Source organism: Hemitrygon akajei, chromosome 4, assembly GCF_048418815.1.
Source record: "Hemitrygon akajei chromosome 4, sHemAka1.3, whole genome shotgun sequence".
Classification (NCBI taxonomy): Eukaryota; Metazoa; Chordata; class Chondrichthyes; order Myliobatiformes; family Dasyatidae; genus Hemitrygon; species Hemitrygon akajei.
In genome coordinates, this window is record NC_133127.1 from 126,716,881 (window position 1) to 126,783,909 (window position 67,029).

General features: G+C 40.2%; 1 protein-coding gene across 1 annotated transcript; it reads left to right on the forward strand.

Annotated features, from left to right (window-relative positions):
• Positions 1-18,815: 18,815 nt before the first annotated feature.
• LOC140726629 (collagenase 3-like) lies at positions 18,816-28,228 on the forward strand. The gene is made up of 10 exons (XM_073043239.1): positions 18,816-18,949; positions 19,062-19,318; positions 20,079-20,227; positions 21,655-21,780; positions 22,224-22,385; positions 23,621-23,735; positions 24,311-24,444; positions 24,830-24,989; positions 25,868-25,971; positions 27,265-28,228. The coding sequence occupies exons 1-10, from the start codon at positions 18,836-18,838 to the stop codon at positions 27,363-27,365; spliced, it is 1,422 nt and encodes a 473-aa protein (XP_072899340.1). The 5' UTR covers positions 18,816-18,835; the 3' UTR covers positions 27,366-28,228.
• Positions 28,229-67,029: the final 38,801 nt, after the last annotated feature.

Genomic DNA, 67,029 nt, shown 5'->3' on the forward strand with positions numbered 1-67,029 from the left:
CCTTCTCCTGGCTGGGGAGGTTTTTTCTCCTCTTGGGTGAGGGGTGGGGGGTCTTTTTCTAAATCTTATGTTCTTTTTACCAGTTTTTTTTAGTTTCTTCATTTGGGCTGATTTTAAACTACTAAAATGTCCGCGATGTCATCACTTCCGGGTCCGCCCCTTATTTTTGTTCCTCTTCCGGGTGCATGAGTTCATAATTTGGTTAACCCTTTATATACCAAAGGGTTAATTTCAGAAATATGGCTCAGAAAATTCCATCCAATTAAACGGAAAAAGATTTTCAAAGTATTCCAAAGACTCAATGCACATATTATTTTTGTACAAGAAACTCATGTGAGGAAAGAGGATAATTATCACTTTTTTAGGTTTTGGAGGGATCAACAGTACCATTCGAATTTGAATGCTAAAGTAAAGGGAGTTTCAATTTTTATTGACTCCTCTATTGCATTTGTCCAACACGATATCTTTTCGGATCCGAATGGTAGATTTTTGTTAATTACTGGCTTACTTTTTAACAAAAAGGTTGCTATGGTTAATGTTTATGCTCCAAATGTGGATTATCCCGATTTTTTTTAAGTCCTTATTTACTTCTCTACCTAATCTAAATGAATATAAGTTAATAATAGGTGGTGACTTTAATTGTTGTTTAAATCCTTTGTTGGACAAATCTATATCTACTCAGACTTTACCTAATAAGTCAGCCACTTATATTAACTCTTTTTTGACTGATAATAGAATTTTCAATATTTGGAGATTTCGGCATTCTAAGGACAAAGAGTTTTCATTTTTCTCACATGTTTATCATTCCTACTCGAGAGTTGATTATTTTTTTATTGACTCTTGTTTTATTCCATCAGTAATTGGTTGTAATTATGATATTATAGCCATCTCTGACCATGCTCCATTAAAACTTTCTATTAAGTTTATGGATACAGCTTCTAGTGCTAGACAATGGCGATTTGATTCTACCTTACTGCAAGATCCGGATTTTATTAAATTTATGAAGGAACAGGTCGATTTCTTCTTTTCAACTAATTCCACAGATGATATTTCTTGCGGAACACTTTGGGACACTTTTAAAGCATATATACGTGGACAGATTATCTCCTACTCCGTTGGTCTGAGAAAATGCATTAAGAAGGAAACTCTTTTATTGGTTGATAAAATTAAAAAGATTGACAAGAAATATTCGACTACTCCTAGTAAGGAGCTTTACAAACAAAGGGTTGAACTTCAAATGGAACATAGTTTATTACTTACATCTTCCATTGACAATCAATTAATGAAAACCAGATCTGATTTTTATATACATAGTGATAAATCGGGTAAACTGTTAGCTAGTCAATTGAAGAATGCTTTGGTTAAATGTCAAATTACTAAGATTCGTCTGCAGAATGGGGATCTGACGGTTAACCATGATGAGATAAACAAATCATTTCAAGATTTTTATACCTCCCTGTATCATTCTGAATTCCCTCATGATTATAATACCATGTGTGATTTTCTTGGGAAATTGAATTTTCCAAAATTATCATCAGATGATCTTTCAATATTAGAAACTCCTATTACGGATGCTGAAATTAAAGGGGTTATTTCTTCTATGAATTCTGGGAAAGCACCAGGTCCAGATGGGTATACAGTAGAATTTTTAAAATGTTTTTCCGCTACTCTTTCTCCTTGGTTATGCAGGGTTTCTGAAGAAGCAATTAGATTGGGTAATCTGCCACAATCTTTTTATAGAGCTTCCATTTCTTTAATATTGAAGAAAGATAAAGACCCTACTGACTGTGCATCCTATAGACCAATATCTTTATTGAATGTAGATTCCAAGATCTTTTCCAAGTTACTGGCATCCAGGCTGGAGAAGGTATTACCCCAAATTATTTTGGAAGATCAAACTGGTTTTATTAAAAATCACTATTCTTTTTTCAATGTTAGGAGATTATTGAATATTGTTTATACTCCTTCACATAGCACTTCAGAATGTGTCATTTCACTAGATGCGGAGAAAGCATTTGATAGAGTTGAATGGCCATACTTATTTACTGTGCTTGAGAAGTTTAATTTTAGTCCAACATTCCTTTCCTGGATTAAACTGATATATCATACTCCAGTAGCCTCGGTGCTTACTAACAATCAAAGATCTCCCTTTTTTCGTTTATTTTGGGGTACTAGACAAGGATGTCCTCTTAGTCCATTATTATTTGATATTGCTTTAGAACCCTTGGCAATTGCTATCAGAGAATCACAGAACATTTTTGGCATTAATCGTGGGACGGATATACATAAGTTATCATTATATGCAGATGATTTATTATTATTTATTTCTGATCCTGAGAAATCCATTCCTGCAGTTATATCATTGTTGGCTCAATTTAGTGATTTTTCCAGGTATAAATTAAATCTTAATAAGAGTGAATTGTTTCCTTTAAATAGACAGGTTCCAATTTATGGAAATTTACCTTTTAAATTAGTTAATGACTCTTTTATTTACTTAGGGATTAAAATCACAAAAAACTGTAAGGACTTATTTAAGGTTAATTTTTTACCCCTAATCGATCAGATTAAATGTTTGTTTACTAAATGGTCACCAGTATCTTTACCTCTGATAGGTCGGATTAATGCTATTAAGATGGTTATTTTACCCAAGTTTTTATATATATTTCAAGCGGTACCAATTTTTATTCCCAAATCTTTTTTTGCTAATGTTGATTCAAAAATTTCCTCATATATATGGCAGAATAAAAATTCTAGATTAGGTAAAAAACATTTACAGAAGGCAAGGAAGGGAAGTGGATTGGCATTGCCTAATTTTAGATTTTATTATTGGGCAGTTAATATCCAATATTTGATATGTTGGTTAAAGGATTGGGATTTATCTTTTAGCCCTCATTGGGTGAACCTGGAAATTAAATCTGTACAAAGATATTCATAGGGTTCTATTTTAGGGTCTTCTCTTCCCTTTGCTCTTTCTAAATTGTAGAAACGAATTGACAATCTGATAGTTAAACATACTTTACGTATATGGTTTCAATTTCGGAAATTTTTTTGGGTTGACTCAGTTTGTTTTAAATATTCCTATTGTATCCAATTGCTTTTTTTATCCTTCTATTATAGACCAAGCTTATTCAGCTTGGAAGACTAAAAGAGTACTATGATTTTCCAATTTATTTTTGGATAATTGTTTTATGTCTTTTGAACAATTATCTAATAAATATAATTTGCCTAGATTTTATTTTTTTAGATATTTACAGATTAGGAATTTCTTATATACTGTACTTCCTACTTTTCCAAATTTTGTGTCTTCAGGTATTTTGGAGAATTTGTTTGAACTAAATCCTTCTCAGAAAGGGCTAATATCAAAACTTTACAATATAATTATGAAAATATGTTCAGAGCCCTTCTATAAGATTAAAAATGATTGGGAAAGAGAACTTAACCTTACTATCCCTATTGAGAATTGGGATAAAATTCTTCAATTAGTTAATACATCATCTATATGTGCTAAACATTCATTAATACAGTTTAAGGTTGTGCATAGGGCTCATATGTCCAAGGATAAATTGGCTCATTTTTATTCCTATATAAATCCTATTTGTGACAGATGTCATTCTGAGATAGCGTCTTTAACTCATATGTTCTGGTCGTGTCCGCTTTTGAAAAAATATTGGAAAGACATTTTTGATATTATTTCTACGGTATTGAACATTGATTTACAACCTCATCCTATTACTGCAATTTTTGGTTTACCAATGATTGACTCACTCCATTTATCCTCTTCTACTTGTTGAATGATTGCATTTCTTACATTAATGGCTAGAAGATCTATTTTGTTGAATTGGAAAGAAATTAATCCTCCTACCGTATTTCATTGGTTTTCTCAAACTATGTTATGTCTAAATTTAGAAAAAATTAGAAGTGTTGTATTTGATACTTCTGTTAAATTTGAAAAGATATGGAGACCATTTATTCAATATTTTCATATGATGTAATATGACCCTGTTCCAAGCCTATTTGTTTTTCCAGTTTCAATTTTATATATGTTGAGAGGATCGGAGTTGACGACACTGATGTTTTTGTATTTTTGTTAGATATTATAAACAGCCCTTTTTTTTTCATTTTTTCTTTTTCTCTTTTTTCTTTTTTCGTTTTTTTTCCTCATTAGTTATTAGATTATTAGATTAGTTTTTTTGCATATTTTTTTTTCTTTTTCTTTTTTCTTTTTTTAAATATATATTATGATATACCTAGGTTTGCCTTGTTTATTTGTTACTTGTATCGTCCATGATTTGGGAAAACTCATTTATACTGTAACCATTGCTTATGTATTCTTTCATGTTCAGTTGAAATGTGTATGTTTGTAATCCCATTATCTATGTATCAATTTTATTTTGTTGATGTTAATAATAATAATAAAAAGATTGAAAAAGAAAAGAAAGAAAGAATTCCTGCAGCTATCGGGATCACCAGACTATCTGCCTGGAGGTGGAATACTCAGTTCGTGTACAGACGTGTGAGCCTGTGGTGGTCCGAATGCGGAAGTCAATTCTGGTCCAGACGTGGGAGTGGGAGCAGTGTGGCAGAGGTTTTTGGAGAAGCAGAAAATGAGGACCTGTGAGATACTGGGAGTGGGACTGATGTAGCTAGAGGCTGCTGGCTTGCATTGGTGAGAATGCTAATGGTTGGCAGCTGACACTGGGTGTCTGCTGTGTGTCTGTGGACTGTGGTAGTGAGCGTGGAGATCACAGACACCTGACTCCGATTGACCAGGGTGAGCTGCTGAACAGTTGCTGAGAGGGATGATACCTGTTCCTCCAGATGAGGTTGGGCTTGTTGGCACAAAATTATCTGCCTCATTGCTTCAGTAACTTCACTCAGAACAGATTCCATCAGCTGTAGCTTATCCCCTGCCTGACCAGTGACTCTCAAAGCCAGGGTCAGCTATTCTCTCTCTGCTGCGTCCATCTTGGTGTTGTCGAGACTTTCTGTCAAAGTGTTCAAATCTTGCCCAAGTGTGGACAGAAAGACTCTGGATTGGGTCAATAGTTCACAAACTTTAATGAGAACAGGATTTTAAGGGAAAAGAAAACAATAAATGCTAGGCCACACAAGGCCATTAACTAAAACTCTCAAATGGAAAACTCGATGGTAACTCTGCAGCTAAAAGGAATATTTAAATATAAAATGAAAGCTGCTCATCTCTGCCGTCAGTCCACTCTATGGTTCACCTTTGCAGGCAAGGCCGAATGCAAGCAGACAGCGTAATGTTGCTGTGCTTTGCTCAAGTCTACAATGAAAAGAAGGGAGTTGAATACAGCTATAATGAAATAATTATCAGCTGACACATGCATATTCGCGAGTACAATTGCCGAAGCTGCTGTGCAGCCTGCCTGTGGGGGTGCGTAGCCCCTCAGCAGAGTCCGTGGCAGCTACCATCACAGAAGTCTATCCTCTCCAAACTATTCAGAGTTCCCACTGCAGCCTCTACTTCGGTGAGACCAAGCACAGACTCGGCAACTTTCTCAGAACATCTGTACTCAGTCTACAGTGGCCATCCTGAGCTCCTAGTTGCAGACAATTTTAACTCTCTTTCCCATTCCCACATTGATCTGTCCCTCCTCAACCTTCTTTACCAGCAGGATGAAGTCCAATGCAAACAGGAGAAATGTCATTGTATATTCCACCAGGGTCATCTACAACCCAATGGCATGACTATTCAGTTTTCAGAACTTGGGTAACTCCCCCCTTTTATTTTGTGCCCTCTCTCAGTGTCCTTTTTACCCCCTAAACATCTACTGTAATCCTCCAGTTCTTTCATTTTTGTCTACATTCCCACCCTCTGTGCAGCTCTCTCTCTGTCTGCCTCAATCTATCAATCACCTGCCACAGTCTTCCAACTGCACCCTTGCTCATCTCCCATTCCCTTACCTGCCTGTCTTATACCTCTTGTCAGCCCACCAATAACCTCAGAATCTTTGCTTGCCATTCCCCTGCTGCTCTTTTCATGCTCAGCCCTGATCCAGGGTTTCAGTCTGAAATGTCGACTATATCTTTCCTGACCAGTGCTGCTGGGAGTTCCTCTAGCATATTGCTTGTTGCTCCGGACTCCAGTGTCTGCAGTTCCTTGTGCCTCTCAAGTCAGCTCGAGTTTATGGTCATCTGCACAAGTATGATGAGGTCCAGGTACAATGAAAAACTTTCCTGCAGCAGCATCTCAATAGCTATAGACAACATATAGAATACAAATTATAAATAAATTATACTAGACAGAGAAGAGAAAGAGTAATAATACTGTGTTTGAAGCCAGTGTAACTATTCATGCTGAACAGGCCTATATGGTGTTAATCGTGCCTACTTTTGAAGTTTCCATGGCATTGTGCCAATAGTTCATAGCATGCTAACTTAAATTAGCCATTCATTAATATTAGGTTCCATAACTCACAATACACACGGAGTTAAATTGCCAGAATGTGTACATTGTACTCTTCATTAAAATGTGGGAGGTGCTTATAAACCCACAACTTGGCCATCTCAGAGTTAAGTCAGCCTCAGCAGATGGGTTATTAATCACGGATAGTTGGACAGACCATGTGGTAAACTACAATTAGGCCTGTTTAATCATGTCTTGCTCATCATACATCGTGGTAAATTTAAACAAGGTTAAAGAAGTGTTTGTGCCATATCTTAATCAGTTAACTCTTCACGACCCTCACATAGCAGGCAACATATACACTGATATATCGAAACATATGGTGAAATCAAACCTACAAGGATTGCACTGGGGACAGCCCGCAAGAGTTGCCACGCCGGGGGACTTCCGGTAAGATGGCGATTGTTTAGCTGCTCCGAACTTCTGTTCCGTTACTGTCGCTATCTTTGCACTAAATGTCTCCATTTTTTAAACCTTATTTAGGAATTATTTCGGTATCTCTTACTTGCCTATGAATATATCTAACTTACAATGTCTAGCAAGAGTTCTAAATCCGGGAGAAAAGAAGCTATGACCCCGTCGGACGAGACGATGGTTGCGCTTGGAAAGCTCCGAGACGAAATCTTAAAGGAATTTAAAACCGCTTTCAAACAGTTAGAAGACAAACTGGATCGGATCAACGATAAAGTGGACAAACATGCTGAACACTTATCTCGCATCGATTTGACTTCTGAAGATTTAGAAAGTCGTGTTCGATACTTGGAGACTCTCTGTTGCAGCTTAGAGGAAAAATCTAACAAACTTCTTTCCAAAATGGTGGATCTCGAAAATCGCAGTAAACGCTGCAATATCAGAATTCTGGGATTGCCAGAGGCAACCGAAAAGGGATCAACCGTGAAGTTTTTCACTGAGTTTCTCTGTGAGTTATTCGGGAAAGATTTGCTTCCGAAGCCGCCCGAGCTCGCAGAGTTTGCGTTCCCCCCGGAATTCTGGGCTCCCGTCCGCGACCAGTAGTCTTGTGTTTCCATCAATACCAGGTAAAACACAGTCTGATCGTAGAGGCGCATTGCAGGGGGTCGCTTCCTTTCAAGGATACAACCATTCGCTTTGTGAAAGATTTTGCACCCCAGACCTTAAAGATGCGCGCTGAGTTTAAAGGCGCAATGAAAGTGCTTTTTGATCATGGTTTCAAACCTTCCCTTCGTAACCCTGCCGATCTATGAATCAAGCTTAATATCGGGAAATACAAGTGGTTCAAATCAGCGAAGGAAGCTGAAGCGTTTGTGGCAAGTCTTCCGGCTATCCAGTCATCTTCGGAATCTGATCAGACCTCCTAAAATGGTGGATAAGTACTCCTCGTAGTAAAATTACTTTCTCTGGACTTGGAATTCACTTGAATCACTCAGACATTATTCATTGAAACTTTAAGGGCTGTTGACAATCTCTCCCGGGATTTGGTGTGTGTGTAATCTATTTTTAATCTTGTATAACTTTACCTACAGAGTTCTACAACTAACTCTAACTTGTTTTGAAGTTTCGAAGTCTTTAGTGAAGGCCTCCCTGTTTGTCGGTTCACAGTTCAACTGCTGATTTATTTTTCCTTGTTTTAAATATTTATTTATTTATCTTATCTTTTTCTTTTCTTCACCCCTTTTTTTTAATCTCTGAATTTTTTTCTCCCTTCTCTGTAAATGGTTGTTAAATACTCGTCTTGAATTTATAATTTTCCCCTTCCTCTTCTTTTTTCTTTTTCCTTCTTACCTTTTTTTTCCCTTTCTCTTACTTTATTCTGCTATAATTTTTCGCGGGTAGGTTAGTTTTGGTTTTCTTCCGATTTTCTCTGTATTAAGTTTTATATTTCTGCAGAAGGTGTTCTAATCCGTAGTTATGTTTTCTAGTGCATAAACTGGTTATTATTTGCTATAGTATTTATACGGAATTGTTGTTAATGACACAGATCTGGAAGTTGTATTTGGGTTAATTTTTTTGGTAGAGCTAGCTACTTGTTTTGGTAGCCGTCTAGTTTTGGGTTGTGCGGATGGGGTGAGTTTTCCAGTTCCAACATCTCTCTATTGCTTAGGACATGTTTATATTTTGACCTTACGAATCTATGTTTACATCTCTACTCCCAGACTGCTATTGTACTGCTTGACTTTTTATATGCCTGCTGCCTTTTATGCATTAGTAATTGATAATAACTAGTGCACTTAAATTCGTGAGCTGGAATGTAAAGGGATTGAATCACCCTGTTAAAAGGAGGAAGGTATTCTTACATATTAAACAACTCAAAGTTGACATTGCTTTCCTTCAAGAAACTCATATTCGTTGTTTTGATAACTCCCGGCTTCTGTCAAAGTGGGCGGGTCAGCATTTTCATTCATCCTTTGCCGCTAAAGCTAGGGGAGTTTCCATTCTTATTAACTCAAATATTCCTTTTGAACTCCATAACAAAATATCTGATACAAATGGCCGTTTTATTATTGTTTCTGGTAAACTATATAACACTAAAGTTGCACTAGCAAACCTGTATGCCCCCAACTTTGATGATGTTAACTTTTTTGAATGGTTTTTTTCCTCACTACCAGACTTAAACTCATACTCTCTTATACTGGGTGGTGACTTCAACTGTTGGTTGGATCCTAAACTGGACCGAACATCCTCTGTTACCAGATCACCTACTAAATCTGCCTTAGCTATTCAATCGTTTCTCTCTAATTTTGGTATCTCTGATATATGGCGTTTCCTCCATCCTATGGGGAGAGATTATTCTTTTTTCTCACATGTTCACCATACCTTCACTAGAATCGACTATTTCTTACTCGATAACCAACTTATCCCATTTGCCCACTCTTGTGACTATCAGAGTATACTGATTTCTGACCATGCCCCAATTACCCTCTCTCTGAACTTTCCTGGTCTCCCTCAGAGGAACAAACACTGGCGGTTCGATTCAACTTTATTATCGGATGATGATTTCGTAAAATTTATTAAGGACCAGATAACCTTTTATTTTAACACTAATACATCACCTGAAGTGCCATCCCAGATTGTCTGGGATGCCATGAAAGCATATCTGAGGGGTCAAATAATCTCTTACACAGCAAATCTCAATAGAAGATCCCGTGCAGATCGAGCAGACCTCATTAACCAGATTAAAGATTTGGATCAAATATATGCCCAAACTAAGAACCCTGAATTATACAAGAAGCGCGTTGAACTCCAAACTAAATTTAACCGTCTGTCCACTCAACCTGTCGAACGCCAACTTCTCGAAAGCAAGAGCCGCTTTTACATTCATGGGGATAAGTCTGGTAAATTCCTAGCCAATCAGCTGAGGCATTCCAAAGCTAAACAACATATTACAAAGATCTGGAAGGAGAATGGAGACTTTACATCAGATCATTTAGAAATTAATGACGCATTTAAAAATTTTTATTCTCGGCTTTATTCCTCTGAATCTCTGAATGACAATTTCTCTGTGGATCAATTTTTACAGAATCTGAATATCCCCTCACTTTCATCTGATTTCAAAGCCAAACTCAATGCACCTATATCACCAGAAGAAATATCTTTTGCAATTTCTGCACTGTCCTCAGGGAAATCTCCTGGACCTGATGGGTTCCCTGTGGAATTTTATAAATCATTCTCTTCACTTCTTTCTCCTCAGTTACTTTCAGTATTATCTGACTCATTTAATTACGGCAAATTGCCACCCTCTTTCAATGAGGCATCTATTATTCTTCTTTTAAAAAAGGGCAAAGACCCAACAGAGTGTTCCTCGTACAGGCCAATCTCTCTGCTCAATGTTGATGTAAAGATCTTAGCTAAAGTGTTGGCTCATAGATTAGAAACCGTTATTCCCTCCATTATCTCTGATGACCAAACAGGCTTTATTAAAAACCGTCTCCCTTTTTTTAATATTCGGCGTCTATTTAATATTTTATACTCAGTTCCAACTGGGACTCCTGAATGTGTTATCTCCCCTGATGTGGAGAAAGCATTTGATCGTATAGATTGGAACTACCTTTTTGCAGTCTTAGAAAAATTTGACCTCGACCAAAGTTTCATCTCTTGGATCCAATTGCTGTACCTGTGTCCTACTGCTTCTGTTCTAACTAATTTTCAGAAATCCCAAGCATTTAATCTCAAACGTGGCACCCGTCAGAGATGCCCCTTAAGTCCATTTCTCTTTGATTTGGCTATAGAACCTCTGGCGATAGCATTTCGAAATTGTCCTGAATTGACCGGGATTTGGAGAGGGGGTATTGAGCATAAAGTTTCTCTCTATGCTGATGACTTATTACTCTTTCTCTCAAATCCGTCTACATCCTTACCTCTAATGTTTTCACTTCTTAACCAGTTTAGCCAGATCTCTGGCTATAAACTCAACTTACATAAGAGTGAACTTTTCTCAATTAATAAAGAAGCACAAGAACTAATATTTTGTGATCTCCCTTTTAAAGTAGTCCATAATCAATTTACTTATCTTGGAATTACAGTCACAAGGAAGTTTAAAAATCTCTTTCGTGAAAACTTTGTCAATCTTTCATATGCTATAAAACAGAGTCTGGTACAATGGTCACCTCTATCTATGTCCTTGGTAGGTTGTATTAATGTTGTTAAAATGTATGTTCTCCCCAAATTTTTATACTTATTTCAATCTATCCCAATTTTTATTCCTAAATCTTTTTTTGATTCCTTAGACTCTATTATTTTGTCATATCTGTGGCAGAATAAGCGCTCTAGAATTAATAAAATCCACCTCCAAAAATCTAAAAAAGAGGGTGGCATGGCTTTACCTAACTTTTGATTATATTATTGGGCAGCTAATATACGTTGTGCTGCCTTCTGGTCTTTCTTCCACGGTCAACCCGAGTGCCCTAACTGGGTGGCAATGGAGTTGAGCTCCACTAAAGAATTATCTATATCTGCACTTCTTGGCTCTGCACTCCCTAGCAGTCTGCCCAGATCAATAGCTAATCCTCTGGTTAGACACACTTTGCGTATATGGGCTCAGTTCAGGAAATGCTATGGTTTCCAGGGGTTTTCCATTTCTAGCCCTGTCGCACACAATCACCTTTTTTTACCTACTACGTACGATTCAGCATTCCATGTTTGGTACAGGAAGGGCATTAGACATTTTGAAGATCTCTTCATTGATAATCGCTTCGCTTCTTTTCAGCAGCTCTCCGTTAAGTTCAACCTGCCTAACGCTCACTTTTTCAGATATCTCCAAATCCGACACTTTACTGCTCCTTTAATTCCTAACTTTCCTGAAATGCCTGCGAAAAATGCTATGGACCTATTTCTTTCCATCAATCCACTAGGTAAAGGTTTAATTTCAATTATCCAAGATAAACTAGCAGCCTTACGATGGGCCCCTGTGGATAAAATTAAAATGGCCTGGGAGCAGGATTTAAATATCTCCTTATCCGAGGAGAGCTGGGACTCAGTTCTCAAATCGGTTAACTCAACCTCTCTTTGTGCTCGCCATTGCCTTTTACAGTTTAAGATTGTTCATAGAGCCCATATGTCTAAATCTAAACTATCTCGATTCTACCCTGGCATTAGTCCGCTCTGTGATAAATGCAAGAGGGGCGTGGCCTCTCTCATCCATATGTACTGGTTCTGTCCTAGCTTGGAGAAATTCTGGAAAGATGTCTTCACTACATTATCGGGTATTCTGAATCAGCACCTAGAACCTAACCCCTTAATTGCTCTGTTCGTTTTTTGGGGCGAGACAGATTTATGTCTGGGTCCGACCAAATGCCGAATACTATCCTTTGCCTCTCTCCTGGCGAGACGCTTGATCCTCCTTAGATGGAGAGATGTTGCCCCGCCCACTCATGCGCAATGGCTTAACGACATTATGGCCTGCTTGGACCTCGAAAAAATTCATTATTCAGTTCTCAATTCGGATTTAAAGTTCCATAAGATCTGGGGGCCTTTTATCGAGTACTTTCATAACCTTCCTCTTGACTAGGGTTTTTTTTTTCTTTTTTTTTCTCTTCTTTTCGGTCCCTTGCTTTCAGCTCCCTTTTTTTTCTGGTAGTAGGCATTATTATCCTCTGTTGCTAAGTGTATTCACAGTCTGGGAGTTTGACTGTCCGGACTTATACTCTTTATACTGTGTGGTGGTTGGTTTGGAGTTGTTGTTGTTTTCTTCTTGTGTTGTGGGGCTTGGGGAGGACACTAAGCTCACTTGTCTTTAATTTAGGTGCTTTTTTGTTAAATTCTCTTCTTTTGTAGCATATTGTTATTGTATGCTTAACCTTGCTCTGTATTAATGCTCCTCATTGGGATTTGGGGTTTTTAATTTTGTAAAATGTTTTGAAAAACTAATAAAAAAAATAATTTAAAAAAAAGAGTTGCCACGCCTCCGCTACCAAAGTAACATGCCCATAACTAACTAACCCTAACCCGAGCTGTACATTTTTAGAAAGGGGGGGGGGCAACCGGAGCAGTTGAAGGTGGCCCACACGGTCACAGGGAGAATGTACAAGCTCCTTACAGAGCACGGTAGAATCGGATCCCGACTGGTGATCGCTGGCACTGTAAACTGATCGTGCTGACCACCATGCCACCCCTGTGTGTTCGATCCAGAAAGGAAATCATAGAAACTCACCATTAGGAAATGATTTTCCTATATCTCAGTAACTTTAATACACGGCCATGGAAACAGCTGTGCAGTATGATACAATTTTTCAGCCTACCTGGCATAGAGAGGAACAGATTTAAGATTTGAGAAGAGTTCATGAATTTGTCATCTGATATTTTATTTTCACAGTTGTACAATTATTGTTAGTGTTTATGTGGGTTCCTGCTATCTAGAATACTTCTGTTAAGCAAATACTGGTGACCAATGTTGAGCAATTATTTTTTTTTCAGATTCACATCTATTTATTAAATAACGTGGGAAGAGTCATCATCATCATTATGCGTTGTGTCATATGAAAAAGGCGATTGTGGTGACCATGAAAGTTCTTGCCAAATTTTTTTACAGAAGTGGTTTGTCATGGCCTTTTTCTGGGCAGTGTCTTTACAAGACAAGTGACCTCAGCCATTATCAATACTCGTCAGAGATTGTCTGCCGGGCATCAGTGGTCACATAACCAGGACTTGTGATCTGCACCGGCTGCTTAGTCCACAACTGCTGGACTAAGTATGTAAATGTAGGCGGGGACTATGTTGAAAAATAAATGTGCTAGGTTTTCTACAATTGACTCCTTCTACCTTAGGCCACGAACTTATCAACCACCCTTTGTATATGACAATTAAAGTTGATCCTTGATTCTTCAATATTCAGGTCTGACACTGTTGGAATTCTCCAAAGAGTCTGACCTTTAAAGCTCTGAACTTGATAAATTGGATGGAAGTTGCCCTTGCACAGTTTATTTTAACATGGGCCAGCATCAATTACCACACAGGAATCAAGACCCAGCTCCCAATTCTGTCTCTATATCCAGTCCCCAGCTCAAACACACTGGGCCAATGATTCCACACCCAGCCATATTAGCACATTCTGTTGCACTCCCTCCTCCATCCAGCCCCTTTTCTGGTCCCTGAATTAAGAGGAGCATTCTGCAGATTTCAACCCTCCTGTCCCAAGAGTTTTGTTGAAGAAGAATTTAAGGAGAATGTTAAGGGTTGCTTCTTAGAATAGTATGTCATAAGAAAACCTACTTTTGGTTTGGTCATGAGTAATGAGGAAACCTTAGTAAGGGATCTCTTGGTTAAAGATCCCCTAAAAAGATCCCTTTGGACACAATGACCACAATATGATTCAGTCTAGATGGACTTTGACGTGAACACAGCATGACCAGACAACTATCTTCAACTGAAATAAGAGCAATGACAATGGGATGAAAGTGGAATTGTCTAAGGGGTACTGGGAAAATAAGCTAGGAGATGGATCAATCGATGAACAGTGGTGGTCATTGAAACATATACGATTCTGGGAAGGGAGCTTGACGGGATAGATGCTGAGATATAGTTAGGCTACACCCACACTACGCTGGATAAATCTGTAACCAAAGCTTTTTCTCTTCGTTTTTGCCCTCCATCCACACTAAAATGGCGTTTTCGTCCCCCGAAACCGGAGCTTTTCAGAAATGCTTTCCAGGGTGGGTATTTTTGAAAACGCTGCTCGGGCAGATCAGTGTGGACCGGGTAACCGGAGAGTTTTGAAAACGCTGTCAGACAGCAGCACGCTATTTCATTGTTTTCTTGAATGCAACCTAACAATTTCAGAACAGACGGCAACAAGACTGAAGCCAGAAAAGTTAGAAATGTACTCACCAAGTACTTTGACCCATAACTTACTGAGTAAATGTGTACTCACTTTGCCCTGTTTTCTGTCCTTGCTTGTATGAAGGTGGTTTACCTATTTATGCAAGTACTTCTCTAACAATAGATGTGTAACAGCCTAATGTAACATTGTATGGAAATACAAGATAACACTGATGCAGACATGTTTTATACATTTAACAAGGTGTTTTATTAATGCAACAGAGTTAGTCAGTTTTTCAATGTTCCTCGTCAGCCGGGTCAATCTGTCCGTGAACTCCCTGTCGGTTGCCTTCATATGCTCCAGTATTTGTTTTTTTTAGTTTTAAGTTCTCCTGCGTGAGAGCCAACAGCCGTCCATCGTTTTAAGTTTTTCTAGTCTGTAACTACACAAATGCGCACTTTTACGGTGAGATTCGACACCAAACATGTCGCTTGTTTTCAGTAGATGTGTCCTGCGCATGCGCAGGAGGAAGAGATTCGCCGAAATCTCTGTTTCTGTGTGGATAGAGATATTTTCAAAAACGCATAGTGTGGACGCCTATCATTTTTACGCGAAACTGACGTTTTCAAAATTATCCGGTCTAGTGTGGATGTAGCCTGAGTTGACTGAGAGTCACAAACAAGGAGAAATAACTACAAAAATAAGGGGCTACTCATTGAAACAAAGCTGCACAGGAACCTTTTCTCTCAGAGGGTAGTAAATCTCTAGAATTATTTGTCCTGAAGAGGGTGAAAGCCAGGTAATTAGATATATTTAAGGTAGAAAAAACACTTGAGTCTTTCAATATGTTAGGGCAATTAGAGGTCAAGAAGGAGGAAGTGGCTACACAGATTGATAAGGTGATTAAGAAGGCCAATAGAATGCTTATTAGTTGAGGCATGGAGTTTAAAAGTCAAGAGGTTATATTGTGACTGGTTAGGCCACATCTGAAGGATTGCATAACATTCTGGTTGCCCCACTATGTGAAGGATGTTGGGGCTTTGGAGAAGGTCACCAGGATGCTGCCTGGTTTAGAGGGCACGTGCTGTCATGAGAGGCTAGATAAGCTTGAGCTGTTTTCTCTGGAGAGGAGATTGAATAGAGGTTCATAAGAGTATGAGAGGCACAGATAGAACAGACAGAGAATGTCCGTTTCCCAGGGTTGGATAATATCAGAGGGCATGCATTGAAGGTGAGACAGGGTAAGTTCAAAGGGGATGTGAGGAGTAAGGTTTTTTACTCAGAAGGTGGTTATGCCTGGAATGCACTGCCTGGTATGGTAGTAGAGGCAAATACATTAGAGTTTTTTAAGAGATGTTTAGAAAGACACATGAATTTGAGGAAAGTGGAGGGATATAGAGATCGTGTAGGTAGAAGGGATTAGTGTTTGGGTGTTTTTGATTAACTCTTTAGCTGGTTTAGCACAACATTATGGGTCGAACGGCCTGTTCCAGTGCTGTACTCTTCTATGTTCTATCAAGGAGTTGAGGGTTAAGGTGATCGGACACAAAGATGAAGCTGAGGTCAGCCTGGATCATCCATGATGGGACAGGCTTGTGGGACTGATTGCCTTATCCTCACTTCTACTACAACAGAAAATGCTATGTGGTAGTTCTGTGTGTCATGTTCCAGTAAGAATTGATTGAAACCATATGGCTTCACCGCATCTAATTCTTTCAAGGACTTGAGCACTTGATGCACATAGCTGCCACTTCTGAGAACCCTAATTGTATAGCTACAGACAAACAATTTGCTTAACCTTTAGACAGGCTCTTTGGCTGTGTGCCGGGCAGCTGATGTTGTATCCGGGAAATTTCTAGGCGGTGAATGATGAAACCGGCAGAAAATGATATCCATATGATACAAGCAAAATGAGCTTGTAGGGTCCTAGAGCATTACAGCACAGGGACAGGCCCTTCAGTCCATCTAGTCTATGCCAGACTGTTATCACATCTATCCACACCTGGACCATAGCCCTCAGTACCCTTCCCATCCATGTACCTACCCAAAATTCTCTTAAACATTGAAATCAAACTGGCATTCAGCACATCCACTGGTACTTTGTTCGACACTCTCACCACCCTCTGAATGAGGAAGCCCCCTCCTCTGAGATCTCCCTAAATTGTTCACCGTCCACCCTCAATCTTTGACCTCTAGCTTTAGTTCTAGTCCCACCCAACCTCAGTAGAAAAAGACTGCTTGCATTTATCCTTCTATGCCCCTTTAATTTTGTGTTGCTCTATCAAAGCTCCCTTATTCTCGTACGCTCCAGAGAATGAAGCCCTAATATATTCAACCTTTCCCTATAAATCAGGTCCACTTATTCTTATCAGTGGAGGAAAAGTCATCTGTAAATTTATATTCTCTGTTTATATCAACAGATTAAGCTTAAGGTGTGCTCTGAAAGTAACTGATTACACAAATGGAATGTGGGCTCTGAGTCAATCCATAGGTTGTTAATTAGACACTAACTGAAACTCACTGTGTTCTTATGACGTTAGACAGTTTTACCTCTGATCATAGATGTTCAGGAACCCAAAACGATGTTTTATCATGTGTCTAGGTGAGAATCCAGTAGAGAAAGTCATAAAATGCTGGTCTGAGGAAATAGGTGAGCCTCCATATCATTGCTTTGAGTCGTTAAACATGCTCAAAGTACTGTTTATATCACTACCATCACAAACTTTATCAGCAAGTGTGTTGAGAAATTTGTCCCAAAGTGATCAACCTTGGTGTTCCCAAATTGGAAACCATGGAAGAACAGGGAGATGTACTCCCGACTGAAGTCTTGGGCAATAGCAATAAAATCAGGTGATCCTGACCTTTACAAGAAATCGAGAAGCTATAAGATATGGGTAAGAGACAATACCTGTCTAAAATACAGTCCCAGACTAGCCATAACTTGTGGCATATTACAGGTATAAAAACATTAGGCAGCATCACTGACACCCCCTCCTGAGGATCTTAGCACATTCTATGCATGTTTTGAACTGGAAGGAAATGGAATGTCATCTCTCACATTAACCTCCAACATTAACTGATGTTCCACAATCACCATTGTGGACTTAAGATCACCACTCTTAAGGAAGGATATAAGGAGAAATAAAGAATTAACCTTGCAGCCTGCTTTTCAAAAACAGAAGTTTCCAGTGTCACTCCCTGACCTTGGGACTCAACCTTAGCTCAGTGATTCTTCCTTGAAACCTCCACCCCATCTCCCCAGAACCCTACGGCATTCAACAATCAACAAGTCCACAATATGAATGGCAAATCAAGCTAGAGACCTCATTCACTTAGCCAAGCTCTCTTAACACGCAGGGACCCGGGTGCCTCAAGAAACTTCAGCAGAGCTGGGACTGATGAAAGGGAAGGCTGCCTGTTGACAAACTTTAACAGGCTAGAAGATAAAGCTTCCAATATCATGTACAGGAACGAACTTACCAGTGGTGATGGAAACTGTGAATGGTCATTTACCTGAGGCGTTAATTCTGTTTCTCTCTCCACAAGGTATTTCCAACGTTTTCTACTTTATTTCAGAATTCCACCATTTGAAGTCTTTTTATTTTAATTAATTGAGTGGTATGGTAGTGTGGCAGTTTGCACAAAGCGTTTACAGCAGTAGTGTCCTTGGTTCAGTTCTATTGCTGTCTTTATGGAGTCTGTATGCTCTCACAAACCATGTGGGTTTCCTCCTGGTGCTCAGTTTCTCCCATATTTCAAAGACGTATGAGTTAGTAGGTTAATTGGTCACAAGAGTGAGATTGGGCAGAGTGGCTCATTGGGCTATTAGAACCTGTTATCATGCTGTATATTTATAAAATAAAGAACAAAATATTCATAATTGCTATATATTGTGCTAAGATGAAAACTATTTGTGACAGCACATTTTACAGATGTTGGTTGATTTGAATGTAACCAAGTAGCTGCTGAGCTGATCTATTCTCAAGAAGAGCTGAAATATTTTCATGAAGGCGTGTCCTTAAATGAGCTTGTTGGGAATGCCTCAAAAGCCACAACACAGCTGTCATTTAGCTCTTAATCACATGTGAATCATAACGCATACAATAGTATAAAAACTCACCAGCAGAAACCAAGGATCAGAAGTTTTCTGCAGAATCTCTGCTGACAAAGAGAAGATGAAGTTCCTCTGGTCTCCAGTTTTATTTGTTTTATTTTATGTAACATTTTCTTCTCCTGCTCCTCGACTTTTTGAAGCTGAGGTAAATGAGGAGGACTGGCAGTTGGCTGAGGTATGTAAGGATACAACTGACAATAAGCTGCAAAATGCACTTTGCCAGTATAGTTTTATTTTTCTTAACAAATAAAGGCAATATTAATAATATTGAATCTTTTGTTTTGAAGAATTATCTGAACCAATTTTACCAACTTAAAGATACACCTGCAAGCATCATGAGAAAGAGTGAATACCATAGAGCGAATGATATATTATCACTGAAGATTAGGAAAATGCAAGAATATTTAGGCCTGAAGGTAACTGGCTCTTTAACTTCTGAAACTCTGGAAGTAATGAAAAAGCCTCGATGTGGAGTTCCTGACATTGCTGAATATAATCACTTCCCAACTGGAAATAAATGGGAAAAGAACAACATAACATACAGGTACTGTTCTTCACAATATCATTTCAGTGGTTGGTTAGGCTTAAATATGTTAGTGCACAATTTTATTAGTACTTCATCTAGTCTATGAATTTATGATGTTAAGTGAAAGCCTTAAACTGCGAACATACAGAATTTTCTGATTGATTGGAAGCAGTGTTAGAGTTGTCACTGTAGAGACAGCATCTCACCTTTACCCTGTTTGTTATTTTAAGGAACCTGTGAAATTCCACATCAGTTGACCATTAAGATGATTATTGTAATATTGGGTAATCTACACACGGCAAAATAATTATCAGTTCAATGCCAATTAATCTGCTTCAGAAAGACATCAGTTTAAGCTTCTCAGTTTCATCCAGGGCATTGTGGGTTCTTTCCAGATATCTATTATTAAAAATTGCCACCTCTTTTCCCTTTTCCCTTCATTCAGTTTTTCATTTATTTCTACACCGTTCCCCGATTTGAATCTGTTTTAACTACTCAAAATTTATCTTCCTTTTCATTTAGTTCTGTTTTTTTTTAATCCATAAATCATATTGATGAATGATATAGATTTTACACCCTGTTTTTCATCACAGTTCAAGATACCCCACTGCTCTTGCCACACCATTCGCAGCTCACAGTTTCAGCAACTTACAGCACAAGAAATCTTCAACACAGAAAAAGCCTGACTGGTGACATACGCTGAAAAATATCTCAATGCAGCAAGATCTGATCAATTGTATTCAGAACAAATTCTTACTTTGTGTTTCCTCTGTTGTAGGATTTTACAATATACACCGGATATTCCAGCTGCCAAGGTGGACTTTGCGATCGAGAAAGCTTTTGAAGTTTGGAGCGATGTCATTCCCTTAAAATTCAGCAGAATCTATGAGGGAGAAGCTGATATCATGATCACATTTGCAGCTCAAGGTATTAATAGATTTGTTTAACTTGTTGCTTCAAAAGTTCTTTTGACTATTTTATTTTTGCATGTAGTACTTCCACAAAGGATACCTTCAAAATTTTCTGATTGTGCAGAATTTAAAAGAAATATCATGGCCCATGAATGTTTGAAGTTCATGGTTCATGATGGCGGAAGGAAACACAAATTTAACATTAGCAGTGGGGTGCAGCAAAATAGTGGTTAATAAGTAGAGTTCTAGGCCATTGGAAGTTGAAATCCCTCTATGTCAGTTGGGGAAATTAACATTGGGCAATTTAGGAAGTGTGGCATTTGTTAAAAAGGTAGTATCTATGATTGTTGGAAAATGAAATAATTTTCACTGATGCTCCTTAAGGAATGAATTTTGCAGCCTTTACCTTGTCTGGCCTGTGTGTGACTCCAGACCCACCAATGTAATTGGCTCTCACTTATCGCCCTCAATTTAAGGGTATCTGAATTCCACACATGAATAAATTAAAGAAATATAGATCTGATTTTATTTTTTGCTGAGCTGAAGTTCCCTTTTTCTCTGGAGGTTTAAGGTTGAGAAGGGGTTCTGCACTTCAAAAGCACCTTGACCTACAGGATTCCAGATTTAAGCACTGGCCAGTGCTAAAAGAAAATGTCCATATAACATTACGGTTTACCCCACGATGTGCAAAAATGGTTTGTGTAGAGTAGAACGAGGAAATGGATCCAGGGCTTCTCATTCCACTTCAAACAATCTCCGTTAAAAAGTCATGGGGTTGTTAGTAGCTCTCCACATGGCCACATATGAAGTTCCATTGTGTTGTATCAGAAAGTCACTGATGCTTGTGCAATGTGATTGGAGTCAGGAACACAGAGTTTAAGTGGCCAGAGACAGAGACTGATAGTGCTCTGGCTATCACAACCTTCAGATGGCATTGGACACTGTTTTAATGTGTAATGTAATTTTGAAAGTAAACTAAGGACAGTTAGCCAAACAAATTCCATCTGGTTTTTCCAAGGGCAACAAAGTTTTCAAATGGATTTCCACAGGTCGTTGGAATAACTGAAATGTTTCCACAAGGATAGTTCAGATATCGAGTTTAGCAGACACATATTAAGTTTACTCAGTCCTCAAAATCATTCACCTAGAGTTCCAAATTACTCAGCATTGTATTCGTCTGAATCTGTTGCTCTCCAGTGAGATGTCTTGATAGTTCCTGTATCTCACCTGCCCCATATGAAACAGAAATCGCATTGACAAGATTTTCAGGTGATTAAGAGCTTTCAGTATGTACTTGGTGGGGAAGTAGAATCGGCCAAATGGGAGAACTTATCTTTTTATTTGTTTGCCTTAATATTTTGCTATATTTTGTAATGCCGCACTAAAGGTGCAGCAAAATCAGCTTCTAATATCATTCCTGATGCAGTTTTTCATCATATACAGAACATGGCGATAATTACCCATTTGATGGACCTGGAAAACTCCTGGCCCATGCTTTCCCTCCAGGCAAAGGGATCGGAGGGGACACTCACTTTGATGAAGATGAAACCTGGACAATAGGATCAAATGGTGAAAACATTGATTGATATTATCACTATAATAATCTTTGACAAAATGCCAACTAAGTTGTTAGCTAACAAAATTAATTTTGAGAATACATTCTCTTTGGAATTTGTAAAATCTGATTTCCCAGTGGTGATTTAATGCTAAAGTATTACTTCAGTTTATCATCAATCAGAAATATAATTATTTATAAATTGTTAAAGCTGTTCACAATGAAATTTATCTTGTTCAAAGTATCTGACAATGAAACATACTAATACTATTTTAGGCATGTCTGAGGAAAAGGGAATAGATTATTTATATGGAGTTAAGAACTTATTCCTTGCATATTCTGCGTGGTTAGAACTTTGTTTATTTGGACATTGTTTAACCATCACTTTCAGTATTCGCCAGAGGACCATGTGTCGTAACAGGTTTAAAACTTGCTGTCTTGTGATTCCTCTGCGTAGGATATAACCTTTTTCTCGTGGCTGCCCATGAGTTTGGCCATGCTTTGGGACTCGCTCACTCTCAGGATCCTGGGGCATTGATGTACCCAATGTACACATACTCAACAATGAAAGGGTTCCGCCTCTCCCTGGACGATGTTAAAGGAATCCAGGCTCTGTATGGTAAGTTAAGCATTAAATAAATTCTGAATTCCTTAATAATCAGTGGCAATACTGTCAGTGCAGTATTACAATATAATTCAAACAATTTATAAAGAATGAATATACTTCACAGCCAGTCATTTATCCAGAATAAACAAAATGCTATAACCTGCTTCCGCTGGGCAGTTGGATTAACTGTAAGCTGGACTGTTTGGTATGAGTTTCAGTGCTCGAATCTTTACCTGCAATATTGTTTAACTGAGGCCAGAAAGAACTAACTTACCAAAATGATCAGGTGTTGAGAAGTCTTTGCAATTTCTGACTTCACAGCTAAATATACTATTGCAGAGAAGGGCATAAACAATGTACATTCCGTAGTGAAAAGAGAGAAGCATCTCAAATGTCCATAAAGAAGATCTCCTTGTTCTGGCAGGTCTTGAAGTCTGTTCCATAGAAACCTCCCCAATGCTGTTTAGATTACTGTATTATGTCCCTTCACAGTGAGCTCCTTTAATAACTTTCCTCATAATTATTCTTCAAGACGTGTTTGCATGGGTATATATACACCCTCAATTCCATTAATTAACCAAAGCCAGAAACAATGCTTCCCAGTATTTTACAACAATACATCACTAATTTAATGATATTTTTAAGCATTATATACACTTCATTGAATGGTCTTCTACATGAAACAATAACTCAGACCATGATCAGCAGGTCTCCTTCGCACTTAGCTTTAGTTAGATACACACCAGTCATAAAGAGTGTATGTTGAACACTTTCTCTCTAATATATCTTTCTTTGCAGACATTGGTTAAACTTCCTTGGCTGAGTTTTATACATTGAAAGATTGGTACAGTCATTTTCTGAGCAATATATCAGCAAAATGACAAACTTTCTGCCCGTATTGTGTTCCAGAGCTGTCATCTTCCTCAACCACAGTCAGAAGATTAGTAAGGGAAATATGTAGCAATCCACTGCTTTTATTTTTGCCGCAAGTACTTTGGTGTTTCTAGAAGGCGGGTCACCATCGCCATTTCCATGAGGGCAATTAGGCCTCCTGCGAATGAACAGGACAAAAAACATCAAACCTAACTGGGAATGTTATTGTCGTTGATGGGCTATAACTCTTGTAAAACTCACACTAGAATTACAATGAGTCTGGGTGTGAATCTGCTGCAGCCAGTGAGAGCTATCATGCTACTGAATAGTATTTGTGACAATGTTTTCCTATATCTTTGTTTATTTTACACAAGGTTCATCAAATAAGAAGTATACCCCACCAGTAAAAACCCCCGAAGCCTGTGATCCTTACTTGTACATTGATGCTGCTGCTACTCTCCGTGGAGAGATATTATATTTTAAGGACGGGTATGATTTGTACAGAATATCTCAGAACTGTGTTAACCAGAATATTAATGTAGTTTCATGTTGCAAATGTTTTTACAACTAGTTGAGTAAATTGTTAGCAAATATTTCTGCCTTTTTCTAATGATTGGTAATGCATTGTGACCTATGGTTCTCCAAAAGCCAAGTTAATGATCCCATTAAGGTGTTGAATCAAGCTAGAGAAAGTTAGAGGGTTGTATAGACTATTCCTGTTCCTTTGGTCCCTCTGCTCAACTGATGAAACAAAAAAAAAATCAGTTATTCTGGCACAGTGCAGTTGTAGAGTAAAATTACTTGCCTTTTTAATCCTATAATATCCAATAGTCTTCTGCCCCCAGTGAAATATTTTCAAGTGTATTCACTTTTATCATTTAGAAATGGTATTCATGTATGGAATAAATCTCTGCATTTTAAAATCTGTGAATATCTAAAATAATAACCTTTTTGAAATTATTTGCATATATAGTATTAAATTAAGAAAATATGTAGTGAAAAGTGCCAGAAGTTTCTCAGATGAACTACTCGTACGTTGTAATAAATTCTTGCTACTTCTCTAGGTTTTTATGGAGGAACCATCCACAACAACCTAATTCTGAGCTGAGTTTAACAAAGACGTTCTGGCCAAAGCTTCCTGCCAAAATTCATGCTGCGTATGAAAATCATGAAAGTGGTTTACTCATTGTCATTAAGGGTGAGTCTGTCTCCTTTCTCTTCACTGGAGAACATAGCAGTGTGATTATGGGATGGGAGCAGCAGAAGTGCAATGAATCAGTTAGCTCATGCTTTCAAAAAGGTAGAACACATTCCTATTTAGTTTTTCATTCATGTCTTTAGATAATTTGAATAATTTATTTGCTTTGGAGGCAATAATATTCTAGAGGTATCCAAAGTTCTTTCTCAGAATTGCAAGTCCTGCAAAAAGACATCAACGAGAAAGCAAAATGTCAAGGGAGGCTTGGGAACTGGTTGCCTGCATAGCATTCCAGAGAAAATGGTGCCCCCTTGAGGTGATGTTATTGAAGTGAAAACATTTTTGCTGAAGTGCAGATATTAACATATGTTTTATAATCCAATAGGAATGAAATACTGGGCCATTAATGGCTATGACATTTTGCCCGGATATCCAAAGTCTGTCTATGAATTTGGTATTCCAAGACACATCAGGAAAATAGAAGCTGCTTTTCATATTAAGAAGACTTCAAAGACATTATTCTTTGCAAAGGGGCAGTATTGGAGGTAATGGTTTGATTGATATAAATCATTTATATGAGCACTTCAGCCCAGGCTGTTTTATGATCTAGTGCATAATTTTAGCTGTTAGTCACAGAAGATTTGATCACTTGTGACTATTTCTGGCTGAACTGTAAAGGATTCTCTAATAAAAAGACTAAACAATCTGCAGAGTGATAGTTCCCAGTGCATGCCAAGTGACCCTCCTCATATTTCAAACATGGAAGAATGCAGATGAGATGGCTTCTCATTTGTTGCTGTGTCTGTCCACCATCACTGGTTGTAACCTGTGACTCGTTCTTTTAATCCTGTCCGAGTTGCTTACTATCTTTTGTAGTGGCTTACTACAAATTCTCTATTTCCTGCTGGGTGGTACCTCAGCTAAAGTGTACGTTCTATGAGGAGTTTCCCTTTGCCGGTGTAAGGTGACATGCGAAGAGGTGAAATGTCTTTCAGCAAGGCTTCATCACTGGGCTCCTGTCACTGATGGAGAAGTCTATGATAACCAGCTCCTACAGAGCTACTATTATGCCAGACCAAGAACGCCTCCTTAGCCACTCCCCTTCAACCTCCTGCTGCATCCCTACCTACTCCATGGCAGCGAGCCAGGGAGCACGTTCTGTGAAGAAGATGCCCTTCAGATTTAACAAACTCTTTTGTTTACTGCAGAACCGAGTGTCTGGAGAGGCAAAACATTGAGTGAGGACTCAGTCCTTAGGACTTGTGTAGTTCCCTTTCCCATAATTGTGTTCAGGTGTAAACCACCTGAACAGTGTTTACATTTATTTTTGGGATAAATTCTGTGATTTTTTTTGTAAGAATATATACAATCCAGTTCTAACATATTTAAATTGCTGGTTTATTGTCTTTTGTTCTCTCTCTAGTTATGATGAAATCAAGCAGACGATGGATGAAGGTTACCCACACCGCACTGTAGATGACTGGGTAGGAGTTCCCTCGAGGTTGAATGCAGCATATGAACTTAATGGTAAATTCAGATATAGATATCTTCTGTAATATTGAAGTATGTATTTATAGCACAATGTGTTTTCTTCAGTTACTAAAGCAGTATTTGGTTACCTTTGCAATTAAAACCAGCACATGCTTAGGAGGTGAAAGGCTGCTGAGTGTAGCAGGAATCCATTGAGCTCCCAATCAGTTTATCCATGGTATTAGAGAATAGGCCAGATTCTTGAGGCTCAAAGGACTACATCCATTCCTAATTCAGATGCTGACATATCAAGAGTTTTGTTACAGAAATATTTTACTTGGTTTCACTGAGTTAACCTGATCATGTGCATTATTGTGATTATAAATCTGATCCCAGTTCTTTAAAGATGTGATTTAAGCTTGCCAATATTGGGTTCAATGCAATTTAATCCGATGTTTCTTGTTTATGGACAGTCGTAACATATATTTCATTATGACACAGAAAGAGGTCATCTGTCCATTGACTCTACACCAGCTTTCAGAGCAACCTGATCCTCACTCTTATTTCCATGTCCCCTATTCTGTCACATATGGCCCCTTGACTCTCTTACCCACTATAATGACGCCAATTTACACGAACCAAGCAAACTAGCCGAGAGCAATTATTTCATTGAAGGAAACTGGGGCCTGGAGCATCCAGGAGAAAGCAGGATGTCTGCAGTCTAAAAGACAACACCAGAGATCAGAACTGAACTTGGGTCTGTAACTAAGAACTGTATAAAGATTTTTTCTGGTTAATTAAGAAAATACATATAATGATGCTGATAAATAAACATTTAATACTGTGCTGTTACACACAGCTTCACTTTCTCTTGTTTGTCATCCTTGTGTTTGAATAAAATGGTAAATATATGCAGGGGCTTCTCAGATCCCACTGTTAAGTTCAAAGGGACATTGTTGGCAAATGACCATTTATCTCTGTTTTCCTTGTATTTCTTGACTCAGGAGTTCAGTTGTTTTTTCTTGATAAATCTCTGCTGATTTCATTCCCTCTCCTAGTCATTAACAACTTCAGAAACTGCATTGTTCCTGAAACAAATTTAGAACAATAGTTTTTTAAAAAACATTCTGCTTTTATCATCAACAGTGAAAACCCAGGACTCAACTTCTTCTAGTTAGGATCTTCAGAGATCTTTGTAATCAGAACAGACTTCCCCAACTTGCATCAGGACCGATTGCTATTTAGATAAAAGAGAACATAAAATACACCTTGCAAATGCAGAAATTAAAAAATGTATCTGTGAAGTGTTGTTGAATCTCAATTGAGGTTTTCTTTTATATTGTCTTGCAGGATATGTTTTCTTCTTCCATCGGTCATCTCTGTTTATCTTCAGCCTGAGTGAGCAACGTGTCATTGAAATACGTCGAATCAATTCAGAACTGGGATGTTAAATACCTCAACTTGTCAAACAGTCATTACATGATTTAATTCCAGCAACTTTGCTAAGAAAGATTGTTCTTAAATAGTCACGAACAAACAAATCAGAATATAGACAAGAGAAAATCTGCAGATGCTAGAAATCCAAGCAACACACATAACATAAAACTTGATAATGTGATAACGTTAGGATATCAGCAGGAAAGCCCAGTGGATTTACTGGACTGTAGTACGTCACCTGCGCTGATATCTCAACACAATTTTATTCACCATTTTTTAATGCTACACAGTACTATAATACATTTTCCAGGAAACATCACAGGGAGTGTGGGAATCAGGGGCCTAGTGAGTTTCAGCTGACTCTATCAATATATAGATTTATGAATTATGGGTCTATGAGTGTAGCGATAAATAAAACCAATACTACCCTCAAGATTTCCGAACAACTGGATCACAGATTATTGGGGCTTTAGTAATTGTTGCATTGACACAATTCTTGTTTACATTTAGACAGTTTGAGTAATTTAATATTATTCTGTTACATATGCATCATATTTATTGTCCTGTCAGGGTGCATTTCTTGTCTGCATCAATTTAATATTTATTTATCTTTAATATTTATTCTCTAACACTTAAAAATGTTGTTGTTTCTGTTTTGTGAGATATTTTATTCAGTAACATCGAAGTATTATGGAGGCAGATAAGGGCCAATTCCTTTTGCTGGTCAAGTTCAACAGAAAATGACTTAACTTATAAAAAGTGGTGGAATGTAGGAAACCGAGTCCCATCACTTTTCATCTAATATGTTGGAAAAAATAAACCAAAGTTGGATGTAGCTTTAATTCCTTACTGATACTATGAGCATTTTGTCTAAGTTGAGTTGTATTTGGATATATTATAAATACAATAAATCTGAATCTGCCTGAACAGTACCATTGACCTTTGGTTGAAGTTGTTGTTTTTACTTTGCTGCCTTCAGACACTCAATTCTACAGAGACCTAGAAATCAGCAAATTTATTTTTTTCTACTTGTTTTACTTTCTTTCTATTGCTGCTAGTGTGCAAATAAAGGATTTTTTTTTTTAGAACAATATATGGGAATGATATTGGTGACTATCCCAGCTAATTTCACCACGATCGGTGATACAAAATTCATGCAGAAAGTTTCCCTCTGCCAGGTTCAGTCCTGTAGATTTCCTCTTTCCATCATCGGTGATTTGTTTAGTATTGGCACTTTCATTAGTTCAAAGTTTAAAGTACATTTATTATCAAAGTAGGTTTAATTTACACAACCTTGAGATCTGCCAAAGAAACCCGATAGAACCCATTAAAACAAAAGAAGACTGCCAAACAGCCAATGTGCAGAGGGAAAAATCAAACTGTGCAAACAATAAAGTAAGTAATTGGCATTCAGAACTGAAGTTTACCAAAGTGATTCCATAGCCGATTTAGAAGCTGTTAGTTGCCGGCCACAGCCTCAGTTCACCTCATGGAGCAGTGACACAAACCAGCATGTCCCTCGCTTCTGGTCCCAGAAACCTGACCTTTTCCATCTGCCCCAGCGCTCAAATCGTCCACACCTCAGGTCAATCCTTGCTCTCGGGCCCGGACCCCACCACCTACACGACCTTTCCAAATCGGCTCAGCACTTAAATCGTCAAATTGTGGGTCTTTCCTCACTCCTGGGCCAGGGCTCCGCCTTAACTCTGCTTTGCGTTCCCTCAACTTGCCTCACTTCTGCCATTCTGCCTCATCGAATTGTATCAAATTAACACGAGTCTGAAGCAAAATGGCTCTGATGCTAAGAGAATGGTTTTGTGTTGGCTCTGTTTTCACTTACACACCACCTTGCTGATATATGTTTCATGTCCAAACGCCACTCCCCATTCCACCCCTGATGTGTATAGGCGACCAACTGTCTTTGTATGAATACTACAGCTTTATATGCTGGATTAGAAGGGACCCTAAACACTGATGATCAGGTCTGTTTACTCAGCAAAGTAATTCACTAACATTGTAACAAGTCCTCTCCGCCCAAATATTAACACTCCTTAACACCACTTCTATTTCAAATCAAATCAAAGCAGGTTTAATTGTCATTCAAACTATACAGGGATACCACTGAATGAGATAGCATTTCTCTGGGGCCAGAGTGCAAAAACATACATGTGCATTCAAGGTAACAAGAAAGAAAAAAAGAACATAGTCACATAAGAAAACATATTTTTAGTCCGAGTCCCTGAGTGACAAGTCCTGCAAATTGATGGTTGTCAACAGCCCAGCCTGTAATTCCACTGATCCAACACTGGAGGGCAGCACCAAAGGGAGAGGCCCCCCGACCAACCAAGCTCAGATGCTACACTACAACTCAAGCCTGAGGACTGAGACCTAGACCTCACTACAAATGAGGTATCACTGCTGCCTCGCCTCCTGTCTCACTGCTAAACAAAGGAAGAAGGCCTGCAGCAATCAATGTCCAACAGGGTCTTGCAAACGCAAAAGAAGCATCCAAGACATTCACTCATGTTTTCACTGCACGCCGCCTTCACGGCAAATTGAAGGCACCAACTCTGGTTCTTCCGAATCTCCCGGCTCAGTGGCCCGACTCAAATCTCCCGGCCTGATAACCCAATTCGAATCCCCAGGCCTGACAGTCCAGCTCAAAACCCCAGGCCTGACGGATTGACTCGGCCCAACGGTCTGACAGCTGACTCAACCTCCTTGGCCTAATAGCCTGAGAGGACTCTCTTGGCCCAATGAGTTGACTTGCCTTCTCTGAACCACCCAGGCCAGCTATTCTAAACAACAAACAGCTCTCCAATGCAGTGGACCTGTTGTACATTTAGTTATTGGAGCCAAGAATAATCTTACTCTGTATAAAAACACATTTAACAAAGAAAAAGGCACTTCTGGTTGACCCCTGAGAGGCTGTTGTGTGTATACATGCCACCATCTTACTGGAATATTCGCTATTTCTATGAGGGTTTCTCTGAGTGAAATAAAGGTGAGTAGTAGCGGTTGCCCTGGAGACAAGATATGAGTTGTTTGGTATCCTCCAATCTCCAGCTATGATAACCTCAGCTCACCCTCTTTGAGTTCGGGAGATGCTCCAGGGTCACTAAACGATTTCCTTGAGTGTCAAGATGGAAAGTGGAGAAATGTTTTTGTGGTGGCATACAGTGGGGTGGGGATGCTGGAGAAATGTTTTGTCTGTGCAGCTGCATATCAATTAAGTAAAAAGCACCCACACAGGAGATGGCTTTAACTGGTATATTCAAATTGCAGCAAGAGAGAGCGAGAGAAACAATGCACGTGCTCAGACAACAGGTCATATGTAGTGCTGAATGGGACTCACTGCTCTAAAGGAAATAGATCCATACATTATACTTCCTCCCCTTTAGATTAATGCAACATGAAACTATACATGTACGAACATTCAATTTCCCTTGCATAAACCAAGTAAACATGCTTTCACAGTAACAGTCCATAACTAACATCACTATACTAAAGGTTCAGTGTTTTGTGTGGTGCTCTGTTTCATTCAGGATAGCACCTCTGGACCTGTGGAGAGGCATCAGGTTTGGCAGGGGTCTTGTCAATGATAATGTTCTCACCATGCCTCTGGATCTGTGGAGAGGCATCAGGTTTGGCAGGGGTCTTGTCAATGATAATGTTCTCACCATGCCTCTGGATCTGTGGAGAGGCATCAGGTTTGGCAGGGGTCTTGTCAATGATAATGTTCTCACCATGCCTCTGGACCTGTGGAGAGACGTCAGGTTTGGCAGGGGTCTCGTCAATGATAATGTTCTCACCATGCCTCTGGATCTGTGGAGAGGCGTCAGGTTTGGCAGGGGTCTCGTCAATGATAATGTTCTCACCATGCCTCTGGACCTGTGGAGAGACGTCAGGTTTGGCAGGGGTCTCGTCAATGATAATGTTCTCACCATGCCTCTGGATCTGTGGAGAGGCATCAGGTTTGGCAGGGGTCTTGTCAATGATAATGTTCTCACCATGCCTCTGGACCTGTGGAGAGACGTCAGGTTTGGCAGGGGTCTCGTCAATGATAATGTTCTCACCATGCCTCTGGATCTGTGGAGAGACGTCAGGTTTGGCAGGGGTCTTGTCAATGATAATGTTCTCACCATGCCTCTGGATCTGTGGAGAGGCATCAGGTTTGGCAGGGGTCTTGTCAATGATAATGTTCTCACCATGCCTCTGGATCTGTGGAGAGGCATCAGGTTTGGCAGGGGTCTTGTCAATGATAATGTTCTCACCATGCCTCTGGACCTGTGGAGAGACGTCAGGTTTGGCAGGGGTCTCGTCAATGATAATGTTCTCACCATGCCTCTGGATCTGTGGAGAGGCGTCAGGTTTGGCAGGGGTCTCGTCAATGATAATGTTCTCACCATGCCTCTGGACCTGTGGAGAGACGTCAGGTTTGGCAGGGGTCTCGTCAATGATAATGTTCTCACCATGCCTCTGGATCTGTGGAGAGGCATCAGGTTTGGCAGGGGTCTTGTCAATGATAATGTTCTCACCATGCCTCTGGACCTGTGGAGAGACGTCAGGTTTGGCAGGGGTCTCGTCAATGATAATGTTCTCACCATGCCTCTGGATCTGTGGAGAGACGTCAGGTTTGGCAGGGGTCTTGTCAATGATAATGTTCTCACCATGCCTCTGGATCTGTGGAGAGGCATCAGGTTTGGCAGGGGTCTTGTCAATGATAATGTTCTCACCATGCCTCTGGATCTGTGGAGAGGCATCAGGTTTGGCAGGGGTCTTGTCAATGATAATGTTCTCACCATGCCTCTGGACCTGTGGAGAGACGTCAGGTTTGGCAGGGGTCTCGTCAATGATAATGTTCTCACCATGCCTCTGGATCTGTGGAGAGGCGTCAGGTTTGGCAGGGGTCTCGTCAATGATAATGTTCTCACCATGCCTCTGGACCTGTGGAGAGACGTCAGGTTTGGCAGGGGTCTCGTCAATGATAATGTTCTCACCATGCCTCTGGATCTGTGGAGAGGCATCAGGTTTGGCAGGGGTCTTGTCAATGATAATGTTCTCACCATGCCTCTGGACCTGTGGAGAGACGTCAGGTTTGGCAGGGGTCTCGTCAATGATAATGTTCTCACCATGCCTCTGGATCTGTGGAGAGACGTCAGGTTTGGCAGGGGTCTTGTCAATGATAATGTTCTCACCATGCCTCTGGATCTGTGGAGAGGCATCAGGTTTGGCACATTGCTGTCAGTGACATCATCACTGAGCGGTAAGTCTGGTGACTGTCACGTGTTTGTCTTGTTGGATGCAGTCGACTCAGGTGCGTTCTTCAGTTGAGCATCCAGTATCTGGTTCACATGACGTCTCCATGTCCGATCTCCAACATCCAGCGTGTACATTAGTGGACCCATTCTTGTAGCTAACCCTTTCATTGCTGGGTGCTGAGGAGCTGACATGAAATGTCTGATGCCATTTTTCTTCATGAACAATCGGAATTCTTCTGACGTGTATTGTGGTCCATTGTCACTCACAATTTGTTCTGGTAAGCCATTTCTGGCGAAGAAGCAGTCTTTGCTGAGGTGGGTGACTTCATTCTGTGTACCATCAGAAACATGGAGTCCATGAAGGGCCCAGCAAAGTCAATATGTACTCTTTGCCATGGTGATGACGACTGCTCCCGTGGGTGTAATTGGCGCCTGTGGGGTGTATTTTGAACTTTTTGGCATCCCGAACAGCTTTTGGCCAAGTCTTCAATCTGCTTATCTATTCCCTTCTCAGACACCTTCTGATTAGCATTAAGCAGCTGTGACAACCTCTGGTTAGTGCTACCATTTGGGCTGTAGTTGCCTGTTGAAGCCTCACTGAGAGCTTTGATTGTGTGCCAGTCTGGTTGGATTTTTGTCAACCATCCACATCGGAAATGTGCTGGCTCTCCACTTTTCAACACATAGAAGTCTAGCTGCTGTGTTTGGCTTCCATACATTACATTCTCTGATGACTCTGCCGTGGTTGGGTGCGTCAGAGATGAGGTTATCCACTTTGGGAGTAAGAACAGGTGTGAGGTTATCCACTTTGGGAGGAAGAACAGGAAGGCAGATTATTATCTGAACGGTATAGAGTTGGATAAGGGAGTAATACAAAGAGATCTTGGAGTCCTTGTTCATCAGTCACTGAAGGTGAATGAGCAAGTGCAGCAGGCAGTGAAGAAGGCTAATGGAATGTTGGCCTTTATTACAAAGGGAATTGAGTACAAGAGCAAGGAAATCCTCTTGCATTTGTACAGAGCCCTAGTGAGACCACACCTGGAGTATTGTGTACAGTTTTGGTCTCCAGGGTTAAGGAAGGACATCCTGGCTGTTGAGGAAGTGCAGCGTAGATTCACAAGGTTAATTCCTGGGATGTCTGGACTGTCTTACACAGAGAGGTTAGAGAGACTGGGCTTGTACACGCTGGAATTAAGGAGATTGAGAGGGGATCTGATTGAAACATATAAGATTATTAAGGGATTGGACAAGATAGAGGCAGGAAATATGTTCCAGATGCTTGGAGAGTCCAGTACTAGAGGGCATGGTTTGAGAATAAGGGGTAGGTCATTTAGGACAGAGTTAAGGAAAAACCTCTTCACCCAGAGAGTTGTGGGGGTGTGGAATGCACTGCCTCGGAAGGTAGTGGAGGCCAATTCTCTGGATGCTTTCAAGAAGGAGCTAGATAGGTATCTTATGGATAGGGGAATCAAGGGATATGTGGACAAGGCAGGAACTGGGTATTGATAAGAATTGATCAGCCATGATCTCAAAATGGCGGTGCAGGCTCTAAGGGCCGAATGGTCTACTTCTGCACCTATTGTCTATTGAGTCAGAGTACAGAGTGGACAAGTTTGTGGAGTGGTGCGAGAGGAAGCACCTGCTCCTGAATGTGATTTTAGGAGGAAGAGGGCTGTGACGAGTCCTACATACATTCCAGAAGAAGAAGTTGCAGTGGTGGTGTACAAACGCTTGGGTGTTTACCTTGACAACAGGCTTGACTGCAAAACCAATACCAAGGCTACTTACAAGAAGGGGATGAGCAGACCCTATTTTCTAAGGAAGCTGAGATCTTTCAATGTGTGCAGCAGGATGTTGGAGATCTTTTACCAGTCTGTTGTAGCGAGTGCGGTCTCCTTTACGGCTTTAAGTTGGGGAAGCAGCACCGGTGCTGGTGATCAACCTCAGTCCTGGACTCTGATGTGTCCTAAGCAAGGGCTTGAGCATGAATGGGTTCTAGAGGCAAGAACAGATGCATGATTCAGGGCTTTGAACAAAGGCGTTTCTTCTAACTTTAAAAGTAAGTAAATCACACAACATACACTGTTACCATCATTTATATTACTGAATGGTTATAAATCATCATGTGGACAAATGCCCAGACTGATACATCATCTTGAAGCCCTGTTATTTATAGACAAGAGAAAATCTGCAGATACTGGAAATCCAAGCAACACACACACACACACACACACACACACACACACAATGCTGGAGGAACTCAGCAGGCCAGGCCGCATCTAGGAAAAGAGTACAGTCGATGCTTCAGGCAGAAACCCTTTGGCAGCACTTGCTTTAGTCCTGCACCTCAATAAGCCTCCTGAATGAACTCTTTGGCTGCTTCTGGAATAATGCTGCCCAAGGGTCACAGTGTGGAAATTGAACTTTCACTCATCAAATCAGATGATTCATATGGAAACATGGAGAGAACATGTGGACCTGGAGGACTAACCCATGTATGACTGAGCAATGGTCCAAATAAGGGTAACATCATCTAAGATGGAGATGAACCTGTGACTGGGCAGGCCAGAAGTTGCAGAAAGATGGTGATGAACGGAAGATCTAAAGATTGAACAATGCAGTCATAGAAAATTGGATGAAGTGTTTTCAGCTCCAAAGGATATGAGAAAAAGTAGAATTCTTTTTTTGGAAGGGGGAAAGCCAAGTCAGGGCTGAAAATATTCAGATTCTTCAGATATATTGTAGCAGAAGTGTCTGAAAAGCCAAATATCTAATAAAAGGGAATTGGTTTATGCTCAATGAGAGCAATGGAAACGTTTTGCTTTCTCCTTCTAACTCCTTCCTTGAACTGTTCATCCATACTCCCGTTAAAAGAATAAACTTGTTGAACTCTCAGCTTTTTATTGTTTCTAGGCATGCTCCGTTAATTGTTCCTGTTGCTATGTTTCTCCTCATCTTCCCTTTTAAGTGCACAGCTGTCAAAGATTCCTCCGTAATTTCCAAACCTGGAACCTGAACCTGTTCTTCTGTATTCTATTGTTGCCCCCTTTTTAACTCAGATATTCATCTGACAGCAAGAGTTGTTCCCTCAGTATTCTATGGCAGTGTAGAGCAAACCATATTTGCTAGGAATTTTAGACTTGGTTCTCCAAATGCCAGTACAGTTGAGAAGGAATGCAAGCAAAATACTACCAGGAGCAGACCGGAATGTAAAATTGGCGTTACAATCAGATCAAGCATGATTCTATTTAAATGGTAGACCAGAGGCTGAGCAGTATAAACCTGCTTCTGATTCATATGTAGGTGCTCCCGAAGGCTGCTGTACTATAAAAGAACAGTGGTCAGCCTCAGGACGATGGAAGCTGGAAACTTAAAACGCTTTCCATATCAAAAATGTGGCAAAGTGCACAAGTTGCATGCAAATGCACGCACATGCCCAACTGGGAAGCTTACAAACTCTTGTGCTGACTATTTGCTTGCCTTCAGCAAGTGAAAGTAAGATGGAGTTGGAGCTGTTTTTCATGTACAGAGAAGCTTGATGGCTTCCTTTATACAACCATGAAACACCAACGTCACAATGTTGCCTGTATCTACAGCAGTGGCCTGGAAACAGTCAGGCATCGACCCACTAAACGCCATTGTCGCCTTGACTGCCATAGGCAATGATGTTGTTGCCCTGGCTGGAACGTGACACCACCAGAAGATACTTTTCATTAACACCCCACTGTCCGTGATCCCTCTTCCTTCTCCTAGTCATGCTCAGTTCCCAGAGGAAAGCCAAACCAAACTAAACTACCCAGGTCCAGAAGCAACAGGTTTCAGCACCAACTTTCATACCAACAAGGTAATACTGTAGCAACAGCCAAACTGCAGTCAAAAATAGGAAGTCTCTGGAACCAGAAACCTGGAGGAATAATCAAGCTACTAACCTGTCCCACACATTACTTATGCTACAAACATGCAGGTTATTTAATAAGATAACAGGCACAGCCCACCTGATTTGTACACACATATTACAATATATAAGACCATAAAGGATAAAAGCAGCATTAGGCCATTCAGCCCATTGAGTCTTCTCTGTCATTCTATCACATTCCATCATGGCTGGTTTATTATCCCTGTCAGCCCCATTCTCCTGCCTTCTCCCTGTACCTTTGATGCCCTTACTACTCAAGAACCTATCAACCTCTGCTTTACATAACCCAATGACTTACATCCACAGTCCTCTGTGGCAATGAATTCCACAGATTCACCACCTTCTGGCTAAAGAAACCCCTCACCATTTCTGTTCTAAAAGGATGCCCTTGTAAAAAAGGATCTCGTGCTTTCCTGGTGTATAAGATGAATAAACTCTTCTTGGACTTCCAACCAGGTACAGGTATTGATTATAATTGACATTTCGAAGACTAACTCTGTTATCTTCATCAGCATTCAATCCTTGTGTTTATATTCTAGTCCTCTCAAAGTGAATGCTAACATTGAATTTAACTTCCATACCTTCAGGGAATATTCCCAAGTCCCTTTGCAACTCTGATTTCTGAACTTGATCTCCTACAAACATATGCAAACAAATCATTTTTGACAATTGGGACGGAGTGACTGAAAACTGACACCACCTCAAGTTTTCTTGAGACCTTTCAGAGCCTGCAGGACCCCAGATTATATCAACATCATGCCAAAAATAACATTTTGATTTCTGCCTGATTTTCAAGTCACTGGCTTGAAAGACAGGTTCTTTATTGTTCAAAGAATAATGATCTTTCAGAAAGTTTGTTTCTATTAGACTGTATACAAGCCCAGCATTCAAGCTGCACTGTTTAGTGCTCATTGTGAATCACACATTCATGGACTTCAATATCCTTGGCAGTCAGTCTCAGCAGCCTACAAGTTTAACATCAACTGATATCATCTAACACTGGACTAAAAATCAAAATTCTGGATGAACTTAGCAGGTCAGGCAATATCTGTGGAGGGAAATGGACAGCCAATGCTTCAAGTTGAGACCTTTCATCTGTCCACTTCCACCTACTGAGTTCCTCTTGCAGGATTTTTTTTGCTCCAATTTTCATCATTTGTACTTTCTTGTATCTCAACATTAAATTAACACTGATTTTAGTCTCTAATAAAGGTGAGCTACAAAATCACCTCTCTGCAAGTGTATTTTTCTAATTAAACGGTCGAGACTGAAATTAAATAAAATTTCAAACCTCTTTTTATTGTTAACATTTTGATAGGTGTTAACTAGAAGTGCGCAGTACTTTTTTATCAGTGAATTGTAAGACATGCGTGTTATTCTCCTTTCAAAAAAGGCATAACCCTCCATCTATTACGATTATTGAAAGTATTGGAATGGCAATGGTAAGATCATGAAAATAAAAATAAAAATGAAGCTAGAGTCATAGAGCACCACAGCACAGAATCAGGCCCTTCAGCTCATCTAGTCCATACTGAACTCTTATTCTGCCTCATCCCATCTGGACCATAGCCTTCCATGCCCCTCCAATCCATGTACCTTTCCTACCTTCTCTTCAAAGAAGTTGGAAATCTGAAATAAAAACAAAATATTGGAAACACTGAAAAGGTCAAGCAGTGTTTGTGGAAGAGAAAGAGATAACATTTCAGTTCCAAGACCTCTCGCCAAAATTGACAACAAAGAACTCCACACACATGCTGTTTAATTTTTCTCTTTTTCTGGAGGATAGGAACATTTTATAAAGCCTTTTTTTTACCTCATGAACAATTATTCTCATAAATATTTCATAAATAGTGTTTGATCCTTGTACATTTGTGAATACATATATGTTGAGATATAAATATATATGGGTCCAAATGCAAGACTCCATGTGATTTAGAAGCATACAAATAGTTAAACAATACTTTCTGGCATGAAAACAGTGTTATGGGTTAAGCTAATCTGCTAATCTGCTGTGGTCTTCATTTGCGAGCTTGATGGAACAATGTAGTCAAAGTAACGTGCTCTATACAGTATTTGGATTTTCCTCTGTAACCATGTCACTTTTTGTGCAGTACCACTTTTAGATCTATTGCAAGTGCTCACAGCTGCCAGCATTTAGTCTAGGAAATGCGTTTTTAACTCTAGGCCTCATTCCACTGCACACTTCTAGCTACAAAAGAGCATTCATTACTGAACAGTACTAACAGATGCTGCAATGTTAGGGGGGAGGTATTGGTGGAGGTGAAGAGTTCATTTGGGGTTCTATAAAGTCCGGCAAAGAAGAGTGCCCATGTGAGACAGGAGATGAACACAAGGAGGAAAATTTGGTTAATGTGGTACTAGAAGCTGCTTTGCAATGAAAACGCAGGTAACTGGAGAGTGGGGAAGTGGCGGAAGGACAACGAGGGCAGCAAGATGGGAAAGCCACCAGAAGAAGAGGTGCAAAAGAAAACATGAAAGCGGAATGGAAAGAAAGAGGTGAAAGTGAAATGAGAAAAGGTGGCAGCTAGGAAGGGGTGAGGAGATAGAATGGCTACAAAGAAAGAATAAAAGGAAGGAACATGAGAGAAAGGGAATGAATGAACAAAAGGAATGTCTGGGAAATTAGTGAGAGGCACTGGAGGGAGGGCGGGAGGGAGAATGAGATTGTTTAAAGAATATTCCTTTGTGCAGTTGCTATGCATTTGGAAAACTTTGATCACTGGAGAACATTCAAACAACTGCAATGTTAATTTACCTTTGTATGTGCAAGGAAGTCCAATCACTTGCCATTATTTGCCAGAGCTTTCATTGTTGCATTGTATCAACTGGTGAGTATGGGAATGTAATAAAAAAAACAAATAAATATGTTACATAGAGATGATAATGTTTACTTAATATTGGGTACCAGCCCATGATATTGAGAAAATACTTGAGGCCAACCATTAATTTAAATGTACAACAGACAATTTAAATATTTGTGGCATATGGAAGTCTGGGAGTCTGTGTGGGAGAAATCTAACTGGAGCTAATTGGAGTCTGAAATGATTGCAATGATTCCACCCAAAGGCCTGAGGAAACCAAAACTGGAGTTCAATCTTCATTTGTATTGAAGTCATGAATTCTGTAAAATGAAATGTTTGTTGTGGGCCTGATCTATTTCAAGTTTTAGTTTCACAGAGAAAAAGCTGTTAACATTTTGCCTATATCTTTTTCAGTTGCCTACAATTTTCTCTTCAGAGTATTAAACAGAACATACAGTAGAGCAGTACAGTCCCTTCAGCTCATGATATTGTGCTAACCTTTAACCTACTCCTCACCATATAACCTTCCATTTTTCTTTCATCCATGTGCCTGACTAGAAGCTCCTTAAATGTCACTAATGCATCTACCATTACCACCACCCACGCACCCACCACTCTGTGTTAAAACCTACTCTGACATCCTGAATACTTTTCTCCAAGCTACCTTAAAAAGATGTCCTCTCACATAAGCCATTTCGGCTCTGCGAGAAAGGGGCTGGCTGTCCACTTTATCTCCTTATTCACCTCGATCAAGTCATCTCTCATTCTCTTTCACTCTTAAAAAAGAAACCTTAGCTTGCTTACTTTTTCCTCAAAAGACATGCTCTCTAATCCGGGTAGAAATAGAGATTTTTATAGGGCTGGAACATTATCTCATTCCTCTTGAATTCAATCCCTCAACTAATGAATGGTTCCTTTCAGTATGCCTTCTTAACCACCCTAGCAACAGATGGAACTATAATTATTGTAGCCACTATTGAGATTTGGTTGTATGAGGGACAGGACTGGCAGCTCAATATTCTGGAGTTCCGTTGTTTTAAACACAACAGAATGGGAGGGATTAAAGGGGGAAGGGTGGTGTTACTAGTCAGGAAAAAGTTCACATCAGTCAGGACAGACTGGAGAACTCGTCTTGGGAAGCTTTATGGGTGGAACTGAGGAATAAGAAAAATACAATCGCATTAAAGTAGGTTTATCATAGACAATCCAACAGTCTGCGGGAGTTAGAGGAAAAAATTTCGAGAGATGGCAGACTGTTGCAAGAAACATAAGATTGAGAAAGTAGGTGATTTAATTTTCCACATATTGACTGGGACTCCCATACTGTAAAAGGACTAGATGGGATCAAGTTTGTCAAATGTGTTCAGGAAAGTTTCTTTAATCAGAATGTAGAAGTCCCAACAAGAGAGTGTATAACAGGGCAGGTGACAGAAGTTTGTGTAGGGGAACACTTTGCATCTAGTGATTATAAAGCCATTAGTTTCAAAATGAATATGGAATTGGATAGGTCTGGTCCACAGGTTAAGATTCTAAGTAAGAGAAAGGCCAATTTTGATGGTATCAGAAAAGATCTGGCAAGTGTGGATTAGGACAGATTGTTTTCTGGCAAAGGTGTACTTGGTGAGTGGTAGGCCTTCAAACGTGAAATTTGGAAAGTACAAAGCTTGTATGTGCCTGTCAAAGGTAAAAGTAACAGGTTTAGGGAACCTTGGTTTGCAAGAGATATTGAAGCCCTTGTTAAGAAAAAAAGGGGATACTTAGCAGATATAGGCATTTAGGAACAAAAAAAGTAGGGAATAAGAAATGCAAGAGAAGAAGGCATGTGGTTGTCTTGGCAGACAAGGTGAAGAAGAATCCTAAGGGTTTTTACAAATATGTTAAAAGCAAGAGACAAAAACGGTCCTCTGGAAGATCAGAATGGTGTACTATGCGTGGAGTCAAAAGGGATGAGGGAGAATGTTTCATTGAGATCCCCCTCACTCTTCTAAACTCCAGTGAGTACAGACCCGGAGACATCAACTGCTGCTCATTCGATAGCTAGTTATATTTGCCAGTGTTTAGCCTATAACTTTCTAAATTTTTACAATTCATGCCCTTGTCCAGCTATCTTATTAAAAGTTGTTACTGTACATTCCTCAAACACTATCCCTGGCAGCTTATTCCACATATGCATATGCCCACTTGGAGTAAAAATGTTTCCCCTCCAGTTTTTCAGACATCTTTCCCTTCTCACCTTAATCTTATTTCCTCTAGTTCTAGATACCCCAACCTTGAGAAAAAGACTGAGTGTCTTCACCATATTTATACCCTCCATAATTTTATATCACTCAGTCTCCTACACTCTAGGATTAAAGCTTAAGCTTGTCCAACCTCTCCTTATTACTCAGTCTCAACTCCTGGTAACATCCTTGTAAGTCTTTTCCACACTCTTTCTACTTTAATTACATCTTCTTATAGCAGGGTGACCAAAAGCAAGCACAATACTCCAAGTGCAGTCAGCTTTCTGTACAATCGCAACATGACCGCCTACTTTTTATGGTCTGTGCCCGAGTTTATGAAGGCCATCGTGCCAAATACTTACTTCAGCACCCTGTCTACCTGTAATGCCACTTTCAGTGATCCATGTATCTGTAATCCAAGATCTCTTTGTTCTACAACACCCCTCAGGGTCCTGCCATTCACTGTGGAAGTCCTACCTGGATTTGACTTTTCAAAACACAATGCCTTACACTTATCTTACTTAAACTCCATACACCAACCTTCTCAACTGCAATGTAGTCTATCCACAAGACCTTTCCATTTACTTTTCCTTGTTCTGAAATCTGCATGTCTTTCTTTCCCCACAGTAGCGACAGAGGATAAATATTCATTAAGGACCTAGCTTATCTCCTGTGGCTGCCTACAAAGATCTTTGGTCTTTGAGGGGCCCAATTCTATGTCTAGTTACTCTGTAACTTTTAATATACTACTACTACTACTACTACTAATAATAATAATAATAATAATAATAAGTACTTTATTGATCCTGAGTGGGGAATTCTTCCACTACAGCAGCAACATCTAGAAACACACTTAGTGTGCAGACCTAACTAGTAATAATGTAGAGAATAATAATATACACAATAATAATTACCAATGTGCAATACTGTGTAATAATAATGTATGAAATACTAAAACAGAGACCATTGTACTGTGATGTGTGTTCTCCTATTGCACAGAGATGAACTGTTGTATATGCTTATTGCATTTGGTAGGAAAGATCTTCTATAATGGTTTTCCTCAATCTCTTTGGATTTTCCTTAACCCTTCCTGGAAAAGTTTTCTCAAGCTCCCTTTTCCCCCTCTCGATTTCTTCTTTAGCCATTCTTGCAACCCCTCTACTCTTCCGGAGATTGGCTTGATCCCAGCTGCCTGTACCTAACCCATGGTCTGTTTTTTCTCCTGGCCAGGGTTTCAGTATCTCTCATCATCCAGCCAGCCTTGCTTTTCACTCTAACAGGAATGTGCAGACCTTGAACTCTGGAAATAATTGGGAAGATGTGTAGCTCAGGTGGTTGATGGTTGGCTTGAGTTGCCCTCCGATCTTGGCAATTTGCTTGCAAATGTAAATGTGATTGTGATGTGGGGAGGAAACCTCGTTGCACAGCCAATCAATGAGATTTCCTCCCCACATCACAATTGAGTTTCCAAAATGAGGGCCAATCAGCTGATTGAAAAATATATACCGGTAAATGCCAAGCATACAGAGGTCACAACACAATCAACACCACACTGATGATGTCTCCTTGCATGGGGACGAAACGTTTGCATGTAAAGTGCCAAGCTCAGAGAACAACTCAATCAAACCTTGAACTCTCACGATCCCAGCTTTAAAAGCCTCCCACTTGCCTGTGGCCCCTTTGCCGGCAAACAACCTACTCAAATTAACCTTTTCAAGTTCTTTTCTCATATCTTCAATATTTGACTTGCCCAAACTTAGATATTATATCTGTAGACTAGTTCTATCACTTTCTCTAACTATTCAAAAACTTAGAGATTTATGGTCACTGTTGTGTCTGAAAAAATGGAGCCACACTGAAGCTGTAACTGAGAGATATAAAAGTCTTTATTGAACACAGTATCTGTTAGGGCGACATGGAAACGTAGCATCTTTTCAGCACGGACCATCGGAGCTCAGAAACCAATTCCGGCATCCTCTGTAAAAAAGTTTGTATGTTATTCCCGTATGCGCATGTTGCTTTCTCTGGCGCTCAGTTTTCTCCCACAGTCCAAAGATGTACATGTTAATTGGTCATTATAAGTTGTCCTGTGACTAGGGTAGGGTTAAATAGGTGGATTACTGGGTAGTGTGGCCCATTGTGCCAGAAGGGCCTGTTCCATGCTGTATCTCTAAAAAATAAATAAACAGAAATAAATTAAAATTAGTGAGTAAATAAACAATCTTAAAAGTATTTATCACACGTTTTATACCTTTTAAACAAAAAGACAATAATAAATGTGTATCTGTCAGGCTGGCACAGACACCTCCCAGTCTCCACCTGGCTAACGGGAGTTACCTGCCACTCATTTCTAACTCATCACCGGCAGCCTATTTAAACCCATCTCTCATCCACATGTTTTGTCCACTCATCAAACCAGCTAGCCGCAACCATTTGCTCCTGGCCTCCAGTTACCTTGTTGCTTTGTTGTGTTAAGTATCTGTTCTCTCTTGTTTTGTGGCCCCTCATGGTTTGTTATTTTGCAGTTTAATAATAAAATATTGTTCACTGCTAAATTGTCTCTGCTGCTCTGATTTTGGGTCAAGCCTCCTATACATTTCCTGACAGGGTGGGTGAACCCATGATTGATCCCACAAAATATGTTTGCCTAAGGGATGTTGTCCATTGACAGGAGCAAACAATGCTGAAGCAGCAGGAAAAGATTGATCATCTGATCACCACTCTCAACAAACTCTACATTTCAATACAGCAACCCCATGCCAGTCAACCTCCTTTCCCAAAGCCCCGGCTTCCGGTGTCCGAATGCTTTGACAGATCCCCAACACTACGCAGCAACTTCCTGTCCGATTGTGTCTTGCACTCCGAGCTCCAGCCATCTCTGTATTTCATCGATCGAGCAAAGATTGTCTCTCTCTTCACTGGGCGAGCTTTGACCTGTGCTTCGGCGAAATGGAACAATAAGATCCCTATTTGCAACAAATATGAGAAATTCACTGCTGAAATGCACCAGGTTTTCGACCATCTAGGAAGTGGAAGGGGATAGCAGATCAGATACTTCACCTGCATCAAAGCTCATGTTCGGTGCTGGATTACACCATGAAATTCAGGACCCTTGTGGCGGAGTGAGGCTGGAATGCGGAAGTGCCACTGGCCAACTAACACCACGTAATCTCTGAATGCTTGAAGGATGAGACATCTACCCTGGAGATGCCATTTGACCTTGCAATCTTCATCAGTCTGGCCCTCTGAATTGATAAGCATCTTACGGAATGTCCCAGCAGACCATCAGGCAGACCCTCAATTCCATTCCCAGAACCATTTCAGACTGTTGGACCCTCCTCAGCAATGTCCACAGAACCCAGGCAGGCAGGGAGAGCTCCCTTAGTCCCCAAAAGCACTAGCGTTGGTGGAGAAACAACTTGTGCGCCTATTGTGGAGCAGCCGACCTTCAAGGTGTTAAATGGCCACTGCATCCGAGAAACAGCACCGTCAGTTAGTGCGAGGGTCTCTGTACTCCTCCACACGCTGACAGCTCAACACACACAGGAGGTTCTGGTGGATTTTGGCACAGCAAGCAGCTTTCTGGACCGGACTCGGAGTGTGCTATCTGGACTATCTTATACCCGTTCGGTATCCTGGCCATTTGCAAACATCCCTTGGGGTTTCAGATGGTCAGAGCATGCACATGGCCTGTGCACATAAGCACCACAAGTCCATCCACTTCCTCCTGATCGACTCACTCAACACTCCGCTCATTTTGAGTTTCTCCTAGCTCTCCACTCATGACCCACAATTCAGCTGGTCATCTAGTTCACTGCTGAGTTGGGGATCCAGTGCCTGCATCCCCAGCTGACTTCACCTTGTAAATATATGGAGAAAGAAACTCACCAAACTCCCACAGGAATACCATGACTTAGCCATCACCTTCAGTGAAAGGGAAGCCAGCATCCTGCCAGCTTACAGATCTCACGACTGCTCATTTGACCTTGTTATGGGCACCTCTCCTTCCAGACCGTGTCTGTTCTCTCTCTCCCCTCCTGAGAGTAGATGATGTAGGTGCTATCCAATTTCAGCTTGGATCTACCTTTCATTGAGAATTTCCACTAGACTCAATTAGATTGTCCTGGGCCACCAGGGGAAAGGGTTCTGTCAGACCTGCACAGGCAGGCACTTCCCAATCTCCACCTAGCTAACAGGAGTCATCTGTCAGTTGTTTCCAACTCAGAACCTGCAGCCTATTTAAACACAACTCTCATCCACAGTCCTTTGTTCATCTATCAAACTCACCATCCTCAACCAGTCCTTCCTAGCCTTCGTTTACCTTGTTGCCTTGTTGTGTTAACTATCTCCTCTCTCTTGTTTTGTGGCTCTTGTGGCTCATTAATTTGCAGTTTATTAGTAAAATATCATTGGCAGCTGAATCGCTTCCGCTGCTCTGCTTTTGGGTAAAGCCTCCGCTACATTTTTGACAGTATGTGACCATAAGACATAGGAGCAGATTTGGCCAGATTGAGTCTGCTCAGCCACTTCATTACAACTGATCCATTTCCTTCTCAACCTTATTCTCCTGCTTTCACGCCCTGACTAATCAATCTCCAACTTAAATACACCCAATGACCTGGCATCCACAGCTGCAGGTGGCAATGAATTCCATAGGTTCACCACACTCTGCCTAAAGAAACTTCTCCTTATCTAAATGGACACTCCTCTATTCTGAGGTTGTGCCCCTTGGTCCTCGATTCCCCCATGACAGGAAACATCCTCTCCACATCCACTCTATCTAGGTCTTTCAACATCTGATAGGTTTCAATGTGAGCTGCACCCCCCCCCCCCCACCATTCCTCCAAATTCCAACAGATAAAGGTCCAGAGCCATCAATTGCTCTTTTCATATAAGCCTTTCATTCCTGGAATGATTCTCGTGAACCTCCTCTGAACCCTCTCTTTTCTTTAATAAGGAGTCCAAAACTACTCTCAATACTCCAAGCAAGGCCTCAGCAGTGCCTTATAAAGCCTCAGGATTCCATCATTGCTTTCATATTCTAGTCCTCTCACAATGAAAGCTAATATTACATTTGCATTCCCCATCACTGACTCAACCTGCAAATTAACCTTTAGAGAATCCTGCACGAGGTCTCCCAAGGCCCCTTGCACCTCAAATTTTTGAATTTTCTCCCCATTTAGAAAATATTCCATCCTTTCCTCCCTTCTACCAAAGTGCATGACTATACATATCCCTACACTGTAGTTTATTTGCCAATTCTTTGCACATTCTCTTAATCTGACCAAGTTCTTCTGCAGCTTCCTCAACATGACCTGGCCCTCCACTTAACTTCATATCATTTACAAACTTGGCCAGAAAGCCAATCATTCTGTCATCTAAATCATTGACATACGATGTAAAAAAAGTGGTCCCAACATCTTCCCCTGTAGAACACCACTAGACCCCGGCAGCCAATCAGAAAAGGCTCCATTTATTACCATTCTTTTCCTCCTGCCAATCAGCCAAAGCCCTGCCCATGCTAGCATATTTCTTGTAATACCATGGACTCTTATCTTGTTAAGCAAACTCTAGCCATAGAGTCACTGAGGAACAGGTATGTTGGCAGATTTTGGAAAGGTGCAAAAATGGCTGGTTGTTGTTATGTGTGACTTCAGCTTTCTTAATTTTGACTGGCACCTTCTTGTCAGAAGGTTTAGATGGGGTAGAATTTATTAGGTGTGTTCAGGAAGGATTCCTGACACAATATATAGACACACTGATGAGAGGAGAGGAGATGCAAGGATCTGGTTCTAGATAATGAACCCGGTCAGGTGACAGTTCTCTCTGAGTGTGACCATTTTGGAGATAGTGACCACAGCTTCCTGACATCTAGCATAGCCGTGAACAAGGATCGGAGCAGATGATATCGGCAAATATTTCATTGGGTGGGAGCTAATGAAGCTATTAGGCTAGAACTTGGAATCTAAATGGGGAAGAGATTTTCTCAGGAAAATCCTATGCAGCAGAATTATAAAGTAGCTTCAGGGACTGTGGAGAGCTAGATGGAGACATGAGAAGGCCTTAGTTAGTAGGATTAAGGAAAATCAAGGCATTTTCCACACAAATGATCAGGTGGATGACTAGAATGAGGGTAGGACTGCTCAGGGATAAAAGGGAAAACATGTGCCTGGAGGCAGAGGAAGCTTGGAAGATCCTTACCGATTACCTCAGTGCTCACCAGGAAGAAAGATTTTGTGAGGTCAGCATAGAACAGACAAATGTGCTGGAGCATCTTGTGGTTACCGGAGCTTCTGAAAATCATTTGGTTAAGTAAGTCCCCTGAGATATGGGCCTGGTTATTACAGGAAGCAAAGGAAGAGATTGCTGGACATTGATAATGATCTTTGTATCCTGCTGACCACAAAAGTGGTAGAGAGGATTGGAGGAGGCACAAGTTATTCTGTTGCTCAAAACAACAGGATAAATCTAGGACTTAGTGACCAGTAAATTAGAAAGCTTTAGTTTGGCAGTCATTCATTGATTCTGTTATAGTTACTATTCTATAGATCTTTTGAGTATGTCCACAGGAAAATGAATCTCAGGGTTGTATGTGGTGACATATGTACTTAGATAAAAAAATTTACTTTGAATTTTATGGAAGTGATAGGCAAATTACTTGAGAAAATTCTTAGGGACAGGAATTACAAATATTTGGAGAAGCATAGATTGATTAGGGATAGTCAGAATATCTTTGTGAGGGGCAGATCATGCATCTAGAGCCTAATTGAATTTTTGAAACAAATTGAAGGCAAAGCAGTTCTGTGGTATATATGGATGTTTGTAAGGCTTTTGAAGAATTTCTCCACGGTAGGCTCCTCCAGAAAGTCATGAGGATGAGGAGTCTCTTGATGGGGGTATAACTTTGAGAGGCATAGGTAGAGTGGACAGCCAGGGTGGCAATGTCCAATACCAGAGGGTAGGTGAGTGTAGGAAAGTTTAGGGAGGTATCAGAGGTAGGTTTTTAGGGTAGTGGGTGCCCAGGACATACTGCTGGGGGTAGTGGTAGAGACTGAAAAGGAAGGGATTCTTACAGTAGATTAATGCACAGGTGTAAGAAAAATGTAGAATTGTGGGTTGTGTAAGAAGGAAGAGTTAGGTTGATCTTGGAGAAGAATTATTTAGGTCAGTACACTGCATGGGCCGAAGGGCTTATGCTTCTCTGTTCTAAGTAGGAAACTGGTTGGTGAAGATAGTAGACCATGGAATAAAGGGAAGGAAGTGTGGTACCAGAGGGAGGAAGATGAAAGGAAGTTCATGAAGGTGGGGGAGAAAAAGAAAATGGGTAACATAGATAAGGGAAAGCAAAAGCAGGAGGAAGCTAGTTTCAATGGCTATAATCACCTACAACATTTTCAATATAGACAGATGACTTTGCAGAATTACATATTACAAAAGTAGCACATCCCAACATGAAGAACCCTTTGAATGTTCGGTTATTAGTGGCTGGTCCAAATGCTGAGCACAAACTCCAGACACCCAAAATCCTTTTGTTAGTGATGGATGACTCACTGAATGTGCAACTAGCCAGAATATTTGTGACAGAACAGACCTGTTCTGAAGTATGCATTAAGCGGCAGGGACCTGCCTTTAACAGTGTACTAATAATACAGGAGATGGGCACTTAATGCCTTCCCTGATCCTGTCCTGATGTTTCCGATCAGTAGCAAAAACATAAACATTCTTCTGTTGTTTTCTCCTGTGTAGATTCAATGGTACACAATCAGAATGTCCTACAATTTGTTTCAATGACACCAACGCATGAGTTACAGTTGTAAAAAATGTTTTTATTTCCTGATGACTAGTTCTGCTTTCCATAATTTCATTACTTCAGAATAATCCCTAACAGTCACTAGTCCCAAAGTGCTCCCCCACAGTCAATTCAGTCAGCTGTTCCACCCTATTACCCAAGAGTAATTTGGATGTCTATACAGTATGGAAACTTTTTGTGTAGCCACTTTAATTGGCACAAACTCCACCTCTCTAAGATAATTGTCTTAATTGCTATATTTTGGAAGGCTTCCCTGCCCCTTTCTGAGATCAGAAACAAGCACCAAGAATTTGTAATCAGAGTCATCAATGAATGAACATGTTAAGTCATGTAGAAAGTTCCCCTTTCTGAAAGCAATTCAAGACAGCTACATATGGTTACCTTCCAGTTCATGGCAATACTCACATTGACTAGAATTTTGATCAGAGGCCAATATAGAGAAGATAGTAATGTTTTCATTGAGTTGCAGATAATAACTCCTTGATACCAGATGTAGTCATCGAAAAGGTGAGTTAAGCTGAGGAGATTAGATATAATTGGAATAATAACTATGACTTAGTTTGCATGATCTGTTAAAAATTCTATGATTCAACCTCGGTTAAAATCATATTATCAAATAGGAAAGGCCCTCAGCAATTAGCCATACTAACTGTATTAAATTAAAACTCAAGATATATCAATCACACCTCAGACAAAGTTTATCAGTCACAAATGAGAGAAAATCTACAGATGCTGGAAATCCGAGCAACACACACAAAATGCTGAGGAACTCAGCAGGTCAGGCAGCATCTAGTTGATGTTTCAGGCCGAAACGTCGACTGTACTCTTTTCATAGATGCTACCTGGCCTGCTGAGTTCCTCCAGCATTTTTGCATGTGTTGCTCAGACAAAGTTTTTATCAATCTAGTTTCAATAAAAATTCATCTAAAATACTCCGTTAAACATTGTCATTATCCCTTGTAAGCAATTATTCTCCAGGCTTAGAATGGGGAATTTAGTATATGGGAAACTATTTATTCACAAACCACCAAGGTTATTAGAGATTTCTTGGCTGAACATTTGACAAAACATTTTGCAGAGACAAGTTGAGTTGAACGTTTTAGTTCAGTTTTGGATCATATTAATCTATACTTAAAATGTAAATTAATAGACCATCAATGTCACGGGAAATATGAGTTTTCAGGACCATCGGCCCAATGATGTATTTTATTCATGATAGGAATTTAAGAAATCAGAAGAATAGAGAATAAAACAAGGAGAATTAGAGCTAAATTAAGTGATAAAGAAAAAAAACAGATGGAAAGCATTAAAAATAATTATTACATTTTGAAAAATTCAATATCGGCAAGAAATGGATGGTAGTTTTAGTCATTTCACAACTCTGCCTCCACAGTATGGTTTCTGTGGAATTATAATCACAACTTCCAAGATCTTTGCCTGAAGTTCAAGGAACTTTGGCTTAGAGTTGTTGACTGAAGTCCCAGATTCGGAATATACTGTATCAGGGAATGGGAAGTGTATCTAAGTACTTCATTCCAGTACACAGTCCTTGGATTAAGCACTATAGTTCTGGAGGACAGGATATTGTAACTGAATGAGGAAAATAGGGGCCTTCAGGAGGTGGATTTGCAGGAGCCTCTATCCTCCATACTTGTCCTACAGGTAAATCTTTCCTTTAATTGTATGGATGCCAGTCTGCATAACAATTAAGCAAACAGAAAGTAACATCATACAGGGGCATGTGAGAACATAGAACAGTAGAGTATGGTGTGGCCCTTAAGCCAGTGTTGTGATGCTAATCTACGTAAACCTTCTCAATGATCAGACTAATCCTTCCATCCTACACAGCTTATAATCCTCCATTTTTCATACATACATTTCTAAGGCTTTTTATATACCCTGGTTACATCAACATCTACTACTGTCCTTGTCAGTGTATTCCAAGCACCCAACACTCTGTTTTTAAAATTAAAAAACTACCTCTGATGTCACTCACAAACTTTCCTCCACTCTAATGGACGTCCTCTGGTACTGGCCCCTGGGAAAAGGTGCTGCCCGTCCACTATATCTACGTATCTCATAATCCTCCAATTGCCTCCCATCCATCTTTGCTCCAGTGAGAATACCCTAGTTCGCTCAACCTTTCCTCACAACAACCTCTAATTTAGGTAGTATCCTAGTAAATCTCCTCTGCACCTTATCTAAAGCTTCCACATCCTTCCTATAATGAGGCAATTAGAATGAAACACAATATTCAAAGGATTTATCAACTTTAATCTGCCTTCAAGTTCAATCTTTCAAAATATACATATCCCTTCAATTATTCCAGCTTGAACTCCATTTGCATCCTATAACTTATTAAACTATCTACAACACAAGCTGTTGTTCATTTCCTTGTCCAAGTAATCTATAAAAATCATTGAGCAGAGACCCAGAATATATTCCTGCAAAACACCACTTGTTATCGACTTCCAGGCAGAATACACCATTAGTCATCAACGTCCGGGCAAAATACACCACTAGTTATCAACATCCGGGCAAAATACACCACTAGTTATCGATGTCCAGGCAAAATACAGCACTAGTCAACAATGCCCAGGCAGAAAACACCACTAGTCATTGACGTCCAGGTAAAATACACCATTTGTCATTGACTTCCAGGGAGAATACGCCACTAGTTATGGACTTTCAGGGAGAATACATTCCTTTTGCTACCACCTTCTGCCTTCTATGAACAAACCAATTCTAAATCCATACAGCCAAGCTTCCAAGCATCCCATGCCTCATGTCATTCCGAATGAGGCTACCATGGGGAATCTTGCCAAATGCATAACTAAAATCCATATAAACCACGTTTGCTATCCTGCCTTTGTTAATTTTTGGTCAGCTTCTTGAAAAAATCTATTAGACTTGTGTGGCAGAGCATGTCCCTCACAAAGTCATGTCAACTATCCCTATTATGACTATTCTTGCAAATGCTTATATATCCTGTCACTAAGAATCCTCTCCATTAGTTTGACTACCATGGACATAAGTCTTAACATTTGCCATCATCTACTGGTATAGCACTCGTGTGGCCAGGAGGCATGCAAAGGCCATCTTCTACATCCCAGCATCTCTTCCTCTGCCTCCTGTATTAACCTGGGGTACATCCCATCTGGCCCTAGGGACTTCCAGTTCAGGTTCAAGTACAAGTTCAAGTTTAATTGTCATTCAATCGTGTATGAATAGCTAAGAATACATCCAAAGAGCGTTGCTCCGGGGCCAAGGTGTAAAACACAATACCAATGGTCATACACAGCGCAAGGCACATATAACTATGATAGCAGTAGACAGATAGTCACAAAAAATAATATAGCCTAAGTCTCTGAGTGCCATGTGTTATTGATTGATGGTGCATAGGATGATGTCAGCAAGAACACTGCTCGTCTGGTCAACACATGCTAGTGCAGCCGCAGACGAAGCTCGTCTTCCACCGAGTGAACATTGGAGGGTCCAGCCCCCGACCCAGCATCCATCCAGTCCCTGGATCTTAAGGTGCTACATCTAACGTTGTAGCTCTTCAATCTCGCTGTCAATTTCTAACCCTACTCCTGACACCAATGTGATGAGCATTCCGACCACAGAAAAACTCATTTATTTCTGCTCCCAGTTTTATTGTGACAGGCACAATAACAGACAGAGTGCCATCACTCAGTGAGAGCTGCTCAGTCTCATAGGTGATATCACATACTCCCACAAACACACATGCGAACAACTGTATAACCCAGGCTAAAATGTAACAATAGATGAACTGGAACGTCCCACCATAATCCCACGAATGCATTCCAATACAGGAACAATAAGTGGTGCTGGCCGCCAGGAATGCTGGCACGACAATACTTTAAGCGGTGTATGTGGCGATGTACTGACATATGCATTTATGTATGGGACACTCTGGTTCCATCGGCTGTGTAAGTCTGGGGAAGACAATCTCCGGCCCTGCCAAACGTGGGAGATTGAGGCGCAAGCCCACCAAAACCCCCGTTTGTGTGGATGCTGCGTGGTTTGATATGCTGTTACAAAGAAGTATCACAAAATAACAGACAGTACACTGCATACAATTAAACAATTTAGCTTTCTAATTCTTAATTTGACTAAAAGGTTAGTAAAGACCAAGCAGAAAAAGAAAAGCGGTCCATTTTAATGAAACAATCTAATGTGCACAAGTTGGAGCTCACGGTTCCCCCTTCGCCGATCCTCCTTCGATCTGCCTGGGCTTCGTCGAGTCATGGCCCTGCTCCGGGTCGACTCCTACCACCTCTTCTCTCTGACGTCTTCTCCCTCCATCTCCTACTGAACAAAAGACCCAGCTGAAACCGGTGTCAGGCACACAACACAAAAAGCACATCCCTTCTTTGGACGGTTCACATTCCAAGGCACCCATTATCTCTAACCATAACTGAAACACTGCTTCCACAGAAAGACTATTACGTTAGCAGTGAAACCTTTCCCAGGGCACTACATGTACTTTTATATATAACCTACAATGCATTGATATCAATGCTTAATCAAACAATGGATTTACAATATTACTCAGCTATTACTGAAATATTAAATACACAACCCACCTCCCTGCTTAGCTATAAACTCCAACTCCATATAAAATGCATCCTAGTATATACACAGCATGCTATATAATAATACAACTGCTATACAGACATCCACAGCATAGTAAATTTTAAATTGTCCCATTCAGGCCTAAAGATTTAATCACTGTGGAGCATTTCTTCCTCTTGTGGGTTAACTGCTTTCCTGGCAAGGGGATTGCTTTGCTAGACAGGTGGAACTTGTGGCTGTGAAACGATCTCAGGTTCTGAGGCATCTTCTGTGGTGGTTGTAGGAGTTGACTCTGGGACTGCAGGAAGTGATTCTAACAGTTCTGGGCAGCTTTCTTCTGGATGAGTTGGTATCCAGACAGTGCATGGCAAGCTTTACTAGATGATATGGATCATAATCTGTGAGTACGGTGTCTGACATCACCATCTCCTTTTCCTTTTGGCAAGCCACCTCACACTGCTTTGTCCATTGCCATTTCTTCCTGACCTGTAGTAATGAGTCAAGGGGTGGAGCACAGTAGCCAATTTGGCAGGAACCTGTTATAGCAATTCACAAATCCTGAAAAGGATCACAACTGTGAAATGCCTTTTGGCCTCGGTGCATCCAACCCGCCTTGAATTTTCTCAGCACATTTGTGTAATCTTTGTGTGTTAGTGGTGTGAGCACAATAAGTGATGACTGGCTTATAGAATTTACAACATGCTCTGGCCAATAATCTTCTTATCCTTTTGAAACAGTCTTGAGATTTTGAAGATATTCATCATTACTGGTAACAATGATGTCATCCAGATAACACTGGACAGCACTGCAGCACCTGGTCCATAGCTCTCTGCCAGAGTGCATGATGCTATTCCAAAAATAAACCCTTTGTGAATGTTTGTGGTGAGAAACACTTTGGTCTCTTTTGGTTCCATCTGTAGGTAGGCCTCAGCTGGGTACACTTCATTGATGCGTTTTCCTCCAAAGATATTTGCAAAGATATCCTCTATCCTGAGCACAGGGTATTGGCCTGGGTTGATGGTGACCTTAAAATCACCACAGATCCTGACAGACTGATTCTTCTTGGATACTTCCTCTATGGAATCTAGCTCACTGGCTACTTTATCTTGGGAGGTGTAAGGAACTGGACGGGCTTTACTAAACTTGGGCATGGCACTTTCATTTAACACTATTTTACTCTTGATATGTTTGAGTTTTCCAATGCCATCCTTGAACACTGCTGTGACATCATCCAGTACCCTTCTTATTTCAGTTGACTCTTTTGTAGAGAATGTGGCATGCAAATAGTGGATGGATGCCCAGGCTGTAGTTGTCTCAGCCAGTCATGACTCCACAATGCTGGTCCACCTATTTTTGCCACGTACAATCCCAATGTGTTTAGTTGGTTGTTGTATTTCGCTGTTATGAATGTCATTCCCACAGGAGTTAACTTTTCTCCAGTGTAAGTGCTTAGTTGGATATCTGCAGGCTTCAGTTCAGTATCTTTCAAATGCTGTTCAAGCTCATTTGGTGGAATGACTAAAATAGCCAAGCCAGTGTCCAATTCTATTTAAATTAATTTGCTGCTCATTTCTAGTGGACGCCATATTGCTTGTCTCATGCTAGTTTTCACATTGTAAATCTTAAGGCTACTTAGTCCTGTGTCACTCTCTTCATCATCAGATTTTTCATCAACACCATGCAAATTAGTGCTCTTTTTGAAACCACAACTTGAGTTTTTAGCTTTTTCTCTTCCCTGTGCAATTCATTTATTTTTTCTGCCTGACATGCCAGTGCATTATTAAGCCCATTATGAACTGACGATACTTGGACAATCTCTTCAATTCAGCCACATACACTGAAGTAGACACCCCTTCCTTTTTATTTCACTTATGAAACCTAAAGCATTCTGTAATCAATAATGGTTTCAGTTCTAAAAGTTACTGCATTATTTTCATGATATCAGCAAAGCTCATTTTGGCTAGTTTGGATGGAACAATTAGACTTCTAAGCAAACTGTATGCTATAAATATAACTGAAATATTAAATGCACAACTCCACCCTCTCTATCCCTTCGGAAACATCTAAATTCCAGAACCTCAAGCAGCGAATCCCACCTTTCTGACAGCCAAGTCTCTGTCATGGCTACAACATTGTAATTCCAAGTACTGATCTAAGTTCTAAGTTTACCTTTATTCCTAATTCTTCTTGCATTAAAGTGAACACATTTCAACCTATTCAACTGACTGCATTTATGCCCTCTCTACTGCCTCTCCTTTCTTGTAGTGTGTCTGCATTTTGCATCTAACTTTACACTCACTGCTTCATCATTTGACCTAACACTTTGCTTCTCAGCCCCCATCCAACCTAGTGTAAACTCACGGCAACAGCAAACCTGTCCACAAGGACACTGATCCCTCTTGAGTTCACATGTAACGTGTTCTTTTGACGAAGTTATATCATCCCCAAAAGAGATCCCAATGACTTATAAACGGAAGATCAGGAGAGAGAGAGAGTTCAAAAGGAGAAGCTCCTGGTAAGGCCAGTCGTTTTCAGCTGCACAGGCATGGTAATTACCAGCATCAAAGGCCTGAACTTAGCATCAAATGAAAGGAATGTAGGATCAAGCAGAGAAGCCATTGTCAGAGTGTGCCAGTGTTAGAGTGGAAAGGCTTTGGCTTAACAGGCTTCGGTGAGAACAGGCGGAGGCACAAGTAAGAAGAGGTTAGCCTTTTTTTCCTGTTCACTGTAAAATTTTGTTTTTATAAGTGGAGAGCTGTCAGGATAGAATGCCTCTCCTGCCAGATGTGGGAATTCAGGACACCTGACAGTTCCCCTGATGACTGCATCTGCAGAAGTGCACCCAACTCCAGCTCCTGACTGACCGGGTCGATGAGTTGGATGTACTCAGGGAGATGTGGGAGGCTGAAGACGTATTAGATGAGACTTTCGCTGAGGTGGTCACACCCACAGTACAGGATTCAGATGGTAGATGTGTGACCACCAGGAGAGGTATTACACAGCCAGTGCAGGGCTCCCCTTGGCATTCCCCTCAGCAACAAGTATCCCTCTTTGGATCCTGCTGGGGAGATGGGGAATGACCCATTGTGGCCGGCTCTGAGGCTCAGCAGGGAAGCATGAAGTCAGGCAGTGTAGTAGTGATAGGGGACTTGATAGGTGGATATTCTGTGGCTGCAAAAGAGGCACCAGGATGGTGTGCTGCCTCCTGGGGCTAGCGTCCAGGATGTGTCAGAGCAGCTGCAGAAGATTCTCAAGGGGGAGGTTGAACAGCCAGAGGTTGGGGTGCACACTGGCACCAATGGCGTTAGACAGAAAAGGGGAGGAGGTCCTATGCAGTGAGTACAGGGAGTAAGGAAAGAAGCTGAAGAGAAGGACCCCCAAGGTAGTATTCTCTAGATTTCAGGCTAGTGCAGGCAGGCATGGGGTGATAGCACAGATGAATGAGTGGCTGAGGAGATGGTGCAGGGGGCAGGGATTTAAGTTTTTGGATCATTGGAACCTTTGCTGGAGGGTTTATTAAATCAATATGCAGATGGCCCAAAGAGAGGAGGGGTGTACTGACCTGGTGTCGGGTAATGAGCCTGGCCAGGTGACTGGCCTATCAGTGGATGAGCAGTTAGGGGACAGTGGCCACAAATCCTTAACTTTCAGGATAGTTGTAGATAAAGATAGGTGTGGTTCTTGCGGGAGAGTTTTAAATTGGAGTAGTAGGGAAAATGATGATGACATTAGGCAGGAGATAAGAAGAGTTAATTGGGAACATCTCTTTTTCTGGCAAGTCCACATCAGACATGTGGAGGGTGTTTAAAGATCAATTACACAGAGTACAGGAAAGGTATGTTCCTGTTGTCAGGAAGGACAGGGATGCAAAGATAAGAGAACCTTGGATGTCCAAAAGATGAGGAATTTAGTGAAGAAGAAAAATGAAAAGTATGTACAGCCTCAGAAGGCAGGGTCAAATGGAGCACATGAGGATTATAAAGAAGCTGGAAAAGAACTAAAGAAGGGAATTAAAGAGGGGCCATGAAGGATAAAGAGGGGGAACATTTACTTGGGTGCAGAGCATGTGAGTGAAGTCCTTAATGAGTATTTTGCTTCAGTATTTACCAAGAAGAATCAGAATCAGAATCAAGAAGTATTATCACCAGCATGTGACATGAAATTTGTTAACTTAGCAGCAGCAGTTCAATGCAATACATAATCTAGCAGAGAGAGAGAAACAACTAATAATAACAAATTAAATAAAACATAATAAATAAACAAGTAAATTAATTATGTATATTGAATAGATTATTTTAAAATGTGCAAAAACAGAAATACTGTATATTTAAAAAGTGAAGTAGTGTCCAAAGCTTCATTTTCATTTTCATTTTTCATTTTTAGAATCTTTTTATTGGTACATAATCTTCTACAGCTATAAAATGATACAAAACTTCATCAAATTAATATGTATACAATTAACAAAGCTGATCATAATATATAAAAATGAAAACTAATTTATATATAAGGGAAAGAAGGGAAAAAAAGAACCCCATCTAACTAAAAAAAAACCTCTGACTACAAAAAAAGGGAAAAAAAACCCATTAGGAATCAACCCCCGGAGCAATATGTCTTACCATCATCTATTTATATAAAGAAAAAGAGTCATCAACCGCCAATTCATATTTATATAGAATAAAATTGGAAGGAAACCATATAAAATAATTCAAATTAAATGATAATATTTGGCAAAAGAGCCCCATCTTCTCTCAAAATTGAATCGGGGATCAAAAGTTTGACTTCTAATTTTTTCCAAACTGAGACATAACATTATTTGAGAAAACCATTCAATTAATGTAGGGGCAGTGGTATCTTTCCATTTTAATAAAATAGCCCTTCTTGTCAACAATGTAACAAATGCAATTACATGTTGATCTGAAGATGAAATATCCTGAATATGATGCGGAACTATTCCAAATAGAACAGTCAATCTGTTAGGTTGTAGATTAATTTTCAGAGCTTTAGAAATTGTAGAAAATAAAGATTTCCAAAACAATTTTAATGAAGAACATGACCAGAACGTATGTGACAAAGTAGCTACTTCAGTTTTACATCTATCGCAGTAGTTGTCTATAATAGGAAATATTTTAGATAGTCTCTCCTTTATTAAATAATAATGGTGAACAATTTTAAATTGAATTAAAGTGATTGGCACATACAGAAGAAGAATTTACATTTTTCAAAACTCGAAGCCAATCTTCATTAACAAAGGTCATATTAAGTTCTCTCTCCCAATCCTGTTTAATCTTTAGTGAGAGGTTCTCTTTTTGTAACAAAAATAAATTATAAATTCTGCTAATGGAACCTGTCACTAAAGGATTCAACTTCAAAATGGTATCCACCAAATCAGATTCTTGCAAATATGGAAACTTAGATAAATATTGTAAAAAATGTCTAACCTGAAGATACTGCAGAAAATGTGTCCAAAGTTTCAAAGTCCATTTAGGAATCGGATGGCAGAAGCTGTTCCTGAATCACTGAGTGTGTGCCTTCAAGCTTCTGTACCTCCTACCTGATGGTAACAGTAAGAAAAGTGCATGCCCTGAGTCCTGGAGGTCTTTAATAATGGACACTGCCTTTTTGAGACACCACTCCCTAAAGATGTCCTAGATACTTTGTAGGCTAGTGCTCAAGATGGAGCCGACTAGTGCCCAAGAAGGATGTGGAGGACCTGGAAATCAGCACTGATACATTAGGACATATAGAGGTCAAGGAGGAGGAAATGTTGGGCCTCCTAAGGAGTATTATGGTGGATAAGTTTCAAGGGCCTGATGGGATTTACCCCAGGTTATTGAGGGAGGCAAGAAATAAGATTGCTGGGGCCTTAACAAGTATCTTCATGTCCTCTTTAGGCACAGGTGAGGTCCTGGAGGACTAGTGAGCGGCTAATTTTGTACCTTTATTTAAGAAGAAACAAGAGAAAATCCTAGAAACTATAGAGCAGTGAGTCTCACATCAGTTATAGGGAAATTGTTGGAAAAAATTCTTAGAGATAGAATATATGAACATTTGGAAACCCATGGCTAATTAGGGAGAGCCAGTCTGGCTTTTTGCAGGGCTGTTGTGTCTTACAAACTTGATTGAGTTTTTTTGACAAGGTGATGACGGAGATAGATGAAGTTAGAGCAGTGGATGTTGTCTACATGGATTTTAGTAAAGCGGTTAACAAAGTCCCTCATGGAAGGCTAATCCAGAACATTAGGATGCATGGGGGTCTGTGGTGAACTGGATGTTTGCATTCAGAACTGGATTGCGCATAGAAGATAGAGGGTAATGGTTGAAAAGACTTATTCAAGCTGGAGATCTGTAACTAGTGGGGTTCTGCAGGGATCTGTGCTGGGAGCTCTGCTGTCTGTGATGCATATGAATGACCTGGATGTAAATGTAGATGAGTGGAATAATAAGTTTGCAGATGATACCAAGATTGGTGGAGTTGTCGATAGTGTAGAAGACTGGCAAAGAATACAGTGCGATATAGAACAGTTGCAGACATGGACAGAGAAATAGTAGTGGAATTTAACCCAGATAAGTGTGAGGTGTTGCACCTTGGTAGGGCAAATGCAAGGAGACAGTACATTGTTCAGGGCAAGATCTTGAACAGGGTTGCTCAGCAGAGATCTTGGGGTCCATGGTTGTTGCTCCATGGAAGTGGCTACACAGGTTGATCGGGTGGTTAAGAAGGCTTATGGAATGCTCGCTTTTATTCATTGAGGCATTATAGAGATTATGTTGCAACTGTATTGAACTCTGATTAGGCCACATCTGGAGTATAGCATCAGTTCTGATTGCCCCATTATAGGAGGGATGTTGAGGCTTTGGAGAAGGTGTAGAAGAGGCTTACCAGATGCCGCCTGGTTTAGAGGGCATGTGCTATCATGAGAGGCTGGACAAACTTGGATTGTTTTCTTTGAAGAAGCAGAGGCTGAGGGGAGATCTAATAGAAGTTTATAAGAATATGACAGAGTAGGTAGGGAGCATCTTTTCCCCAGGGTTGAAATGTCTAATACCAGAGGGCATGCATTGAAGCTGAGAGGGGGTAGGTTCAAAGGGGATGTGAGGGGTAAGTTTTTTACTCAGAGAGTGGTGGATGCCTGGAATGCGCTGCCTGGTTTGGTTGTAGAGGCAAATACATTAGAGAATTTTAAGAGATGTTTAGATAGGTGCATGAATATGAGAAAAATGGAGGGATACGGATATTAAGTAGGTAGCCGGGCGTGATTAGTTCTAGGTTTTTTTGGAAATGGGAGAGGATTCTGTTATCATCGCCCATGTAGGAACGAATGACATTGATAAAAATGACATTGAATGACTTTGATATTGTTAAGAGATTTGATGAAGGAATATTAGTATCAATAGTCCAAATTAAAACCAGAATCACAGAAGTGATCATTTCAGCACTACCACCAGAGCAACATATTGGTGTAGAAATAAGATCAGAGATTTGAATGTGTGATTCAAAGTTTAGCATGGAAGAAATGGGTTTCAATTCAAGGAACGATTGGCACCAGTAGCAGGAACAGAGGGAGCTGTTTAATTGGGACAGATTTCACTGGGCTGGGGCCAGTTTCCAAATGAATTGAATATATTTGGCTGCAGATGATACTGCAAGCTAAATAGTTGTCAGGTGTGAGAGAAATTGGGGGGTGGGGGGGGTCTGATAAGGGGATATTACAAAATGTAAAGATAAGGAATAGGTAGCAAAATAGATAGTAATGGCTGCCATGGAAGGAACAGAACACACAGTCAGATGAACAAGATTCACGTGGATGCAGAGCAAGGCAAAACGATACATAGACAGAAATGAAGGCTCCTCATCTGTCTACATCTAACAAGGTAGTTAAAATAATGTCACAAAGCAGAATACAGGGACATAATTTAATAACCATTTCAGAAATAAGGTTGCAAAGAGACAAAAGTTGGGTAATAAATAATCTGAGATACTTGACTTTTAGAAGCAATAGGCAGAAGGTGGGGTATACATGATAAATAAAAATAAAGACAATTGTGTGATTTCATTTATTTATTATTTATTCATTTAGAGATAGGTTATGGTAACAGGTCCTTCCAGCCCAATGACCCCCTGCCACCCAATTACACCCATGTCACCAATTAACTAACTAACCTGTACGCCTTTGGGACGTGGGAGAAACCAAAGTACCTGCAGGAACCCCACGTGGTCCAGGGAGAACTTACAATCTCCTTACAGACATCGGCTGTAATTGAACCCGGGTTGCCTGGCATTGTAAAGTATTGCATTAATTGCTATGCCACCATGTTGCCCCTTAAACTCAGAAAGCTAAGAACTAGAATCCCTCCCTCTCCCTTCCCCCATCCCACTTTCACTCTGCCTCCTCTTCTAGCTGCCTATCACCTCTCTCATGACTCTGCCTTCTTCTACTACCCATAGTGCTTTCCCCTTACATTCCTGCTTCACCTCTCCTGCCTATCCCCTCCCTGCTCCCCTCCCCACCCCTTGATCTATCCTCTGATTGGTTTTTCACCTGGCACCTTCCACCCTCCCCCCACCTCCTTTATAGGGCCCCTGCCCCCTCCTTCTTCAGTTCTGACGAAGGGTCTTGGCCCGAAATGTTGACTGCTCATTTAACAGATGCTGCCCGACCTGCTGAGTTCCTCCAGCTTGTTGTACGTGTTGAACTAGAATCAGCTTGGTAGAACTAAGATCTAAAGATGGACAGAAAATATTCTGGGAGTTGTGATAATCTGCAAAGTTCTGTTGAGGATAAGTTTACAGATTGTACGGGTGATTTTCTGGATCAGTTTGTTGTGGTTCTAAGAATGGACTGGCTAATCTTTTAGATCTGGTGCTGTGTAAAGAGACAAGGTTAACTGATCTGGTGTTTGAGTATCTTGTAGTGATTGAATATTACAGAATTTCATATAAAGAGTGAAGGAATTTAGTTCAGCCTGAAAGCAGATTCGTAAATCTGAATAATGCAAACTACAAAGGCGTGAGGCAATGCTGTGGTAGATTGGGATGTTAACATGAAGTCATTAGATAAACCAATGGCTAACCTTAAAAGCACTAAAACATAGACCATAACAGGTATGTGTTTAAGATCAAACCAACCCAACTGGAAAAGTAGTCAAGCTGTGGCTATCATGAAAAGATCAAAGGCAATCGTTTCTAACACTACCAGAAATGAAGGGAGTAATTCACAGGAAAGGGGGGGTTGCTTAAAGAGGGATCCGTGAGAGCCATAATTGTACGAGCACTGGGAAAAAGACAATGAGAAGGAAAAGATTAGCTAAAGTTTGTGTGTATCCTTTACAGACAGAGGAGAAATTATATTGCAGAATGGACATAGGTGGCAAAAAAATGTCTGTCTTCATCGTAAAAGGCATAGAAAATATTCCAGAGAAAGGGGAGATCTGTCCATCTATAGTGAGGAACTTGAAGAAAATAGCATAGATGTGACAGAAAGTCAATGGATCCCCAGTATCCAATATCCTCTATCTTATAAAATCCTTGGATATGGGATGCTCTGGTACCAGCATTCAAAATTCTGGACGTTCTAGAATGATTCCCAGGTTGCAAAGTAACAAATGTAATCCCACTGATTAAGAAAGGAGGGAGAGAGAACACTGGAAAATGTAGATCACTTGGCCTTACACCAATGGGAAGGGAATTTGAAATCCATTATTAAAGAAATGGTAGTAGGAAATTTGAAAATTAAGATTGGCCAGAGTTAATGTTGACTAAAATCAGATATGTTGGAATTCTGGTGTAGTCTGTTTTGTCGTGTGCTTTTGTGATATCATTCTGCAGGAACGTTGTTTCATTTTTTAACTGCATTGCAGTTGTGGTTTCTAAATGACAACAAACTGAAATTCAATTCAATTATTTGCCATTGTATTTAGCAGGATAAAGTACACCATCAGATGAGGTGTGTTCCGTTTTCAGACGGCCTTTGATAAAGTGATATAGAAGAAATTATTAAACTACTAATAAAATTATAAATTATTTAGGTTATAAATTATTAACTTAAATTCTAAATATAAATTATAAAGCAAATAACTATTGAACAAAATGAGAGTACCTGGTATTGAGTGTAACATACTGCCATAGATTGAATGGTTACAACAATGAGTACAAATAAAGATGTTATTTTCAAATTGAATTGCTATGACCATTGCAGTGCCATAGGGATCGGTTCTGTGCTTCCAGCTGTTCACAATTTATATCAATGATTTGGACGAGGGATTGAAGTGAAATATACCCTAGTCTGTAGATGATACAAAGCCAAGTGGCAGAGTGGACATTGAAAGGAGGTAGGGAAGCTTCTGAGGGATATCGATAGAACAAGTGAATAAACAAGATAATGGCATCAAAAATAAAACTTGGGAAATGTGAAACCAAAGCTAATGCAGACTGCTGACTTGAAAAGCTGGTCGTCCTTTTGCCTCCACTGATGCCGCCTGATCCACCTAGTCCGACCGCCTGTATGTTCTTTGCTAATAGTAACTAGTCTCGTCTTAATTAAAGGTATTACTTCAAGTATTTGCCAATCCTCTGATACCAAACCATTCTTAAAAGCCTGAGTAAGCAGTGTAATTGTGCCTCTGCTATTTTTTCTCTTTTATTTACAGGCATGTAACCTGTTCAAAACATATTTTCCTTTTTACCTGTTTTGAATGTCATTAGTTAACTTAAACCTCTTTTTTTTCATTTTAAACATCATTTCTAAGCTCATCTTCTGTTATCACAATCACCCGATCTGTTGTCAGGTGATTGATTAAACAAATTAACAGTTCTGCTATTTGACTAACACTGGGTGTAATTTTACCTGCCTGTTACTTATGTTTCCTATTCCCTATTCAGTTTTTGATTCATTTTATTTATGCTTTTATATTTTATCTCTTTTATTGTCCATGGACTCTCATTGTCCAGCTTTTTTATGCTTCTTGTAAACTTAAGACCATTTTGACCATCAGCATGGGAAAATTTGGAAGGAGCTGTTATGCTGCATTACTGTATATATCTGACATATACAAAGACATTAATATTAATATTCTGAGAATATTTTTCTCTAACTTTAGATTTTATGTTTTCTCCATAGTTAGATCCAGTAGGACAAACTAAACAAAATATAAACTGATAAATTTATATCCTTTTCCAGTGTCAAAAATCAGCAACTTTTAAGAATGGTCATTCATATAAAATGCCTATAAATACACAGAAATAAGAGTAGGAGGCCAGCAAGTATGTTAACACCACGTAACCTCAAGCAGTCTAGGTGTTTTACTTTTTAACCCATTTGACTGCAATTTGGGATGAAATGTAAAGCTTCAGACAATGATATTAAGGTTGTGGTTAGATGGTAGTTATGGTACAGTGTGGTCGGGGAATCTGTAAGACACATTAATTAGACCATCATTAGATCTTCTCCATTGGTAGTTTACCAGGTAAGAAATTGGGTGGTGTTGCAACATATTGAATGGGAGGTGAACCTTTTCACTGGGAGCAGAGAGGAACAGCTCTGTAGATTTACACACTGAATGGGAGGTGAACCTTTTCATTGGGAGCAGAGAGGAACAGCTCTGTAGATTTACACATTGAATGGGAGGTGAACCTTTTCACTGGGAGCAGAGAGGAACAGCTCTGTAGATTTACACACTGAATGGGAGGTGAACCTTTTCACTGGGAGCAGAGAGGAACAGCTCTGTAGATTTACACATTGAATGGGAGGTGAACCTTTTCACTGGGAGCAGAGAGGAACAGCTCTGTAGATTTACACACTGAATGGGAGGTGAACCTTTTCATTGGGAGCAGAGAGGAACAGCTCTGTAGATTTACACATTGAATGGGAGGTGAACCTTTTCACTGGGAGCAGAGAGGGACAGCTCTGTAGATTTACACATTGAATGAGAGGTGAACCTTTTCATTGGGAGCAGAGAGGAACAGCTCTGTAGATTTACACATTGAATGGGAGGTGAACCTTTTCATTGGGAGCAGAGAGGAACAGCTCTGTAGATTTACACATTGAATGGGAGGTGAACCTTTTCATTGGGAGCAGAGAGGAACAGCTCTGTAGATTTACACACTGAATGAGAGGTGAACCTTTTCACTGGGAGCAGAGAGGAACAGCTCTGTAGATTTACACACTGAATGGGCGGTGAACCTTTTCATTGGGAGCAGAGAGGAACAGCTCTGTAGATTTACACACTGAATGGGAGGTGAACCTTTTCACTGGGAGCAGAGAGGAACAGCTCTGTAGATTTACACACTGAATGGGAGGTGAACCTTTTCACTGGGAGCAGAGAGGAACAGCTCTGTAGATTTACACACTGAATGGGAGGTGAACCTTTTCACTGGGAGCAGAGAGGAACAGCTCTGTAGATTTACACACTGAATGGGAGGTGAACCTTTTCACTGGGAGCAGAGAGGAACAGCTCTGTAGATTTACACATTGAATGGGAGGTGAACCTTTTCATTGGGAGCAGAGAGGGACAGCTCTGTAGATTTACACATTGAATGGGAGGTGAACCTTTTCATTGGGAGCAGAGAGGAACAGCTCTGTAGATTTACACACTGAATGGGAGGTGAACCTTTTCACTGGGAGCAGAGAGGAACAGTTCTGTAGATTTACACACTGAATGGGAGGTGAACCTTTTCATTGGGAGCAGAGAGGAACAGCTCTGTAGATTTACACACTGAATGGGAGGTGAACCTTTTCACTGGGAGCAGAGAGGAACAGCTCTGTAGATTTACACATTGAATGGGAGGTGAACCTTTTCACTGGGAGCAGAGAGGAAGAGCTCTGTAGATTTACACATTGAATGGGAGGTGAACCTTTTCACTGGGAGCAGAGAGGAAGAGCTCTGTAGATTTACACATTGAATGGGAGGTGAACCTTTTCATTGGGAGCAGAGAGGAACAGTTCTGTAGATTTACACACTGAATGGGAGGTGAACCTTTTCACTGGGAGCAGAGAGGAACAGTTCTGTAGATTTACACACTGAATGGGAGGTGAACCTTTTCACTGGGAGCAGA

What these genes read in the sequence shown, in the direction of transcription:
- LOC140726629 (XM_073043239.1), top strand. Translation starts at nt 18,836, where the DNA reads ATGAAGTTCCTCTGGTCTCCAGTTTTATTTGTTTTATTTTATGTAACA. An exon ending in AGGACTGGCAGTTGGCTGAG is followed by an intron (nt 18,950 to 19,061) that starts GTATGTAAGGAT and finishes TTTGTTTTGAAG; the next exon opens with AATTATCTGAACCAATTTTA. An exon ending in CTGGACAATAGGATCAAATG is followed by an intron (nt 21,781 to 22,223) that starts GTGAAAACATTG and finishes TCCTCTGCGTAG; the next exon opens with GATATAACCTTTTTCTCGTG.